Raw genomic sequence first — 72,089 nt, 5'->3', positions numbered from 1 at the left:
ATGAACATTTGTGTACACATTTTTGGGTGGTTGTATGTTTTCATTTCTCTTGGGTATACATACAGGAAAAATTTCTGGGTTTTAAGGAAATTCTGTATTTAATTATTTGAGGATCAGCCACAATTTTTCCAAAGCAGCTGCTCGCCTTACGTTCCCACCAGCAAGAGATGACAGTTCTAATTTCTCCAAATCTTCACCAACACTTATCATCTATCTGTCTGATTATAGCCATCCTAGTGCAGGCAAAGTGGTTTCTTATTGTGGTTTTGATTTGTATTTTCCTGATGGCTAATGATGTTGAGCATCTTTTTATGTGCTTATTGCCCATTTGTACATCTTCTTTGGAAAAATATCTCTTCAGATCCTTTGCACATTTTAAAATTGGGTTACTTGACTTTTTATTATTGAGCTGTAATAGCAAATTTTTCTCCCATTCTTTGGGTTGCTTGTTCACTTTCTTGGTGGTTTCCTTTGAAGCAAAATTATTGTATTTTCATGAAGTACAGTTTATCTCTCTTCTCTTTTGTTTCTTGTGCTTTGGATGTCATATTTGAGAAGGCTTTTTCTAATCCAGGGTCCTAAAGATTTACTCCTACATTTTTATTCTTATGTTTGTTCTGAGGAGAAACCTAGCTTTGTTCTGTTGCATGGAGATATCTAGTTGTCCCAGCACCATTTGTTAAAAAGATTATTCTTTCTTTGTTGAATTGGCTTGGCTCCCTCAAACAGATTTTTGAATTTCCATATTTACTGATAAAAATCACTGGCCTTGCTTTGTTATCTTTGTTTTTCAAAGGTGATGTGTAGACCAAGTGGACCTGAGCTTTGTTTCCATGGAGATGTTGAAACCGTCCTTTACCTTGCCAGGTGTCTTCCTGTGAGTTCAGCCCAGAAGCCTTGACCTTGCAGCCATTGCATCTATTCCACACTATCCTCTCCACTTCCATATTAGTGCTAGGCAATTCTAAGCTGGACACCCCAATTAAAATTACCCTGGGAGCAGCTTTCACCTTACATATAACCATTTTGGGTAATAAGAGCCTTGTAAGAGTTAGAGATTGCTTTTAGATAGTGTGCACACTCAAGAACAAAAATGGTTATGATCATCATTGTTGTAGAGAAAGTCAAAAAGAAGCTGAAAGCAACTAACCCCTTACAAGTCCCAGGAGACAAACCTGTTCCTTGTTTTTCACAGATGCAGCCACCAGCAACATTAAGGTGCTCTGATAAATTCTTTACATTTGTTTTCTTTGAAAGAACTCATTAATTACAATGTTCCTTCTGTCCTCTTGTGAGAGGGACAGTTAGGCTGAAAGCAATATGTTTGCAGTGCCGAACCACCTTCCTATTATTGTAGGCCCAAATTGCCTACTTATTCCAAGTCAAAAGTGTTCACTCATGACCCTGTTTGCACGTTTTCTTTCATCAATCACCTTCCTGTTATTTGCATTATTGACAAGTGACTCCATCTTCATGTTGAGGAAATGGCATGAAAGAGATTCACTGTGTGAGGAAGAGGGCGATAAACAGATCATTCCTAGATGAAGCCATTGCTTCCCAGCATTCATTGAATGGTTTGAATTTCCATTTAAAAAGCATCAATTAAATGCTAGCTATTGGCTAACACTGGTAACAAAATAAGTCCATTCTCTCCAGGACCATACCATCTAATTGATGAGCAAAACACATCCTAAACAATTCAATCTTCCCATAAAGTAGCATGTGGGCAAGGGCCAAAATGAACTGGAAAAGAAAGATTTAATGAGAATTATTTGGTACAAAGCCCAGAATATGGCTAAGGTTAGTAAATGTTTCTATATGAATGCTGATGAGAACAAGAAAGATAACAGTGCAACAAGTGCAAGTCAGAAGGAAAGAGGTGTTGGAAACGACTCTGCTCTAAACTCGGGGAAGGAGTACTTCTTTAGCCTCCTGAAAAAGTCACAGCATGTGGGAGGATTATTTTCCTCTTGAGAGTATTTTATTGATTCTGTAAAAAACATAAGGGAGCTTCAAAACTTTAGATTCCTGGAGTATTGAAAAGCTACTTTACATGTTAAAAAGCAGCAGAGAGAGAAAAACAGATGACCAACCTTGAAGTTGCTTGTCCTGGATTTTAATTCTGTTTTTCCATGCAGCATCTACGTGATCAACTTTTTAACCTCAGAGTTTCAATTCTGTCACTTATAAACTTGGAATAAAGATTCCTATCTCCCAGAATTACTGTATTTGTTAGGATAACATATAATAAAATTGCTGATGCCTATTAGATACTGACTAAATTACCATGAAATATGGGCTTAATATTTAGATACTAATTACTTATTTATTTTGTTTATACTCCCTTTCTTCCCTTAAGTGCAGAGATTGTTAGTATACACTTAGACTAACAAATTAATAGTATTATTCTTTTTCTTCAGGTAATTTAAACTTTAGGTCTAAGGAAATGTCAACTGCATTGCAATCCTGTCCAAAGGCGTGAATACATTTAGATAATGACACCAAAAAAGGATCGTGCTTTATAACAGGGACTGCAAAATGATTTCTAGAAAAAAATTTTAATCTAATGATCTTTTTCAAAAAGCAGTATTGGGCTCCTCTATCATACAAATTAAGTGGTTCACAGTGTAGTGAACAATTAACACGTTTGCAAAAATGTCTCATCCTGGGGTAATTTATGAATTTTTGAGTACTTGTCTTCATACACCTAGAGGTACTTTGTGATTTATATTTGTAAGCAAGTACCATGAAGAAGCAGGTGTCATGGAAAGCCATTTAGCAATCGTACTGGACATGGTTTATATATTCTCCCTAGATTCACTCAGTTGTGTTGTGGTATGAAAAAGAATTTGGTCTTTTCTCCTAGTATTTGACATAGAGCTTCGAACCCCCTTGGAATTTCCTGAGAGATAGGACGGTTCTTTGTTAGTAATAACGAGCCCCTAAGGATCACACCAGAGTTTATACTAATGAGATAACTCATAGGGGGAGGAAGGAAAGGGGTTGTACAGCTTCGAGATGAAGGCTAGTTTCCAGGAACACTAATGACAGATTGGGAGAGGATGGCTGGAGATTGAGTTCAACAACATGGCCAATGATTTCATCAATTGTGCCTACATAATGAGACCTAGATAAAAACTCTGAAGAATGGGCTCAGGAAGCTTCCTGGTTGGTGAACATAGCAATGTACAGAAAGCAAGGGTCCATCAGGTCACACCCTCATCCTTTGCAGAGTGCAGCATGTGTTCCATTACCCACCTTGGTGAGTGCTGCAACAGCTCCAGGACTCAAACCTACTAGACCCATGGCAACTCTGGCTTCCTAGTGGCTTCCTGGAGGGTACAGGTAGCAAAGCCCCAGTATCTCATGGGACGACCTTTAACGAAGGAAGGAACCAGCAGATAAATCAACCATCTTCCCTGCCACTGAAGAATTTTGTAAGACTCAGGGATTGTTGACAACCTCTCTGGAGACATCCTATACATCTAAATAACTAGCTGAGTTTTCTTGTGTGTGAAATTGCAGCCAGATCAGTAATGTACTTCTTTCCTGTTTTTCTTCCCTTTCTTACTTATTTTTGCTTCTCTGGGATTATACCAACCCCTAAAGCATCAGCATGCAAGCTCTTCCTTAGGTTCTGTTTTCTAGGAAATCCAGGATAAGACAGAAATATGACTAAGAAATCCTGTTTTAAAGGGAGCTGCAGCTGATGGCCTGGTGAGTAGTTTGCTTGGCGTCTGAAATATAAACTGCAATGCCTGCACCCCTCAGGGGCAGGTTGGGCTCGGATGGAGCCATCTGGCAGCGTATTGAGGCATCAGCCCAGGCTGTGAAACCCCCACATATGTTACTGTGCCCCTCCTAGTGATGTATAATACTTGAAACTAAAAATCCTGTCATATAGAAAAAAATATTTAAATTACAAACATTGTTAGCTAGCAAATTCTCCCTGTTTTAGGGGTGAGAGGATGTCTTTCTGCTATCATAATGATGATGATGGTTGATGACCAGTATGGCTATTTTAAAAAAATGTCTTAATTGACAAAGTAAAAATTCTAATTTTTAAGAAATAGAAAAGTGTTTATGATATGCAAAATCTTAGAGCCTCTGGATTTCCCCGTTAGAGGACATGACCCCAATTATCCATTCTGTGGCTTTTCTTTGGCCCAGACTTAAGATTCATTTAGACTGCCCTTTTCGACAACCCTGAAAAGGAGTAACTGACTGGGGGCTTAGAAACTCCTGGTGAACCAGTGGAGGAGTGAGGGCTTCTCTTGTCAGATGCTTATCTGGAATATAACAAGGAAATTACTAACTAGATTGAGACTGAAAAAAATTAGGGAAGACATTTCTTTCGCACACCCACTACCTCTTTTCCTAAGTTTCCCATGTAGTAGTCACTTATTCTGTAAAATATCAGATAATTAGGTTTCTGGTATCTAGTGCTAACAGGACAATACATTTACTGAGTCCGTATCTGTTAGTGCTATATGCTAAATGAGACTATAATTGTTTTATTAAAATAAATAATTATTGAGAAATTGTAGTAGACAGACTTCTAGCTATAGTGAAGTGAAGAGATAAGCTAATATCTCCCCAACAAAAAACATAAATCTGTTTTAGAAAAAAAACCCATAAAACCATATCAGTGCTCTGAAAATTGACTAAAGCAAAGGCAAATGAAAAATTGAAAGGTGCTTATTCATGAAAAAAAGAAACCCAGAAATTTAGGAAAGAATGGTAGAAATCTTTTTGATTGGGGCTATACCCATCTACATCTGCTACCTCAGCTCACTTGGTGCTATTGTAGTATCAGAATTGGGTGAACCACGGTAAACAGCAGCTTCCTTGCCATGGGAGGCTGACTCAATTTGGAGCAAAAAGGAAAATCCATACCTGTCAGCACTGTCAATAAAAGTAGTACCTTTGGTAGAAAATAAAAGAGAAAATCCACAGCTCTGCTAGCCAACGATTGCAGTCCCAGTTGGTGAGAGTGGTGGACCAGCTATGAGTTTAACAAGGAGATACTAAAGAAAGTCAGAGAAGGAATGGGATGAGCCTTTCATGTGTCTCTGTCTAACTAGAAAATTACTGACATATGCAAGGGAGATCTGAGAGTCCTGGTAGAAGGGAGAAGCTGAGACAGAATTCATGAAAGCCTGAACTTGTAATGCACTTCCCAAGCTGCACACAGGTCCACTGGGAGAGGTGGATGCCTTAGGGATGGAACTTTTTAAGGACAGCATCTTCTCCATCACAGCCTGAATAATAAGCAAGAGATACTATGCAGACTTGGGAGCAACCTCCTAACAAGTCAGATGAAAAATAAAAATAAGAGTAAAATATCTAAGCAGAGACATCAGTGGCTTCACACCATTGCAGAGACGGATTCCATAAATTAAATCCAGGTGAGTTTTAAAAAAATTTCCATTGGGGAAATCAGAATCCAGATTTGCTATAGTGTATTGTTATAATTTAATTATTAAAATATCACAATTTAATTTTCAACAACAAAAAATTGAGACATTCAAATAAATAGGAAAGTGTGAGCTTTACTCAGGGAAAAAGCAGTCATTAGAAATGAAATCTAGTAGGTCCAAATGTTGGCATCAGCAAAGATACCAAATAATTACTATAAATACATTCAAAGAATTAAAGGAAAATATATTGACAGTGTGAAAACAAATAGGGACACCAGCACTCAGATTTTAGTTTCTAATACTATTCTCCACTGGAAGAACACAGCAGTCCTTGAAGAAATGGTTGGGGCAGGGATATACAAGATGACCCTGGAGTGGCTTATAGTGTCATAGAGTAAGACAATGCTCAAAAAACGGTAATAGTGGAGGAGTGGCAAAGAGACACAAGATCTAAATGAAAGAGCTCCCAATGGACAAATCTGAAACAATTTCAGCAACAAAATAAATAATGCAGTATTGGATTATAGCCCAAAGTAAAAATAAATATCCATCTCCCTACTAATAGGAATAAATTATTGAATAAATAAGGGAAAACAGACAAATCTCCCGTACAGAAGAATTGCAAATCATTTAGTAAATACTCTCATCTAAAAGAGGTGGAGGTAACTCTGTATTTAAGTGTAAAGATGTGCATAATTGCTTCCTTCTGAAGAATACAGTATGGGAAATTGGGAACAAAAAACAACTTTTCAGTGGAGAAACCACATACTTCTAAAGCCAAATGATCAAGGTTAATGTCATCTGTGATATGTCGGGTTAATAGTATGTGCCCTGGATATTATGTGATGAGGATAGTACTTATACCTCTGCAGTCTTACTCCCAAAAGCCCATAATTTCAGTCTAACCCTAACCATGAGAAAAACATCAAATTAAAATCAAAGGACAGTCTACAAAATACCTAATCATTACTTTAAAATACCATCAAGGACATTAAAATCACAAAAAGCCTGAGAATTTGTCACAGTCTAGAGGAGGCTGAGGAGAAATAATGATTAAATGGAATGTAATATCCTGGATGGGGCCCTGGAACTAAGAAAGGACATTAGGTAAAAACTAAAGAAATTTGAGTAAAGTATGCATTTTAATAATAATGGATCAAAACTGGTTCATTAGTTGTGACAAATACAATAGGTTAAAAATAGAAAATTTGGTTTGGGCTACATGAGAACTCTGCAGTATTCTTGCAAATGTTCTATAAATCTAAAACTGTTGTAAAGTTAGAAGATTAAAAAAACAAAAGGGGGGAATCTCAACAGAGATATAAAAACTATAACAAATGGAATTTCTAGATTTGAAAAGTAAAATAAATGAAAATTAGCTAGAGAAGATCAACAGCAGATTTGAGACAGTCATTTGGATGACTTTTCACTTCCTGATTTCAAAACTTACTATAAAGTAACACTAATCAAGGCAGCTTACCTTAACAGGTACAGGACAGGTATTGCAATATAAACATATCGATAGATCAATGGAATAGAATAGGAAGTCCCAGAAGGAAACTCTTATATTTACAGTCAGCTGCTTTTCAGTAAAATGTACCAAGGTGATTCAGTGGGAGAAATGATAGCCTTTTTCGAGAATGGTTACAGAAGAATTGAATATTCATATACAAAAAAATGAACTTATCTTTTTCTCAAATCACATAAAAAATTAACTAAATTACCCAAAATCAATTGCAAATTTAAATGTAATAGCAAAAATTATAAAACTAATAGAAGAAAATCTAAAATTTTTGTCACCATGGGCACTAAAGTGACACTAAAAGCAAGCTATTAAAGAGAAGCAAGATCTTTTTTTTTTTTTTAATTTTATTATACTTTAGGTTTTAGGGTACATGTGCACAATGTGCAGGTTTGTTAACATATGTATCCATGTGCCATGCTGGTTTGCTGCACCCATTAACTCGTCATTTAGCATTAGGTATATCTCCTAATGCTGTCCCTCCCCCCTCCCCCCACCCCACAACAGTCCCCAGAGTGTGATGTTCCCCTTCCTGTGTCCATGAGTTCTCATTGTTCAATTCCCACCTATGAGTGAGAACATGCAGTGTTTGGTTTTCTGTCCTTGCAATAGTTTACTGAGAATGATGTTTTCCAGTTTCATCCATGTCTCTATAAAGGACATGAACTCATCATTTTTTTATGGCTGCATAGTATTCCATGGTGTATATGTGCCACATTTTCTTAATCCAGTCTATCGTTGTTGGACATTTGGGTTGGTTCCAAGTCTTTGCTATTGTGAATAGTGCTGCAATAAACATACGTGTGCATGTGTCTTTATAGCAGCATGATTTATAGTCCTTTGGGCATATACCCAGTAATGGGATGGCTGGGTCAAATGGTATTTCTAGTTCTAGATCCCTGAGGAATCGCCACACTGACTTCCACAATGGTTGAACTAGTTTACAGTCCCACCAACAGTGTAAAAGTGTTCCTATTTCTCCACATCCTCTCTAGCACCTGTTGTTTCCTGACTTTTTAATGATGGCCATTCTAACTGGTGTGAGATGGTATCTCATTGTGGTTTTGATTTGCATTTGTCTGATGGCCAGTGATGATGAGCATTTTTTCATGTGTTTTTTGGCTGCATAAATGTTTTCTTTTGAGAAGTGTCTGTTCATGTCCTTTGCCCACTTGTTGATGGGGTTGTTTGTTTTTTTCTTGTAAATTTGTTTGAGTTCATTGTAGATTCTGGATATTAGCCCTTTGTCAGATGAGTAGGTTGCAAAAATTTTCTCCCATTTTGTAGGTTGCCTGTTCACTCTGATGGTAGTTTCTTTTGCTGTGCAGAAGCTCTTTAGTTTAATTAGATCCCATTTGTGAATTTTGGCTTTTGTTGCCATTGCTTTTGGTGTTTTAGACATGAAATCCTTGTCCATGCCTGTGTCCTGAATGGTATTGCCTCGGTTTTCTTCTAGGGTTTTTATGGTTTTAGGTCTAACATGTAAGATCTTAAAGAGAAAAAGAAATTATAAATTGAACTTCTTCAAAATTAAAACCTTGTTTTTTAGAGACAGGATTTCACTATGTTGCCCATGCTACCTACACTTGATCTCCTGGGCCCAAGTAATCCGCCTGCCTCAGCTTCCCAAGTAAGAATTTAAAAACTAAAAACTTTTGCTTTTCCAAAAATATCACTGAGAAAATGAAAGCATAAGCCATACACAATGAAAAAAATGTGTAAATTATATATCTGATGAAAGACTTGTCTCTAAAATTTAAAAACACTCTTCATAAGAAGAAGATAAACAGCCTGATTATAATGGAGCTAAAAGATTTAAAGACATTTCACCCAAGAAGGCATATGAATGGCTAAACAGAACTTAAAAACATGATCAATATCATTAGTCAGCAAGTAAATACAAATTAAAATCTCGGTGAGAGACCAGTGCATACTCACTAGAATAACTAAAATACAAAAAGATTGAAAATACCAAGTGTTGGAGAGGATGTGGAAAGATTCAAACCCTCATACATTCCTGGTGAGAATGTAAATTGGTGTAGCCATTTTTATAAATGTTGGCATTTTCAGAAAATTGAAACATATATTTACCATGTGACCCAGCAATTCAGCTCCTTGGGTAACTACTCAGGAGAAATGAAAACATATGTCCACCTGAAAATTTGTGCACAAATGTTTATTGTGAATTTATTTATATTAGCCAAAAACTATATCCAATGCAATCAAAATTCATAAACAGAATATGGTATGTGTGAACAATGTAATACTATTTGGCAACACAAAAAATGAACTACTGATACATGCTACATCAGTGAAACTCCAAAATATTATGCAAAGCAAAAGAAGCTAGACTCAAAAGACTACATACTGTATTATTCCATTTAAACAAAATTTCTAGAAAATACAAATCTATAGAGAAAGAAAGCAGTGTTTCCCTGGGACTAGAGGTTGAAGCTGGGACTGATTGCAAATGAGCATGAGAGAACTTTGAGATTGGTAGAAATGTTCTAAAATTGGACTTTGGGGTATGCTGCACAACTCTATAAATTTACTACGAATTTTTGAATTGTGCATGTGCAACGAGTGAATTTTATGGTATATAAACTATATACCCCAATAAAGCTGCTTTAACATTTACTATGCCGCTGCCATTCAAGCCTCAGTGATGTGCAGTTTTGTTTTGTTTTGCTTTAGCTTCTTAGGTTCTAGATGGAAGCTTAAAAGTGTTCATGTTCTTTCCATCCAAAAATCATGTCTGGAATAAAGAGCCTGTGGGTTCACTAGAAGACAGTTCCAATTTAATAAATGCAATTGGAAACCAACGTATACCTTTTAATAATAGTGCAATCTTTTTATAAACCAAAACTTTCCCTTTTCTTGTTGGAGAAAGTTTTTTTTAAATTAAAATGTTTTTGATTTTATAGCACACTTCAAGAATGAAGACTCTTAAAAGAAAAATGTTCTGGGATTCTTTTTTTTTCCATTTCTTTTGAATACACATATAATACAGAGCTGAAAAGGAGCACATTTGAAACCTAAGACATTCTTTCACTTCATTTCTCATTTATTTGTCCTTTACTCATTCCAACAACATATGTCTGTCTGCATTTTCTAAGCTCTGGTTTTTCAGAACTCTCTGCTTTCATTTTATCGAATCTTATTTTTTGGTTGGGAACCTTTTTTTTAAAAATTATACTTTAAGTTCTAGGGTACATGTGCACAATGTGCAGGTTTGCTACATATGTATACATGTGTCATGTTGGTGTGCTGCACCCATTAACTCATCATTTACATTAGGTATTTTTTCCTAATGCTATCCCTCCCCCCTCCCCCCACCCCACAACAGGCCCTGATGTGTGATATTCCCCATCCTGTGCCCAAGTGTTCTCATTGTTCAGTTCCCACCTATGAGTGAGAACATGTGGTGTTTGGTTTTCTCTTTGTGATAGTTTGCTGAGAATGATGGTTTCCAGCTTAATCCATGTCCCCACAAAGGACATGAACTCATCCTTTTTTATGGCTGCATAGTATTCCATAGTGTATATGTGCCACATTTTCTTAATCCAGTCTATCGTTGTTGGACATTTGGACTGGTTCCAAGTCTTTGCTATTATGAATAGTGCCACAATAAACATACGTGTGCATATGTCTTTATAGCAGCATGATTTATAATCCTTTGGGTATATACCCAGTAATGGGATCGCTGGGTCAAATGGTATTTCTAGTTCTAGATCCTTGAGGAATCGCCTCACTGTCTTCCACAATCGTTGAACTAGTTTACAGTCCCACCAACAGTGCAAAAGTGTTCCTATTTCTCCACATCCTCTCCAGCACCTGTTGTTTCCTGACTTTTTAATGATTGCCATTTTAACTGGTGTGAGATGGTATTTCATTGCCATTTTGATTTGCATTTCTGTGATGGCCAGTGATGATGAACATTTTTTCATGTGTCTGTTGGCTGCATAAATGTCTTCTTTTGAGAAGTGTCTGTTTAAATCCTTCGCCCACTTTTTGATGGGGTTGTTTGATTTTTTCTTGTGAATTTGTTTAAGTTATTTGTAGATTCTGGATATTAGCCCTTTGTTAAATGGGTAGATTGTAAAAATTTTCTCTCATTCTGTAGGTTGCCTGTTCACTCTGATAGTAGTTTCTTTTACTGTGCAGAAGCTCTTTAGTTTAATTAGATTCCATTTGTCAATTTTGGCTTCTGTTGCCATTGCTTTTGGTGTTTTAGTCATGAAGTCCTTGCCCATGCCTATGTCCTGAATAGTATTGCCTAGGTTTTCTTCTAGGATTTTTATGGTTTTAGGTCTAACATTAAAGTCTTTAATCCATCTTGAATTAATTTTTGTATAAGGTGTAAGGAAGGGATCCAGGTTCAGCTTTCTACATATGGCTAACCAGTTTTGGTTGGGAACCTTTTTAAACTATCTTGTGTTAAAGGAAAATAAAATCGTGGTACCCTAAACTTACTATGCCACAAGAAAGAGTTAAGATTGGAAACTGAGTCATGCAAAACAACCTTGCCTTTCCTTTTGCTCCTAAACAAATAGCTACATGATAGAATGCCACGTATCTCCCCAAGTGGCTTCCTTACCCTGACAATGTAAATTAACAGCTTACCTTCATGGGTGTGGGATGAGAGGAAACTAGAAATCACCCATCTGCCCACCCCGAGATAAATGTATGTTTGATTTCTTCCACTACTATAAGATTATCTTATGGAACGTACAGACTGAGCACAAGATGAAAACTGTTCCTCTACCCCCTGATTTTCACATGCAACACACGGATTCAGTGAGCACCAGTCAAAGCCTCAAAAGAATATAACCACTTTCTCATTTGTCTGCCCTTCCCTTTATTTCCCTTCCTCTTTCCCTTCTTGTCTGCTTTTTCTCCCTTAACTATTGAAGCCTGCAAAACTCTCCTTGGAAAAAGTGCTGGCCACAGATCCTACAATAGCTTGTGTCTCTTTTTCCCGGGTATGACCTCAACCTTGGCAAAATAAACCTCTAAACTGATTGAGACCTGTCTTAGACACATTTTTGGTTTACTTCTGTATTATGCCTGCCTTGGGTACAGACAACATTCATTCCAAGGGACCTTCCTCCCTTCTTTTAGGATCTATTCTACTGCTTCTTTCTGCTGGCTTTATGATCAGGGCCCCCATTAGCAGTTTGACCACCCCCTTCTGTGTTAATTTGTAAAATGATGAATACCAATAGTATTTATAACATAATAAGAAATATGTATTTTGTCTCTTTCCCTGGTTTCTAACCCAGAACTTCTAAAACCCTTGTAATTTCTTGAATGATTGGAGTGATAAGAGTATCTTTTATTATAATAGTTGTCCTTAGTTCCTGACACAAGAGCTTTTAAGACCCTCAGGATCTCTGTGTGATGAGTGTCTTTTCGTGTGCTAAGGAGATGGCTGGTGGCTAGAGGCCTCTAGGTAGCTTAGGGTGAGGGCTAGGATTGCCAGAGGAGCAAACCATGTGACTCGAGGAGGGGACGGGAGAAGGACTGGAGATTGAGTTGATTACCAATTAAATAATTATTTATTCAGTTGTGCCTATGTAATAGAACCTCCATAAAAATCTTAAACAATAGGACCTGGGGAGTTTCCAGGTTGGTGAACACATCCACCTGCTGAGAGAGTGATACATCCCATTTCCATGGGGCAAACCTACTGCATTGAGGACAGTTCCAGACCTTGCCCTGTGTACCTCTTCATCTGGGTTGCCCATCTGTGTTCTTTATAATAAGTTAGTAAACATTAGTAAAATGTTTCCCTGAGTTCTGTGAACTGCTCTAGCATATTATCAAACCTGAGGAGGAGGTCATGGGAATCCCCACCTTGTAGCTCAATTGGACATTAGTGAGAGCAACGTGAGGACCTAGTGCTGTGATTGGTGTCTGAAGTGGGGAACAGCCTTGTGAAACTGAGCCCTTAACCTGTGGGATCTGCCCTAAGTTAGTGCCAAAATTGAATTAAAATTGTATGACACTCATTTGGTGTCCACAGGGAACTGGAGAATTGCTTAGTGTGGAAAACTCACACATTTGGTGTCAGAAATGTGTGAGTAGAAAAATAGGTTTTCCTTTTAGTACTTCATAAGCTTACTTTGAAGTTTGAAAGTACTGTACATAGCATATTCTTGGCCACCAATTGAGATGGATTTTCTTTACCTTTTCAACAAATGTTTATGGAAAGTATGAATGTTGAAGATAGGCCATTTGTAGTAAGTCTCAAATTTGGAAAAAGGCATGCCTCAAATTGTATTTATAACTTGTAAGGCAACTCCATGGAAATAATTTTGCACATGAAAATAATCAAATTTTTAGGTTTGCCTATAAAGTTTAGTCTAAGCCATTATATTGGTCTGTGGTTCTCAGTCTAGGGTTCGTATATTGCCAAGTATGTATAATAGCATATAGCATATGGGGTATACTGGAAGCCCAGAATAAATATAGCTTACATTTTGGAGAGTGGTTACTTTTATGTATATAAATAATCTAAGATATTTTAAAATTTAGGTAAATATAACAAGGAGCAGAATGCAAAAATGCTTATAAACTTTCAAGATAAGTCATACATCTTCAAAAAAACTTCACAGAGGGTAGATGGGGCTTGGGGAAATGGTGGGATATACCCCTGTCCTTTAATGGACACTTACGTGGAAAGATCTAATCATCTCTCATCCAGTGTCATGGTGGTATGCACACAACAGTACTTCAGAACTAACTTTCTAAGTTTGATATTGTTGCTATGGGACAATATTGCATCAGACATTGATTACACAGCGAGGGGTCTGCATCACCATCATCCTTACTCCATTATATTTTCACTGGCTGTAACGTACTTTGACTTGTCTGTCTCAAACACTAGGGAAGGAAACCAAACTAAGAGTTCCAAGCAGGAGGAAATGGGAATTTATGGTTCTTGAGGGAGGATCCCAGGTAGTAGGAAAAGAGACTGAGGTGTAGTTCTTGGAAGATTCAGAGGGAGGTTCAAATCTTCTGCAAGTGTACTCTGAAAGTGAAGTCTTGGGGAATGGGAAGGCTGCTTATGAGGTCCTTCATGAGTAGTAGTGATGGCTATGGCCTTTAGCTGCAGGAAGTCATCCAGGGATGAAGAACCTGCATCTTCAAGGACAGCCTATTGACCCTCTGCCATCACTGGGCATGATGCAATAAGGAAGAAATATAGGAGAGGAAAACCATCTCAAGGAGGATGGAATAGCTGAACTGCTTACTAAGGGAAAGTTCTGGTTGCAAAGGAGGTAAGGAGTTACACAGAAGGAAAGTGAGTCCCTAGTCAAAGTGGTCACTCAGCTACTACATTAGGCATTCCAAAGCCAGGGTCTCCCACTGTACATAATAGGAGGTTGCCTTTAACAGAACAGGAGTGTGTGATGTATACAAATGAAAAGGCCATGAGTGGGGGCAAGGGAGGCACATGTATCTCTGAGATGTATTTTGTTTGGCCTGTCCAGTGTTTTAGAAACAAGAGGGGAATACCACATTTATATGAAGATTTCTGGATTTTGTTGAAGAAAATGTCACAAGTTGAGGTACAACATAGCATTCTAGCAAGGCAATGACCAGTTGGAGCCTGAACTCTCCTGTTCTCCATAGTCTACTTTCTTTCCTATTGTTTCATACTCGGCTCTCTTCATTTATTTATACGAGTGGCCCAGATTCTGGAGGCATGTGAGCTTGTGATCCTTGGCAAAGATTAAGGACTCCTAGAGGCTCCATTGCATTATTAGAATATATTTAGGGAGTCCTGCTATTTGACACATTTTTAGCCACCTGTCCTAACGTAACCATCACTAAAGTAAACATTGTTATATATAAAGCACTTAAAATAATGTCTGGCACATAATAGTTACTTAATACTTAAAACTTGTTATTCCTAGGAAATAAAAATCAATTTATTCAGATTCATTCATTCAGATTTTCTACTGATTCAATTTTGCCAATTCTCACCACCTAATCATATCGACATTTTAAAAAATCTATTTTACTCAAAATGAATCAAATCTGCACTTATCAATGAGTCACTACGAGCCTGGTTGTACATATTGAATTCTACAAAATACCGTGTCAGCCTGTTATGACTAACTTGATTATTAATGACCTGCTAATGGAAGAGGGGCCCTGACACCAAGTGGATGTTAATAGCTCTTCTCTGGGAAATGACATTTAAACACAAAGTTAACCATTTTTAAATGAAGTAGGATTCCTCTGGGATGGTCTTCAAAAGGAGAGGGTTTTTTGTTGTTGTTGTTGTTGTTGTTGTTGTTGTTTTGGTAATGTATTTAAGAGAAGAAATAAAAATGAACTACATAAACAGGAAATATAATTGGGATTGCTTGGAGCAAGCATGGGTGTAAGAGCTGTGATCATCTCAGAATAATTTATCACAGAGCTGGAAGACAGCTCAGTCAGATGATCCCCTCCTTTCTTTAGCTGAGAAAGAAGCTGAACTCCAAAGAGGGGATGCTGCTGGAACAAAGTCACTGCCTGTGGTGGCAGAGTCAGTCTAGGACCGGACTGATCTCTCTACTTGCACCCTGCAGAGCACAGCACATGGGGTCAGATGCGTGAATCTGTCAAACATGGGGAAGGGTGCATAGGGTGATTCTCCTATGTTGGCACCGGTCAGGCTTTCATTTGAGCCTCTTTTCATTCAGATTGTGCACTGTACTCTCCCTATCCACTGCACAGCCATCTTCCTCAATAACAACACAGTCTGAATGTTTGCTACCACTGAGATGTAATTCTAGAAAGGTGCAGAGGAGAGCAGCAAAAGTTGTTAAAGTTACAGAAACCATCCCTGGGAAGGCAGGCAGAAGAATTTGAATTATATTGCTGGAGAAGGAGAGAAAAATCCAACATAATGGTCCCTATGAAGAGAATAAAGATGTCAGTAAGGAGGCGTTCAAAGTGAGGATTAATAAATCAAAGAATCAGGGCTTTAGAACATCAAAGAAGCTTAAATATTGTAAGTTCAGATTCCTCCTTTGAGTTGTGATAAAATGGAGGCTCAGGAAGTGTCAACAACTTGCCTGAAGGTCATTACAGAAATGGGGAAAGACCCCAGGACCCCTAACTGTCCCCCCACCCCCCACTAGACGTTCCTCTGCTTTTCTCTTTATAAGCCACTGCAGGTAACTGGCCAGGAAAATAAAAAAGAACAAACACAAGCCTGAGAAGAAGAAAAACCTGACTTTTCCAGAAAGATGTTAAGCCAAAAGCTATCAGTCATTTGGACCAAGATTCATCTGGCTAATAGGCCTTTAAACACAGATCCCTAATCTAAATTTCCAAGGTCTCTTTTTAGTAGATTTTGCTAAGAATCTGCAAAAAGAAGGAAGAAAAAAGAGCCATTTTCTGCTATAAGAAGATTGGGTTTATTCAGATGGAATCATATTTTTCCTTCTTTTCTATCATGGCTAGAGAGAATTCAAGCTTTCCATATGCTTGGTTGCACTGGGCAGTGGCAAGGAAACAATAACATTTGATTTGACTTTTGTTTCTGCTCCCTGTAATTTTAGCTGACGGGCCAAGTTACCTTCATTTCCATATTGCCTTCTGCTGTTCTACAAGACACTCTTGCTACCTGACAGCTCTCTGATTTGCACCTGGGTTTCTGATAAAAAGGCCAAGGACAATGCCAGGGCCTTCCGCATTAGGTAATTAGAACATCCTTTCAGCACCCTGGTGTGAGGGCCCCTGGCATAGAGTTACAGATTAGACATGCATTAGGACGGTGCAAAGCTGTTTTTCTTCTTTCTCTTTTCATTTCTCTCCCTGCCCACTGCACAACCATCTTCCTCAATAACAACACAATCTGAATGTTTTCAGTGTGCTCTTAAGCTCCAAATAGAAGCAATTGACTGCCATTTTCTTCCAGGAAACATAGCCAATATGAAGCCAGGGCCCCACGTTTATAATTCTGAGGTAAGAGTTAGCATCTCAGTGGAAGGGAAGGTGCAGAACTTGTCATTTTAGCTGGCCCTAGTAGCCAAAGGGTGGAGAGGAGCACATGGACTTTTCAGATTTCAGCTTGCAGCAGCCTGCTTACCTCATTACCAAGCCCAAGTCTTCCAGGTAATGGGGACACCAAGTTCTTCCCAGAGTTCATCTCCAGATTTCTCTAACAGTTCAACAACTTGTTTGCTTTCTTATTGCTCTTTCCAGATTTGTATTTCATGATTATTTTTTACAATTCTCTTTGTCAGACCTAGATATGATTTTACAAAGTCTATAGCCAGTTTTGATTAATAAAATCTGGGCATTTTCAAGGCTGAAATGATGAACTGATTATTTGTGGCTGATGATGGCTTCTGTCAACTGTAGACAAACCCTTTAATTTCTTAGTGGATTACTAAGCAGAAAGGTCTGTTGGTTATGTAAAATGATTTAACTAAAAATAATGGAGAGGGAGAAAGTAATTTAACTGCCATCAGCTCCTCTCTTCCATCCACTTCCATTTGAGATTGTTGACCAGTGTTTCTTTATTTCTCGAGATGAGCCATGGTGTTAGTAATTACTAGTATTGCTATTATTATTGGTTAGTTATGTCAATTGAAACATTTTTACTTTCTTCTTAATTCTAATAAAACAACAGAATTTTTGAGTTGGAAGAAATCATACTCTTTCTCCCACTGTATGCTGAAGGTTGATGATCCAAATTTTGCTTTTATATTTTTAGAGGCAGGGAATGCCCCCCTTCTGAGGCCCTCTAACTATTAGAGACATCACCCCTTCTTTTTCATTTCTATTATTTAAAAGTTTTTTTTAAGAGATGCAATAATGCTAGTTACAGAGAGGACTATATATTGTTTCATCTGAAAATTGAGTATCTTAAAAAGAACACACACTTTGGTAGGGAAGATATAGTGGTAATTCCCTGTTTCCTCTATTCCAACCCATATAATCTTTATCTTTTCACATGTCTTACAGTGGAATGTGTCTGTGCATTTCAGGTAGACTTCTTTTTTCCTTAAAATGTTATTTAATCAGTGATATATTTTACATTTGATGGCATCTTGCAAATGAAGATTGTAATATCTTACCTAGTATAGCATTGTAAAAAACCTTCAGTTCTGCTCATTTACAGGTAATATGTACATTTTGTCTATATCGTACCTCAATGTTACGGAAAAGCATATGCTAGACATCCCGCCTTCCATACCCCTACTCAAACAATGAGGATTTCTTGCACAGTAGGAGGGATTTCTTGCATAGTAGGAGGGATCATGTCAAAGAAAATTCAGGACAGATTTTAGCAAAGGACAGACATAGAAGGAGAACGTTAGACTCTATTAAGAAATGTATCTGTGTATGAGACAAGTTCTCCTTTATAACTCCTGGAAGAAGCCACTTCTCTGAACTTGAGCTCTCCTCTGTAAAACCAAGACAATAAAGCAACTCTCTAAAGACACAGGGGGCTCTTGTAACTTCTCTAAGCTAGAGCTCAATAGCAAAGAGTTAGACGTTACCCAAAGCTTTTGACTGTTAATATTTCTTTTTTTAACCCAATTTAAAAATTGCATTAAATTGTTAGCTTTTGCCCAATATTGATGATTGATGTTTCTTCTCAGTTGCCCACTAATACTGTTTGTAAGGTCAAACCTCAGAGTATGCTACGCCCTGATCACTTATGCCAGATATAATGAAAAAGGAATTATTTGAAAATCAGGAAGAGTTTTTTTTTCTTGTTTTTTTTTTTAGGATTCTCTCAGTATTTATAAGACTAAAGATGGATAAAGGCAGTTCAAAAAGCAACTTGACATAATTTAGATGATATATTGCAGGCTCAATATTTCTCTCAGAAATCACACTACAAGAATATTTCATTGACCAGAACTAGACTTGTCAATATTTGGTATTGTGATTCTGGGGAAAACAAAAAAGGAGAGATGTAGTCTTTTGTGTGGTATCAGTTGTTTTAAATTCCATGTTTCTGTATTTATCTAAGTAATTATTTCTGCTGTAATTAGTCTCAGTCAAGCAGAAATTATTGACATGTATATCGTGGAAAGGGCATGGCTTAGTATCTGTCAACACTGCCATTCCTTAGATGTTGTTCTAGCTACTTATCACATTTCCTCTTCCGTGATGCCATTCAAATCTGTCTTTCCCTTGAATAATCATAATGCCCCATTCAAATAAAAAAATGACAATAACCATATAGTATAGACATGCTCTTAGTTAAGCACTGTTCAAATCAAGATTTTCAGAAAAATATAAAAACCATATAGAGTAGAGGGCATTCATAAGTTATGTTTCTGATGAATGTTTTATCTGGATTTTTGATATCCTACTGGGCAATAAAATTTTCTAAATTTTATCCAATATGGGGACTCTTAAGCAGTGGCATACATAAAATCTGCCAGGTCACCATCAACAGAATATTTCTAAGGCTGGCAGTTACCTTGTCAGTAAATCCACTTAGTCCCATGCACAGCAATTTCCAGAGAAGGTGGCTGAGTTTACAATGCATTGTGATCAATATCGTGCTATGACTGGGATGGCAGAGAACATTTTAATTCTGTTGATGAGAAGCTGGCTCAGAACATAGGAATTCACATCAGGGGTTTATCAAAAATAAAAACTATGATGTAAAATATTACCTTCCCACCACTCCATGTTCCCAATAAATCTTTTTGTGAGTCTATTAATGCACTAGGCTGAAAAAATATGCTGCTGTTGTTTTTTCTAGGCCCAGTCAGCTATCGGGATTCATTTTGATAGGGAATGACTTATTTCATTCTCAAGAATCCCACCAGCTGAAAGTACAGCAACAATGATACAGAAAAGTATCTTGAGTTGCAGGGATGCTATGCCCATAAGAACTACTCAGAAATACCATTCCTTCAGAAGATTTAACTATTTTATAACTACTTTAACGAACTACTAAACTGCTTTCCTCCTGCTGCCATACCCTATGACCCTTTGGTCTACAGGATTCAATGGCCTTTAGGGTGCAGAACATCTCAGCAAAGCACTTCAGGCTCTGCCTTTAAAAGCATCTGATTTTCATTTTTCATTTGGCATTTTCTCACATATCCTTTTACAAACTTGATTCATGTCTTCTTAGCTCTGGAAAAAGTATTCTTAAGTTGGAATGAGAAATCAGGAATGTGGGAATTCATACATTGCGTGCATGTGTGGTTAGTGGTGTGTGCACCATTTGTACGCATCACTGGCTGGGGGAAGTTAAATCATTTTTGGATACAGTTTGTGGCAAGAGCATCCAAAGTGCCAACTTGAGGTCTTTGAAGTAACATTCTGTACAACCTGTTATTGAGGCGTTTCTTGCCAGTCTAAAGCAGAGGAAGTACCCATTGAAAGGGGAATGTTTTTCTTTCTCTTGCCATTCAAGACACACAGGGACATTCCTTAAACTCATCTGAAAGAATTGCTAAATTTTTCTTTATTTTTCTTCCATCTGGTGAGGACACAATGACTTATGATTTGAATATTTTCTTAATTTCTCTCTTTGCCTCTCATCTCTTCTAAAGTGGGATTTAATAAACAGATGTGTAAATAAGAAAGGTTAAAATGGGCAGCCCCCTTCAGGGGGTGGATGGCTAGCTTAGTGGTGGTAAAAGTTAGAAGGGCAAGTCTCAGCCTCTTGCTCTGGAGTATAAGGGTTCAAGTCCTAGTTCAAGCAGAGGCTCCAGGACCTCTAGTATATCACTTCCTTTCTTGACACTTTGTGGAGAAAATGAAGATAATGACTGCTATGGCATCAGCCCCTCTAACAGGGTTGTCCTGAAGCTTTAGCTCATTAGACAAAGGGAAAAGCACCTTCAGAGCACAAAATGAACAATAATAACCTTGGCTGATGGAAAAATCCAACACTTTGTATCCCAGGATTAATAGATTTGTAGACAGTCCTTTTTAACAATTTTTTTTAACAGTTTGTCCTACTGGGTTTATAATGTGCTAAGAAGTAAAAATCGATATGATAAGAGAATTTTAAAGGCATATCAACTTCAACTGTGTATATAAAGGGCACTACCGATAAGAATTTCTCAACCAGCAACTGGCTGAAGGAACTACTAGCCTTGTCAGAGAGAGAGGATTTTATTCACTCCCCAATACCCAGGTTTGCAGGATGACTTTCCAATTAACTTGTGGTTCAGTTGAGAGACATAGAGGCATCCGTTTACTTAGCTGATTGGTAGAGAGTTGTGAAGCTGAGCGAGACAGAGTAGCTGCTCATCAGACCTTCCTGGCCACAACACTGTGTCCCTGCCCTTGCTCTCACAGAAACGGAGGAAACCCCCTGAGCCCACAGTGGGTTGGGATGGCCGCATGACAGCCTGGTTTGGGCCCATTCCTTCCAGTTCAGAAAGCTGAGTTCAAAGAGCAATGACCCTGCTGCTCCAGGGAAAAGCATAAAGAAGAAGAAGTCAGACCACTGCCCATGAATTAGATGGCGGCTGGAAGAAACAAAGAGAGCTAAATTGTTACTGCCTTCCTCACCAGGTCAAAGAGGTGCTGGCTAGGAAACCTTACCCAGGCACCACCTGGGTAGCTGGTTGTTTCTAAGCAAAAAGGGAAATGCTTTCCTAGGTATCACATGTGGTAACGCTGTTGAATGACTCCCAAGGGGCACCTGCCTTTCTCTTTCTTTCTTTAACATCCCATTATCACAATAAAATGTGTATTTTTAAAAAGCAACACTTTACCAGCCCTGTAATACCACCCCAACCAGCCATCCCCTGGGGTTTCAAGAGCCGAGCTATCAGCTGTGAGACTGGGACACAGCCTGGGGCCCACCTGGACCCCTTGTTCCCTTTGCCACTTCTGTCAGTGTAAGGAGTGCTCACAGCACTAGGATGCAATTTCTGGCACCTGCTGATTAAGTGTGGATCCTTGTTTGCAAATCCCTTTTCCACCTCTCTGTTATTGATGAATGGTTCCCCCTAGCCTAAGTCAGAAATGGAGGGATCTATAAAACCAAAGTGAACAATTTTCAGTAGCCCCAAGGAAGAAGTCACTTCTTCCTCCCAAGTTGTGCACTTTGCAAATTCCTCTGAGATGATAAGGTCATCTTTCTAGGGAAACCCGGATCCTTTTGCAGCTTTAGATATCTTTGTGCTCCTATTCAGATACCTCAAATGACCATTGCTTTGAGATTACAGGTGACTAGATGTGGCCTAGTAGTGTACAGGCAGTACTCAAATCTTGCCAGTGGGAGGAATGGCAGCTCTCCAGTGAGGAAAGCTAGACAGGAGGTGAGGAAGGAAATAGAGACAGAGCCTGTGATTCACACCAGCTAATCTCTAGCAATGTTCATTAACTGAGTCTTGTCAAGGGTAGTATAAAAAGAGGTTCAGGAAGCTTCAGTGACAAGCAGGAGCCCCTCTGTGGTGCTGGGAGGGTTGATTATGCTGAACATAGTAATTTAGAGTGGATTTCAGAGAATGAGGGGGGAAGGAAGCCATATTGATAATTTCTGACGTGCCAGGAACTATTCTGGACACTTATACGTGTCTCATTTAATCCCCCCAACAACTCTGAGAAGTAAGCAATAGCATTCCCATTTTGTGGATAAGGAAATTGAGACTCAGACAGATTAAGTAATTTGTTCATGATTAAGCTGATAGCAGATTAGAAGTAGTGATGGGATATGAACTTTGGACTTAGATTCCAAAGATTATGCTTAGTCCACTAAACCAGTTCCTCTCATTCTTTTGCATTGAAGTACTACTAAGTACAGCAGACAGAATTTGAACTGGTAGTAGTATCAGTTTGGGGTGGGGAGTCACGTGGGATTGCAGCTTCTGGTGTTGTAGAATGTAATTGTTCAATGCAAGTGCTAATTTTTAAGGTTTCATAAATGATGTTGCGATTAATTCCACAGTATACAGCTGATCCTCACATAACATTGTTTTTGTTCAATGTTGTTTTGTTATAATATTGATGAGAAAAATAATCAATTCCTGGCCAGAGCCACTGTTTGTGTGAAGTTTGCACATTTTTTCCCATGTCTGCATGGGTTTTCTTCGAGTACTCTGGTTTCTTTCCATTTCCCAAAGATGTGCATGTTGGGTGAATTGGCATGTCTAAATTGCCCAGTCTGAGGGAATGTGGGCATGGATGTGAGTGCACCCTGCAATGGAATGATGTTTTGACCAGGGCAGGTTCCCACCTCGTTCCCTGAGGTGCTGAGAGAGGCTCTGGCCACTTAAGACCCTAAACTGGAATAAGTGGGTATCTTAATTCTGTTTTGTGTTGCTATAAAGAAATACCTGAGGCTGTGTAGTTTACAAAGAAAAAGATTTATTTGGTTCATCATTCTACAGACTCTACAAGAAGCATGACACTGACATCTGCATTTGGTGAGGGCCTCAGGTTGCTTCCGTTCATTGCAGAAGATAAAGGGGAGCTGGGGGTGGCATATGTAGAGGTCACACTGTGAGAGAGGAAGCAAGAGAAAAGGTGGGAGGAGCAAGGCTCTTTTTAACAAGAACCAATAGAGCAAGAAGTCAACTCACTCATCCCTGAGGAAGGGCATTCATCTATTCATGAGAGATCCACTCCCATGACCCAAACACCTTCCATTAGGCCCCAAAATTCAACATGAGGTTTGGAGGGAACAAACCTCCAAACTACAGCATTCTGCTCCTGGCCCCAAAAAACTCATGTCCTTCTCACATGTAAATACTATCTTTCCATTCCGTTAGTCTCAAAAGTATTAACTTGTTCCAGTACCAACTTAAAAGTCCAAAGCCCAAAGTCTCAACTGAGACTCAGGGCAAGTTTCCTGAGACTTAGGATTGTAAAATCGAAAATGATTATTTACTTTCCAGACACAATGGTGTAACAGAGATTTGGTAAACATTTCTATTTCAGAAGGAAAGAATGGGCCAAAAGCAAGGAAAGACAGGTCCCAAGCAAATCTAAAACACAGCAGGACAGACAGTAAGTCTTAAAGCTCCAGAAATGAACTCCTTTAACTCCATGTCCTACATCCTGGGCACACCAGTGAGAGGTGGGTTCCCAAGGCCCAGAAAGCCCTGCCTCTGTGGCTTCGCAGGCTCAGCCCACTTGGCCACTCTTGTGGGTTGCAGTCAAATGCCAGCAGCTTCTCCAGGCTGAGGTTGCACACTGCTGGTGGCTCTAATATTCTGGGGTCTGGAGGGTAGGTGGCCCTGCTTCTGCGGCTCCACTAGGCATTTTCCTTGTGGGGACTCTGAGGCAGTGGGTAAATAATGATTTTCCTGTTTTTATTAATCTTTCTTAAATGTACATATCACTCACATTTATTTCAATGTTTAGTATTAGAAGTGTTTTAGTTTTTCTTTAGAAGTTTGGTGATGTTTTTGTGACCGGAAATAGGCCATAGAACATAACTTATTTATATCAATTAGCCTACAATAAAATTGGTTTTGTTTTTTGTCATTTCACTAAGTGAGGACTTAGCCATATTTGTTTGTTTTAATAAAAAATATAATTGCTCCTCCATCTCTTTAAGTATAATTGACCCTCTAGGAGAGGGGGCATGGTTAGACTATGGCTTTGAATGTCCTTTGGGTACAAATGGGTGTTAAGAATCTATCTGCTCTGAGGATTCAGGTACAAGTTTGAGAAATGCCAGGCTATGCAGTACTGCTCCTTTAATGGAGGTTACAGAGCCATAGACGGCCATGTGACTGGGGTGTTGTCAAGGGAATTTGTGCACTCAGTAAAAGGTTAGACTAGAGGAGGCTTAATGACTGCTAGTTTTCTATGGCATTAACATAACATAATGATTGAGGGTAAGGTTGTAGAGTCAGATGGGCCTGGGATTTGACTCCAACACCTGGCAGTTGTGTGCTTTGGGGCAAGTTATTTAATGTCTTAAAGGCTCAGTTTCTGAAAGAGTAAAGAGGAGTTAATTATACCTACCTCATAATGGGTGTTGGAAGGATTAAATTAGCTGGCATACTGGAAGCACTTAGCTCAGAGTCTGGCACATGTTAAATGTTCATAAATGGCGGCCACTGTTGTGTTTTTTACCAAGGGGGCTCTGGGACAGGAGTGGAAATGAGCCCTCAGGCCATCTCCTTACACTTTCCTTCTCTGTGCTTGCTCCCCTCCTTGCTTTGCCCCAGTTGTAGGAGGTGATTGGAGCTCTGCCTGGCAAAACATGATGGACTGATGATGAACCATTTCTTCTGCAGCAAATAAAAATGTTTTGCATCCTATTTCCTGCCTATGGTCTTGCACACCCTTGGAGGAACAGTCACCTGCACTGATACATTTCTTCCTCCCTCTAACTGCTCTGTAGGATGGGGTAATGGGCATGTTGTTGGCTGCAGCAAAAGGTGTCCACCAGGGCTTTTTCCCCTCTTAATACTATGTAGTAAGACAGGTAACAATTTGACCTTCTTATATTTATCACAAATAAGGAGAGCAAGTGATAAAGTATAGTAACGACATATGAATTCTACATAGAAAAAGAAAAAAGCCAATGAGAAAGTGTTCTCTTTCTCTCTCTTTTTAATGAATCAGACATTGGAACCCCATTTCTTTGCTAACCAGTCATTTGTAATGCATAGAAATTTAGTCAGCTAGAGCCTGTCTTCCAGGTGAGCAGTGCCAAGACCAATCGATCATCTCTGATGCTGCTTCTGTAACTGTGCCATGGCACTAGCCATAGTCATGAACATTCTGCTGCTCTGAGCTGTCTCAGAACATTCCCCACAGGCCTTTGTGCCTTCTCATCATCATTATCAGTATTATCCTTGCGATCAAAATACATTAATTTTGTTTTCTGTTTGAAAAAGCATTGCAATAGGCAAAATTTGTGAACAGTCAGATCCCTGCCCCAAACAAATTTACACTAGAAAGATCACAGTAAGAGGTGAGCAACTCTGAATAAACATATTGGTCAAATAAGCAGTGTCACAATGACTCTTAGAATGGACTGTTCACAAGATAATCAGGCCTTGGGTAGGAAAACAGATAAAACAGAAGGTTACTGTTGATTAATGTTTTATTTTTGCTGAGCCAGTTTGATTCCTGTAACGACCATTTCTGTGCAGCAAGAGGGGCTAGCAAAGACCTTTCTGATAAAAGTTCAAAAAGTCTTATTGTAAGAGTGACAAAAATGTTAGTGAGTAGAGTCCTTATCGTGGATAATGGAATGGTTCCTCTTGGTGGAAATGGGCTGTTCTGCCAAGGGAACTCAAGGGAGTGATTGGGAGGTTTTTGTATATTATGTAAGCAAGTTTATTTTGGGAGCTCAGGGCAGAGTGTGCTGCTGTCTTTAACCACATGTGCTCTGTTTCCATAATGACCACTGCTTTCCTGGGCTGTGTGGAGCATCATCTACATTAGCGCTGGGTGAGCAGCCATGAAGAGGTGGTAGGGCACCAAAACTAGTGAGATGTTCCGATGATGCTTGTTGAACTTTGCCTAGAAGTAAACATCTGAATTTGGAAATGTAAAGATATTACCGGTTAAACTAATCCATTGCATTTGGATTCCCATTCACAAATGCATCCAAAAGCCCCTTACGATACTCAGCTTTCAGTCTCTGAGTAAGTCTCTATCTTTTGTAGTTTATTCACTTAAAATAAGTATTGACCAGAAATTGTTTATGAACTCATAGTGCAAATTCTGTAGTCCTCAAACTTAAAACCCTAAATAGTTATGGCTTTATATTTTGAAAGTTCGTGTCCTTCCTAGGATTTTCTCAGCTCTACTGTTGCCTACTTCCTTCTTCTTTATATTGTTCTGCAGCCTGCATTTTTCTGAATATGTTTCTTTCATTTTCATGAAGCTGGTGCTTGATCTGATCTCTCCGCTTTCTTCTTAAAATTGGTTTGGCAAGTATGAAAGTATAATTTTTACAATGGTAAAAATCATGATTCTCAGGCAAATGCAAAACAAGCACATGACAATGATTTTATTTAATTCATTAAATAACGGAGGGGGCAGGTAAAACAGTAAAACCAGCCCAAAAAGCACTGGAAACATGACATATATAGTCAATTCAACAAAGAAATGTTAGGATATAATTTCTGGGTTAGATACAACACTGGTTAATGTCCAGCAGGTCCATTGGTTCACACTGGTAGTCTATTTACTCTGGATTAAATTTATGTTTCTAGTAATAAAAATGTCCATGTTGGCCATTACAGAGTTGTAAATTGTTGTAAAAAGTACAGCCTAGCACTGTACTGAAAGTACACCAGTAATCTCCTTTCAAAATATTAGAATAATATTTTTAGACACAATCTAGAGTCTCTCACATTGCAAAAATAAAGAAAGAAATAAAAAAACAAAAATATTGTTTTCCTCAACCCAATTCATTTCTTCCCTATTGCTGTCATCCCCTTTCATAGCCAAAGTGGTAGAAAGAGTTGTCTAGTTTCACTGGCTTCATTTCCTCACCTCTCACTTACTCTCCAGTCCACTCCAATATGAATTCTAGCGCCATCATTTCTTTCTCATCTTCTGCTGTGGTCACCAGTGACCTACATCTTTCTAGATTCAAGGAATGTTTTTTATTCCTTATCTTATCCGACCTTTCAGCAGCTTTTGAATTTAACCACACATTCCTTGATACATTCTCTTCCTTTGGCTTCTGGGCGCTAATACTCTACTGGCTTTTCGCCTGCTTCTTAGGATCCTTCTTCTCTGTCTCCTTGGCAGGCTTATTCTGTACTACTCTGCCATTAAGTGTTGAGATTTCGCCATGTTGGGTTCTAGACCCTCCTCTGTTCTTCAGTACTTTCTTCTCAGACACCACCCACGCTCATAACTTCAGTTATCCCCATTTGCAGATGAAGCACACATTTGTTATCTCCAGGCTACATACTTCTGCTCATATACCTGCCTGCTTGCTTGACACCCTCTTTTGAATTCCTAGAGACATTTCAAGTTTAATCAGGATAAACCTAAACTTATGAATTCCACTCTCCAACACCCCTAATTAAAGCAAGTCTTCTCCCAGTGTCCCTATCTTAGACAATACTACCTACTCAGCAATGCAGGCAGCTACCTAGGGAGAAACTGAGACTTATCACTCTCACCAAACCCTGTTGCCTTCAGACTCACTGTGGATGTCTACCTCCACGCAGAGCTGCTCTCCAGAGTTCAAAGAAATGGCCTTTAGAATTTATTTTTATTTATTTACTTATTAATTTCTTATTTTTTATTTCAGATAGGTTTTTGGGGAACAGGTGGTGTTTAGTTACATGAATAAGTTCTTTGGCAGTGATTTCTGAGATTTTGGTGCACCCATCACCCTAGCAGTGTACACTTTACCCAATGTGTAGTCTCTTATCCCTTGCCAACCCCCACCCTTTCTCCCTAGTCCCCAAAGTCCAATGTATGATTTTTATACCTTTGCGTCTTCATAGCTTAGCTCCCGGGTGTGAATGAATAAATATGATGTTTGTTTTTTTGTTCCTGAGTTACTTCACTTAGAATAATAGTTTCCAGTTCCATCCAGGTTGCAGCGAATGCTCTTATTTGTTCCTTTTAATGGCTGAGTAGTATTCCATGGTGTGTGTATGTATGTGTGTGCATGTGTGTGTGTGTGTGTGTGTGTGTATATATATATATATACACACAAAACATATATTTTCTTTATCCACTTGTTGATTGATGGGTATTTGGGCTAGTTCCATATTTTTGCAATTGCAAATTGTGCTGCTATAAACATTCATGTGCAAGTATCTTTTTCATATAATGACTTTTTTTTCTCTGAGTATATACCTAGTAGTGGGATTGCTGGATAAAACAGTAGATGTACTTTTAGTTCTTTGAAGAATCGCCACACTGTTTTCCATAGTGTTTGTACTAGTTTACATTCCCACCAACAGTGTGAAAGTGTTCCCTTTTCACTGCATCACTGCCAAGATCTATTATTTTTAAATTTGTTTATTATGGCCATGCTTGTAGGAGTGATGTGGTATTGCATTGCGGTTTTGATTTGCATTTCCCTGATAATTAGTGATGTTGACCATTTTTCTGTATGTTTGTTGGCTCTTTGTATGTGTTCTTTTGATAATGGTCTATTCATGTCCTTAGCTCAGTTTTTGATGGGATCGTTTTTTTCTTGCTGATTTGTTTGAGTTCTTGTAGAGTCTGAATATTAGTCATTTGTTGGATGTATAGATTGTGAATATTTTCTCACACTCTGTAGGTTGTTAACTCTCCTGATTATTTCTTTTGCTGTGCAGAAGCTTTTTAGTTTAATTAAGTCCATTTATTTATCTGTTTTTGTTGCATTTGATTTTGGGTTCTTGGTCATGAAGTCTTAAAAGTTTGATTGTTTAATGTGCTAAATATGCCTAAGAAATGCTGGGTAGTTCAGATTCTACTGGTATACTTTGTAGTGTACATCCTAGTTCCAAATACATATGGGATATGCATGGGAGTCAGGGTTCCAAGGAAGAACCAAACGTGTTGGTTCAAAAAGAGGCCAGAGATGGGCATGGCAGACACATTGTCAACTGGGTTGAGTTAGTTTTGCTTCTCCTTCAGATATGGAGAGAAGAATTCAGGATCATGTTCTAAAATGAGCTAGAGCAAACTCGAAGGAGAGTTACTTTCTTGGATGGAATGTGGGCTTTGTTTTCACCACTGTCTGTCTAGGTCTAGCACAGTGATTAATGGGTCATAGGAGTCCAAAAAATGCCTGTTGAATGCATGAGTGAATGCATAGAATCAACCCGCCTGGAGATTGGGAATTCGAAAGTGTTTCCTGCTCGGCATGGTGACTTATGCCAACACTTTGGAAAGCTGAGGTGTACCTTTTAAGCCCATTAGATCCAGACCAGCCTGGGAAAGTTAGTGAGACCCTGTCTCTACAAAATACTAAAATTAGCCGGGCATGGTGGTGCACGCCTTAGTCCCCGCCACTTGGGAGGGTGAGGCAAGCAGACTGCTTGAGCTCAGGAGGTCGAGGCCGCAGTGAGCTGTAATCATACCGCTGCACTCTAGCCTGGGCAACAGAGTGACAGCCTGTCTCAAAATAAAAGAAAATAAAAGAGAAGAAAGAAAGAGAGAGAGAGGAAGGAAGGAAGGAAGGAAAGAAGGGAAAGGGGAAGGGGAGCGGGGGGAGGGGGATAAGAGAAGAAAGAAAGAAAAAGAAAGAAAAGAAAGGAAAGAAAAGAAAAGAAAGAACAGAAAGAAAGTTTCCTGAAGGAGTTGGTGCCTGATGCAAGTTGTGAAGGATAAGTGGGAATTTGCCTGGAAAATGAAACAAGGGAAACTCCAGGTAGAGGATGCAGTGTGAATATGAGCAAAAACCCTGGCCTGTAGTTTGTGGGAACTGAGAAATAGCGTTGCTAGAGCAAAAGAGGCACGTGTAATGAACAAGGCTGAAAAATAAACAGGAGGCAGATGATTGCTTCGTCTTCATCCAATGAGAGCTTTTTCTGAATTCCAAAAGTATTTCATACATAACACTTATGACACGACATCCTTATTACGTTCCTTGACATCTCTGTGGGAATGCAAGGGCAGGGTCTGATTGTTACTCACCTTTGTGTCCTCAGCTCCTGACTTTATCATTGATATAAATGGCAGGCAGCTGAGAAGGAAGAGGATTAATTAACAATCTTGCTGACTATTCCTTAAGCAAGAATAGATGACACCTGGCATAAAAATATAGCACAGTCCAAATTTATGCTGACAAAAACTGTAGTGGTAGAGGAGAAAAAGGATCTCTAACACTCCTTTGCTCTCCCCAGGCCAGTGTGGGACATATTTTGGTGTCATCTCTTTCCTTAGATCAAAGTAACAAAACTAAAGTTGCTAAAGGTATCAAATCCAGAATAGAGGTTCTAGCTGATCCTTGCATAATCCTGGTGCCTGTAGTGATAAATTAACAGATATTAATGTTGTTTTTAAAAAACCATCCTATACTGAGCAGAATAATAGTAGAGATGAAGCCTGAAAATGACTTATTTTTACTTCCAAGAAAAGTAGAAACAAACAAATGTAACTTATGACTGAGTCCTTAGGAAGAAAGATAAAATGAAGCTTTATTAGTAATATGCACCTTGAAATTAAGGTAGCAAATATCCCAGATCTTTATAAGATGTTTTTTCCTCCTCTAATTATAAAAAATACTAATATGTGTTCAGTATAAAGTATTAGGATGAAAGAAAAATTATGAAAAGTCTCACTAACTGGAGATAAACAGTTAATATTCTGTGCATATTCTTCCAGATAGTTTTAAATACAAACATAAACACACATATGCACACATGTGTTTTATAGTAGAGGTTATGTTACACATGCTATTAAATAACCTGACTTTCTACCTTATTGTGTCAGAGATATTTTATAAATAGTTATTTTTAAAGTTCGCATAGGATATAGTCCACATACGTATACTCTGTGATTTATTTGTCAATCGTTCAACCAACAAATTTCGATTGAGTCTTACTTCACGCCAACAGCTTTTCTAGATATTGAAGCTATACCAGTGTACAGAATGGAGACCCTGTCATCAGGTTATTTACTTTCAACTTGGCAACAGAGGAACAGAAAATGAACTCATAAATAAGTAAAATACATTCAGGCATTAGTGAGCCTATAGAGGAGATAAAAGACAGTGATGTGCTAAAGAGTCATGAGGTCACTTCAAGTTCTGGTGAGATGGCAGACTAAATAGTCTCCAAATAAGCTCTTTTGTACTATTCCAACACACAATTCAGAAAGAATAGAGATTTTTTTTGAATGCACAGCCAAACTAGCAAGAAAGTAAGGAAAATCCTAAAAATCAAAACATAAAAACTAAACGATTATTTAGAATAATACTTCGCACCGAATCTCGCTGAGGCCATCTACCACTATGGAATTGTAATGGCAACACCCAGGAGAGGAGGCGAAGATGGAGCCGGTGCAAGGAGAAGCGTGAGAAGGGGAAAGTCCCATAAATTCAGGGCCCTGAAGTGCTATCCTCTCAGTGAAACTGCCTTTAAGGAGATGACGAGAGAACTGTTTCTTTGTTTCTAATTCAGGTGGAAGAAAAAAATAATGGTCTCTCTTGAGAATTCATCACCACAGCCCTGCCCTTGTGTGGGTTTGAGGTTTAAATTTATAACACCTGCATGAGCTGGGAAACCCTAAACCGAGAAATGAACACAGTAGTCCCAGTCTGGCACTGCCTGGGCACCTGGCCAAAGCCAAAGAAAATCCTCTGCTGAGTGTGAACTGAGGGCCTTCTGAATTCCAACAGGTTTTACTTGCTCAAGTAGCTCAGACGTATTGAAAGTCATATAAGAAACATGCCACCATGACTGAGATTCAAAGAACGTTGACAGTTTTAAATGCTCATATAAATGGAAAAACATCAATAATTAAAGACCTAAGTGTACAACTTAATAAGTCAAGGGGAAGAAGACAGAAAGAAGAAAGAAAGGAAATAAATCAGAGAAATAAGTAAAAACAAGGATATAATAAAGAGATTCAAACATACCAGAAAGTGGGTTATTTTAAGGCCTAATTAAACAGACAAACCTTGGCAAGAATGATTGACAAAAATGGAGAGAAGGTGCGAAGAATATTAGAAAGTGAAAGGGGTACAACACTGACATGGTAGAGAATAAGAAGAAGTTAATGTCACAGAATGAATTTATGACAGTACATTTGAAAACAGGTAAAATGGACGATTTTCTATAAAACCAAAACATAGAATTGATTGTAGAAGAAGTAGAAAACCTGAAAAGGTCTATTACTGTTCCAGAAATTGGACCACAATGTAAAAATCCACCCACTGAGCACACAATGAGAAAGTGCTGTGGGTAGTGGATAGGAGAAGGGTACCCTCATCTAGGCTCAAAGCCTTCCTCAACTGGTACGTTTCAGTTGAAACCTGAGTGGTGAGAAGAAGTGAGCTACGCAAAGGTCTTGAGAACAAAATTCCAAATGCAAGGAATATCAAATGCAAAGCATCTGAGGCAGTGAGAGAAACAAAAAAAGGCAGAGATAAACGAGCAGAAATAAAAGTTAAATGAAACAAAAAAATAAAAGTCATACACTTGTAAATTCCTAAACAGCTAACATTTATTAAGTTCATATCTGTGCAAGTCACAGAGCTCTGAGTTTTATATACATGATTCCCAGTCCTCAAACATCTTTGCAAGGTAGGTTCTATCCCCATTTTGTAGAAGGGGTAGCTGAGGCTTAGTGAGGTTAAAGAAAGTGGCCCACAGACACAGAGCTATTGAGTAGCAGATCCAGGACTCAAACTGGTCTGATATGTAAGCCCGAGGTTTGAACCACTTGTGCTGTGCCTGAGGAGAAAGTGCCAAAAATAAATGCCAAAGGCTGGAGCAAAGGCTTTCATGTGTGGTCACTGGTTCAGCAGCGTCGTCATTTCCTGGGACACTGATAAACATACAACTTCTCAGATTCTCAGGCCTCATCCCAGTGGGGGGGTTGTGTCCAGTAATCTGTGTTTTAACAAACCCTTTAGGTGATAACCTCTGATCTAGAGCAACTAGAAAGGTAGAATGTGGTGACGACAATGACACGGACCTAAGAGTTAGACAAACTGGACCCCTGGTTTGAGTCCAGCTCTGCCACTTCCTTAAATATGATCTTATACATCACTTAAAATTTCTTAGCCTTGGGTCTCTTATCCATAAAATGGAGATAATTATGGTATATACATTCAGGTTTTTGTGAGCATCAAGTAAAAATAAATGTAAATATTAGTAAATCAATGTCCTGGCACATTAAGTGTTCAATACATATTTGCTGGTATTCCTCTCCCTGTCATGCCTGGAGTCTGTCTTCCCTTAGCCTTTCCACAGGTGCTCTGCATCCTCACTTTGCACTGGGGAAGAGGAATTAGAAAGATGGAACTATCTGGAGTCTTTAAATCCAGGTGAAAGATGATAGTATAATATAGTAACTATACTAGAGCAATAGGAGTGGAAAAACAGAGAAGGGGAGGACTCAAGAGTGGTGTCTAAGGAAGCACGGTTGGAGCTTGGTGCCTGATCAGATGTGGGGAACAGCAAAACAAAAAGAGATGACTCTGGGCCTCTAGTTTGGCTGATAAGTGAACGGTGGTTCCAGTGAGAAAATAAATTCAGCTGCAAGAACAGGCTTGGGGTTATGATAATGTGTTCATATTTATATTTAGACAAGTGAGTGTGAAGGTGTGTGGGTGGCAGACAGAAAGAGAGATAGAGACTGGAACTATAATATCAGTTGACAACCTGATCTTCCTTGTAATGGAAATTGCCACCTTCTTTCTGTGGGCACCAATGTGATGGAGAAGGGTGCTGCTTGCCAGCCAGCAGGACTTGGTGGTCATGCCACGTTCTGTTGATACCCAGCAATCATGGCCAGGGCTAAGTACAGCCTTAACACAAGGAAGTGTCATTCCGGAGACAGACTGTGGGAAGGGAATGAAGCAATCACTAATGAATAGGCTAATAGGACTTGATGAGCAGTGAAAATCAATGAGGTACAAACTGCCTGCCTTAAAAAATGAGCAAGGTAAAAATGGAAGAATGCCAAACCACAGTTTATCTCCAGTCTGTGCTAGTCCTCACCTACTGAAACAGAATTCACACTAATCTTGCACCATCCCTGTCATGGTCATGGGTCATGATTATGGATTATGGGTCATAGTCATCAGTTCAGTTTATCCAATTCCATAATATTAATTATGCATCTAAGTACTGTGGGCTAAGATACATAATTTATATTAATTATGGGCTAAGTACTGTGCAAGACACAGAGAATGCAATTTTTGCTACTCTTCTTCCTCTGCATCAGCATCACTATTATTTTATCACTCAACATTACCTATAAAATGCCAGTAGATCTCTTTAGCCGCTGCCTGTCTTGCAAAATTGAATCACTGTACTCAATTAAGACTCTTTGTTATTTTTATCTGTCCTCCAGCCAGCACATGCTGTGTCTGTGTCTGTGTCACTTTACACCATAATCTCTAGAACAGGGAGCATCCATGACATCTGAAGCTCAAACTCTCTTGAGTACAATTCTCAGGATCTCTGTGGCCAGGCTTCACACTAGGCTCATGAGTGTATTAAAAGAGGTCCAAATCCACAGGAATGAAGGCATTGATGCCGACTGAGATCTCCCACCCTGATTTCCTACCTAAGAAAGCAAGTGAAAAATAAGCCCTTCCCAGACAAACCCAAAGCCCTTGGAGTGCAGGCAAATCCTCCTCTGGACACAGATACTAAAGGATTCTGAGTTGACAAGATGAATTTAGCTGCTTCTACATCTTAAACAGTGTCACACAGTGAAATGATCAGTGGATTAGAAGCCTTGTATTCAGTTCCCAGCTGTGCTTCCTTGGGTAAATCAGTGCATTTTTCTGGGTCCCAGCTTTCTTACCTATAAAAATGGCCACATTCAAAGCAAGCCAGTGTTTTACTTTCTAAGCTTCTCCATAACTTAGTTACTCACTAACTGCTTTAAGTAAAGAAGGCACAAATTAATGTTTTGCATTTTCAGGAATGTATATCCCCGCCCAATGCCACATCCCTTATTGGTGGTCTAAGTTGCTTGTTTGCATCTGAAGGCCCTGGGCAAGCCACACATAGATTTCTTTGTTTAAGAGAAGAAGCACATGATAGTCCTTTGTCTGCATAGGGGTGGATTCTAGCATAGAAGCCACGCCCCACATGGGGCCTTTGTGGTGCTCTGTTGTCTACCATGGATCCTCTGATGCATGACTGCCTGATAAGACCATTAGCAGGCAGAACCTCCTGATTTTTCAGTGTTTGTGCCTTCTGGTTTCAAGGCTGCCGCTTCTCTTGACAAGTGGTGTCTGTAAATACGCAGACCTCTGTGTCTGCCTGGATTTCTGAAGTAATGCTTTGACTAACCCATCCACTTAATGCTCCCTGGCTCCTGGTGGCTCCTCACACTTGTCCCAGATCCTGGGAGACTGCCTCCATTCTCAACGCACTTGGTTAGCTCAGGCCCAACACCTTGGCCTGTGTCTATGACTCACTATCTCCCACTGTCAAGATAACATGCAGATAGGATTATACAGAGTGGTTCTTGACTGGCCTGAAAGAGGCTGTTCACTCAGTTGGAGGCTGAGAAGAGTTATCAATGTTAATTACTAAAGCTGTATTCATTTCTTGCTATTTGGTGTGTTCTAAAAACCCTACTAGGATAAAGGAATGGAAAGGATTTGAACTTGTTCCGCCTTTCTGATTAAAAACGAGCTTAAGAAATTTGCTCTAGTTTAGACCTATGCTTAAGGTCTAGCGCCGCCACCTTTATTATAGGAGGCAACTTCAGCTAAGCAAAATGAATCAGAACTGCGTATCGTAAGCAAGGAATATTACTTGTGTCATTTTTGGCTGCCAACAAAATACCGGGAAAATTACAAAGTAATAGTTACCTTTGTGAAAGAGAATAAGAAATAAAATTAACTTTTTATGCCTAAGGAAAAGCTTTCCATTCCCGTTATTTTTATAGGGCAGTACAGGAGCCTTCTGTGAGTCTTGGCACCAGATATCACATAAACAGTCATTTGCACACACTAGGAATCCAAAATATTCTGTTCCTGTGGTCTGCATCTATTACCTTTACAGGAACACAGAAAGAGTTTTTTTTTGTTTGTTTGTTTGTTTTTTTGAGACGGAGTCTCGCTCTGTTGCCCAGGCTGGAGTGCAGTGGCGCAATCTCTGCTCACTGCAAGCTCTGCCTCCCGGGCTCATGCCATTCTCCTGCCTCAGCCTCCCGAGTAGCTGGGACTACAGGCGCCTGCCACTACGCCCAGCTAATTTTTTGTATTTTTAGTGGAGACGGGGTTTTACTGTGTTAGCCAGGACGGCCTTGATCTCCTGACCTCGTGATCCACCCGCCCTGGCCTCCCAAAGTGCTGGGATTACAGGCGTGAGCCACCGCGCCCGGCCGAGAAAAAGTTTTAATCAGATTTATTTTATATGTAGAAATTGCCTCTTTTGTCAGCAGGAAGGAAATCTAGTCAAATGGATAATCTTATAAAAAGCAACATAAGCATGTCTAGAACCAAATCACACCCTATAAGACTCAGCCTTTCTTTCTTTTCTCCCACTTGCCCCCAAATTTACCACACAAACTTGGAAATGACCTGCCTTCTCATTGCTTAAAGCACTGACAGGATCCCACAGAAGAGGAGAAAAGTTGTTGTCCAATTAAGCTCCGCGTGTGCGTTCAACTCCTGTTGAAAAATTTAAAGAAGAAAAGGCTTCAGGCGGTAGTGCAACTTTTAACATGTCTCCATAGCCTTTCCTACTTTACTTCAGGGTCAAAATCTGTAGGGTCTAGACAGGGCACTGATGGAGCATCCTGGAGCTTGTAGAAGGTTGTCTGTCTGGAGCTGGGAAAAGTCCACGGACTAGGAAAAAGATATATATTATTATAAGGAATTGGCTTCCATGATTATGAAGGCTGAGAAGTCTCAAGATCTGTGGTCAGCAAGCTGGAGACCCACCCAGGACAGCCAATGGTGCAGTTCCAGTCTGAGTCTGAAGGCCTGCAAAACAGAAGAGCCGATGGTTTCAGTCTGAGTCCGAGTCTGAAGTCAGGAGAAAACCTATTTCCCAGCTCAGAAACACTCTCATAGACACACCCAGAAAAATCTTTAACCAAATACCTGGGAACCCTTTAGTCCAGTCAATGTAACATAAAAAAATTATCCATCACATGGAAACAGTAAAGAAATGTAAGATATGATTATAAATTCATTGATTCAGTTCAGTTTAGGACCAGATGAATTCACAGATGAGAAAACATGCTCAGATTGGTGTGGCTCACTTTGACAACGATTTATTTCTGGAGAGCCTATCACTGACCTGGCCAGTATTTCAAGCAGCCAAAGGAGTTTGCCTTATTCGGGCCCTACACAATGAGAAGATTGAACTGTAAGCTCCTCTGGGAGTAATGACACATCCTGTACTTTAGTTCTGGCATATGAAGACACTGTAGAAAAACCTAAATCTCCTTATTTTTAGCACTGAGCTATCTTTGTTATGTTTTGTCTAGCGGCCAGTGTGGTGTTCTGTTTTGGAAAGGAGCAGGAAGGTGAGGGGTCAAGAACAAAATGCAGATATCTTTGAATGGTGTTTGTGATGAGCAGCCCAGGTTACTTCTAGGTGAATTGTGGTGGTCATTTTCATTGAGTAGGTGACAAGTGTCTGAACCCCATGGCAAAAAACAGAATTTTGCAACCAAAAATTTGGATTCAATTCCGGCTCTGCCATTTCCTCCTAGCGAGATTTTTAGCATGTTCCTTAACCTCTCTGAGGCAAATTTTATTCATCTGTTAAACAAGGATAATAATACTTGTTTGTCTTCTTGTCTTACGCAGTATTTAAGAAGGTCAAAAAAAGATAATGAAAGGGATTTGTAAATATAATGTAGAATGTGAAATAAATACAAACATTCTGCAAACATTACTTGACACAAGGATGAATTAAGCAGACTTCAGCTCTCAAAAATTTAATAATCTAATCTAATAACCATCTATGTGTGTGCTTTTTTACAAGGGGAAGCATACTCACTGAGGTCTGGGGACCAAGGGTAAGTGGTAAATGATGCCTAGAGAAGCAACTTTAAAAGCAAGGGCAATAGAAATAACCAGTCTCATAGATTAAATTCTTTTCAGATTTGGTGCCCAGGAAACAAGTGCAGGCGTGGGTGGAGGGTTGGAAGAGTTTCTATCAGAAGCAAAGTAAATACCTATGATATGGTTTGGCTGTGTCCCCACCCAAATCTCACCTTGAATTGTATCTCCCAGAATTCCCACATGTTGTGAGAGGGGCTGAGGGGGAGGTAATTGAATCATGGGGGCCAGTCTTTCCCGTGTTATTCTTGTGACAGTGAATAAATGTCACGAGATCTCATGGGTTTATCGGGTTTCTGCTCTTGCATCCTTCTCATTTTCTCTTGCTGCTACCATGTAAGAAGTACCTTTTGCCTCCCGCCTGATTCTGAGGCCTCCCCAACCGTGTGGAACTGTAAGTCCAATTAAACTTCTTTTTCTTCCCAGTCTTGAGTATGTCTCTGTTAGCAGTGTGAAAACGGTCTAATACAACCTATTCTGTTCATCTCTGTATAACTCAGAACTTCGAGAGTTCAGATCCTGTGCTTGTGGTCTACTTTCTAAATATCAGTCTTTCTTCTTTCATTATCACTTTCTAGGAAGTCCAATAAGAAAAACTGAAATTGAGATTAGAGAATCACTTTGACTTCAAAGGGGGTATTGGATGGCCTATAGTTTTTATTCATCTAATGATTCTTAGTTCAAGTATGAATATACAGATATATTTTAAATTGTCCCATCGCCATTTAACATTAATACACAAATGTGTCTATTGATTCTAGACTCCCACCTGTTTAACAGTGAGAAGACCAGTCTTACAGATCCCTCTTTAACTATTTCCAGGAATCTGTGGGCATACACGCATATATGCCTAAGCCAGGGTTTTCCATTTCTTGCCAGTGCTGGCCAGCTAATTCAATATATTGGAATCTCTGAAGTTAAAACTTTATTCTTAAAACTATATTTTCATTGTGACAGCCTGCTTTTACAGAGTTGCAAGTTAATGGTGCCCAATATGATAGAACTGGAGCATGACAGCTGTGCCTCAGGATAGGAGATCTTGCCACTGCCCTTATAAAGTGAGTAGGGACACTGCAGTTTTAAGCTTAGCTGGGTATTGAGAAAGGAATCCCAGTAAGGATACCTGATCCCAATGTGCTATAGTATTTAATGCTATGATATACTTCAATAGATACACTTATTTTTTTTTTTCTAGGTGAGCAACACAGTGGGAGGATGCCAGAGTCAGGATGTCTATGATATCCTCCACCACATTTAATTTAGACCCTTCACTCACCTACAATTCTCAGGCTTGCTTTTGGTTTAGATTTATTTATTCTTTTAGTGCAGTCTTTTTTTCTAAATTGATTTTTAATTGACAAATAATAGTTGTGTCTGTTTATGGGGTACAAGGCAATGTTTTGATCTATGTATCCATTGTGGAAAGATTCCATCAGACTAGTTAACACTTTATCATCACTTCACCAACTTACCGCTTTTTTTGTGGTGCGAATGTTTAAAATCTATTCTTTTAGTAATTTTGAAATGTACAACATATTATTAACTATGATCACCATGCAGTTGCAATAGATCACTACTCCAGTTTAACTGAAACTGTCCCCTTTGATCAACATCTTTCCTTTTCCCTCCTTTTCCCCCCACTTCTTAGCATCTGGTGACCACCTTTCTGCTCTCTGCTTCTATGAATTTGACCTTTTTAGAGCCCACCTATGAGATCATGCAATATTTGTCTTTCTGTGCTTGGCTTACTTTATTTCGCACAGTATCTTCCAGTTCCATCCATATTGTTACAAATTACAGAATTTCCTTCCTTTTAAGGCTGTACAGTATTCCACTGTGTATATACCACATTCTCTTTATCCATTCATCTCCTGATGGACACTTAGGTTGCTTCCATATTTTGGCAATTGTAAGAAATGCTGAAATGCATAGATTTACTTTTTAAAGACTTATCCCCTCTGTTGGGGTTATCTCAATATATCGGATACATTTGATGACTGTATCCCAAGGGTTAACAGACTTTAATTCAGCATGCTCTTCAGATGCAGTGTAAATTAATGGATGATAATAGATTTGTAGGAGATGGGATGTTGCCTTTCTACACTCTACTAGGTGAGCCCTAGCTCCAGCCTAACCAAAGCCCATGTTACTATTCTCAAACCACTTTAGGGTTCGTTTTAATTTTTGGACACAGTAAGCTCTTTTTTTTGTTACAGGGACTTTGCACTTATTTTTTTGCTCTTCTGGGAACCCTGTGCCCCTGATGATTGCTCAAGTCTCAGCTTAACTGTCACCTCCTGAGAGAGGCATTTTCTTTCTATTGTATTACTGTATTTATTTATTCTTTAGCACTTTTCATAGTCTGCATTTATTTTGTTTATTTCCCTGTTCTCTTGTTTCATGTAAGAGCCACAAGAGCAGCAGCCTTGCATGTCACCACTACATCCCAGGGCCTAACATAGTGAAGGACAGAGTACGTAATAACAACAGTTAACATTTATTGGGCACTTAACTATTTGTAAAGTACGGTACTAAGTACTTCTACGTCTATTAACTCATCCAGTCTTAATTTGCTCCTTTTTTACAGATGAGGAAGCTGGAACTTGTAGGGGATTTAAGAACCTAGCCACGCATCAAGCACTTGGTAAGAGATGAAGCTATCTATGGTTTGGTGACTACAAGCTTTCAGCTTTACATTATTCTGCCTCTTCTCATCTGCTCCTGCAGGTGGTCATGTTAGCACAGATCAAGGTCATGCCATGGTGCCAGTACCTTTTATCTTTTTAAAAGTTATCTCAAGTTGTAGTCATTTGCCTTTGAACAAAACTTACTATTTTCCCCTCTATCTAGCATGATGTCTTACATAGAGGGACCATGTCCTAGGTCACCAAAGGTGTCAAAAGGCTTTTCAGCCCGGGCTTTCCAGATCTGTGCACATGTATCCTCTCCAGAATGACCAGTCACTGGTAGGAGGATGGTCGTGCCTCTCTTGCTCATTCTACAGGCCACAGACCACTGCCAGAGGCTTTTTTCCTCTCCACGTGTAAGCCTTCTTATTTCTCTCATCTGGGTGGTTTCCGTTCTGATGTTAAAAATATTTTTTTCTCCTTCTCTTTGTGTATACTATGTAAGCTGATTTTTCCTCAGTGTCTGCCTGCCATACTGACACCAGCTCCCTCTGCACTTAATGCCCCCCTCTTACTCCACATGTGATAGGGCAGCCAACTGCCCAGACTTTAGAGGGACTGGAAAGAGATGGTTTCTTTTTTACCCTGTGATACCCTTTTTCCATTCCCCAGTAAGCTGTTCCTCCAATGCTGTCTCTGGGGGACATGTTGCTACTCTTGCTTGGAGCTGCACTGGTTACTTGGTCTGGGCTCATGTACAGCTCTAATTCAATTTACAACACAGTTACATAACTGTTCCCAGTCTCCAGTTGACCTTGATGTCAAGCAGCGGTCAAGTTGTACCAGCCCAGAGAAAGGAGGAGAAATCTCTGGTCAGCCCTTGAGAACATTTTAGCTGGGGTTCTGGAATGGAATGTGGCACCAAAAGGCCAAACCAGACCAGTAAATTCTTTGGAAGGTTGAAAAGTGAGTGTTGTTGATTTTTGTAAGATGGATGCTGTTGACTTTCAGGGCAATCCTGTGTCACTCAGGATTGTGTTCTTGGACCAAAGATGAGGGTGCTGTCCTCTTTTCCCATGAATCGCTGTAAGTGGATGAGCCTTTCGACCTCAATGGGAAGTGCTCCTAGGGGTGTCTTGGCTTGGAAACTTCTCAAGGACAAACCTTTAGCACATTCTTTTCTGAAGAGTTCTGGTTCTACTCAGTTCTAAATAGCGACAAGAATAGCTAAGTTTTGCTTCTGTTCTTAATAAAGCCAGGAAGACAGGGGTTTCAGCAAAAACAAAACAAAGCAAAACAAAAATACAAACTAAAGCCTGGGCAAATCAGTCAAAATTTCAGAAATTCGATAGTATGAAAACCCTCTAGGAGCAAGTACTCTGTTTCTTTTGTTCTCTGCTATATCTTTACACCATGAATAATATCTGGTATGGACTAGGTACTCGGAGAATATTTGTTGGATGATGTATAATAGGATTTGTGGATTGTGACAAGTGATCTTTTTCTAGTTAATCTGGCAAAGGCTACCATACTAGAGATTTTCAGAAGTCTGTTTTACATATTTTAATCATATGTGTGTCTGTGCAAATATAATGCTAGATAAATATTCTACAAATGTATGCATACAAATGTCTATATCTATCATGATTAATGATCATTAACTGGTTACTCATCTGTGATAAGCACATTAGTAGATTGTGCCTGGATTTAAAGATTGCCTTAAATAAACACCTTTCGTTTATACTAATTTGACTATCCTCATTGACAGAACTAGATTCATGAGACTTGTGAGATTTATGCAGTTACAAAAGGTTCCTTGCTTAGAAGGACCTCATACTTGGTTTACTGCTCTTCAAATTCATAATAATTTTTGAACAAGATGACCCTATATTCATTTTACACTGGACCCCACAAAGGTAATTTATTATGACTTATTGACTTATGTTGCAGTATATGACTTATTGACTTATGTTGCTTATTGACTATGGCAACAACTAGGATAACATGTGATATGGTTTGGCTGTATCCCCACCCAGATCTCATCTCGAATTTTCACATGTTGTGGGAAGGACCCAGTGGGAAGTAATTGAATCATGGGGCAAGTTTATCCCTGCTGTTCTTGTGATAGTGAATAAGTCTCATGAGATCTGATAGTTTTAAAAAGGAGAGTTCCCCTGCACAAGCTCTCTCTTTGCCTGCTGCCGTCCACGTAAGATGTGACTTGCTCCTCCTTGCCTTCTGCTATGATTGTGAGGCCTCCTCAGCCATGTAGAACTGTAAGTCCAATTAAACCTCTTTCTTTAGTAAATTTCCCAGTCTTGGGTATGTCTTTATCAGGAGCGTGAAAACAGGCTAATACATCATGCATATCAAGAAAGGATTAATCTACTATTACTTCAAGACATTAACTGATTAATTAACTTTATTAATGACAAATGCACCAAATATATATTCTTTCAAAAAGAATAATCCAGAATATAATTCATGAATTCACTGGTAGCTCTTCTCTGCTGTGAACTATCTCTGCTTTAACAATCTTTGCCTTCCAAAATTCAATAAATGTAATAGGCCATAAATATTCATAAATCATCCATATTGCTTATCTTTTTTGACAGCACAACCATTCTCATTTCTGAAAATTCCTATTGTTTGGTCTGTATCACATTTTAGTACTTGATAAAAATCAATGTTGAATTTGAATACATGCTGCAATCTAGTTCTTTTCAAAGGGTTTCCACATCAAATGATTTTCAAAATTTTGCTTGCCAAAAAGTGTAGATAGGACAACAAATATAATGCTAATTTTTAAAATATTACGTAGCCCGAAACTAGGCATATAATAGCCAATGAGTAAATACCTAATTAAGTAAATTGAACTAACTAGCACTTAGTAATTTCCTATGTACCATGCAGGAACATACACATAATAACTTTCATGTATCTTTTTTTAAGTAATAGTTAACTCCTAAACAGTTGTTTTTGCTCAAAAATTTTTAAAGTTGCCAAATATTAGATGGTAGCCTACACATGCTGCTTATATAAAAACAAATTCAAACCTCTTTGTATTTTTCAAAATAGAAAACTGAAGAAAATTTTTAAAAAGTCAAACCTTTGAAACACGTAGTGATCTTTCGGTAGATTTCATTTTTCCATTGTCACTTCATTTCAAAGCACACCAACCGCTCTGGCTTGGCTTTGCTGAACCATTTAACACCCACTTGCATCTCAGAAAGTTTCCTGTGTTTATAATTACAAAGGATATTTCATGACAACATGTTTGTTGTTTATTTATTTATTTATTTATTACAAACATCAAGTCACTCAGCACGTTGGCCGAGCAGAGCAGGTTCATTCTCATGCACATCTTGATACATAACTGAAGTTCTTGCTTTAAGTTAAGTCGAGGCCAGATCCTCACAGCCAGACAGTTCTTAATTGCTTCATTTTTGAGATAGGGATTTTCTGAAATAAATTTTCTTGCAGAGGAGAAAAGATTTTAAAACTTTGCTTTCACTTCACACTGGGAACAAGGAACAAGCAGATGGAAAATAATGAGTTTCTTCAATACTGTCTTGGCTGGAGCAATATTTTCTTAGACTCCACCTTTTTTTACATGTTCCAGCAACACCAGAATCCTGTTTTCCATTAGTTTGATTCTTGTTAACTACACTTCATTCCTCTCTGGGTAGAGTAAATCACAGATGGAGTGCCATACCATCATGGTGCCCAGATAGAAAAAATGTTCGCAAACTTTGACATCGATAGAGAATCTAAAATTTAAACTCATGCCACCATATGTATCCTAGCAAAAAGAGTAATCATTTATACTGTTCTTTTGAAAAGAGGCTAAAGTCTTTCATTTAAAATTTCTTCATTAAAAAACATTTCCATAGAAAACTAAAACTAAAAAAACACAGTGAAATAATGACTTACCACATGTAAGTGGACTAGAGTAAATAATATCTGAAAAGAATCAACTTAAAGTGTTTAAACAGCTATTCATTGTGTCGTAAAAATAATCTTAAGACTGCATGTACAGGCTTAAAGAAAAAAATTAGACCTAAGTGGAAAGCAGAAGGCATCTTAGAAGCATCTACATCTCCTATCATTTTCCACAAAGAAATTGCGTAAAAATCCTCTCCTTGAGAAAATTCAATCCTCCACTTGCTATAGGCAAATAACCCTCTGTTCTTATTTTCAAGTTTCTCAAATTGGGATCCAGTTTAAGTGGCTTCTCCCAGATCTTTCAAGTTTCCCTGGTTTTTAAAACATATTATCCCCATGAATGTTCTTCGTCATTCAAAACATGAAACACTTTCAGGAAATCCACATACATCCAATAACAATTACATAGTTACGCACTCATTCCAAAGAGGAAAAGAAAAAAGAAAAAGAGAAGTTTAAAGGGATTGGCTAAAGTGGGTAATCTACTAGGATGTCAGGAATACGTGATTCTCTGGCGAAACACCTCGAACACGTTCTTATTTTCAGTGAGGCTGAAAGCCTGAAGGGGTTTGAGCTGAGGAGGGTGGCATGAAAAAGCGATAAAGTGAGCAGGCTGGTACATGTCCAGCATGCAACTCTAACTGCTGATCTATGATCTCTAACCAACCATTTGGAAGAGTTGGTAACTTATCCTCTGATCTAGTGTAATTTTTCAAAGACACTGACGTCATTATGGGTAAATGAGAATTTGACATTGAATAACCACCTCCCCCCCCAAGATTTAGGGAAGTGAAATGGATTATGAATGACTGTCTGTGTCTATTTTCTGCTGCTATAACAGAATGCCAAAGACTAGGTGATTTATAAAGAAAAGAAATTTATTTGGCTCATGGTTCTAGAGCCATGATTCATCTTGAGGCAAATTCTCTCCAGCTGTGAGCCTGTGAAATCAAAACAAGTTATCTACTTTCAAAATACAGTGATAGGACAGGCGTAGGATAGACATTCCCATTCCAAAAGGAAGAAATAGGCAAGAAGAAAGGCATAACTGGTCTCAAGTAAGTTCAAAGCCCAACAGGGAAAACAATATTAAGTGTTAAAGCTGGAGAATAATCTCCTTTGACTCCATGTCCCACTTCCTGAATACATTGGGGTGGGAATTGAGCCCCCAGGGCCTCACATGGCCCCACCCCCATGCCTTTGCTGGGCTTAGCCCACTGGGCTCTCAGGCATTGGTTGGAGTCTCTTGCTTGCAGCTCTCCTAGGCTAACATTGCACATTGACAGCTCTACAGTTCTTGGGTCTCAGTGGCCGTCCCAATCCTATAGCTCCACTAGGCATCACACTAGTGGGGACTCTCTGTGGTGAGTCCACTCTTGCAGCAGGTTTCTGCCTGGGGCCCCCAGATTATTCATGACATCCGTTGAAATCTAGGTGGAGGTAGCCATGCCCCTAAAGCTCTTGCATTCTGCAAACCTACAGACTGAACACCACATGGATGCCGTCAAGGATGGATTACTGCTTGCATGCTCCAGAGTGGCCTATACCATACATGGGCCTGCTTGAGCCCTGGCTAGGACAGTCAAGGAGAACTGCACTGGAATGTAGGGAGGAGCAGATACCTGAGTAAGCTCTGATGAGACAGCCCATGAAGAGTGCCCTGGGCCTGTCCCCTGAAACCATTCTTCCCTCCTAGAGCTCTGGGCCTGTGATAGGAGGGCAGCCTCTAAGAGCTCTGAAGTGCCTTCAGGGTCTTTCTCTCATTGACTTGGTTAATAGCAGCTGGCTCCCCTCTATCCATGGGAATCTCTTTACCAAATAGTTGCTTGGCTACACTCTTGATTTGCTCTCCTAAAGATGTATTTTCACTCTTTACATGGCCAGGCTTTGAATTTTCCAAATCGTTCCATTCTGCTTCTGTTTTAATTATAAATTCTATCTTTAAATCATTCTTTTCCTCTCACATCTCACTGTATGTGTTTAAAAGTAGCCAAGCAGTGGCCTGAATGGTTTGCTGCTTAGGTATTTTTTCTGCCAGGTATTCTGTCATTGCTCTTAAGTTCTACATTTTATAAAGCCTTTAAACATACACACAATTTTACTGAGTTTTTTGCTACTTAATAACAAGGATGGCTTTTACTCCAGTTTCCAATACTTCGTTTCTTATTTCTGAGGCTTCATCAGGTGGCCTTTATTTTTACAAACATTCTGGTCATAACCACTTAAGTAATCTCTAACAAAATTCAAATTTCCTTATAATTCTCCTTTTCATCCAAACTCTCACCAGAAACACCCTTAATACTTCACTGCACTACAGACTTTTTCTAGCCTGATTCTCCAAATGCTTTCAGCCTCTACCATTACCCCGTTCCAAAGCTGCTTCTACTTTTACAGGCATCTGTTCTAGTAACAGCCCCATTTCTCAGTACCAATTGTCCATTTCACAGGTGAATGAGTGATTCTTTCCTGTGGAGATGAGTGTTTGCAAGTATCTTCACATCCTGACGTGTCTCACTCTTAAGGAAAATAAAAAAGCTTACAAAGCTTTTAAGGGTGCTTCACCCTCCAAATAAAAGAAATATATTGTATTTTATGATAAATGAAGGGCATCTGCAACCTGTATCTTACACAGGGTGAATCATTGAACTTATGTTTTTAAAAGGAAGAAAAATGGCTTGAAAGGAATTGTTTCAGAGTAGTAAAGTCATTTCCAAAGAAAACCAAATGAAAAATCAACCAAATAACACAGAGAAACTCTGCGCTGAGTAACTAATTAATCATGGTATCCAGGGGAGCCTATCTAGCTCTTGGTTTTCTGTGATCTCAAAAATAGGTAAATAGAATCTTAGAGAAAAAAAAGGCTTGTCAGGTGTGTTTTTGCTTGTTTTTAACAAAGGCAGCAATGCACCCCGGAGTCCTTAATTGAATTCACAAAGCCAGGCAATATGTTTAAATGTTATCATTGTAAAAGGTACATTAAGTATCAGAGCAGCTTTTTGAAGACAATATTTTTAAATAAAAAATACAATTTAAAGAGGATCATGGTCCAGTGGTGAAAATCCAGGGCTTTTCCTTACTCCAGCTATTTAGTGCAGAAAAGTTTATGATAATTATTAGAATGACAGGTAATGCTGAATTTCTACTACGTAACATGTTAGGAAATGAAGACTTCTTTGGAATTGAGGAACTTTAGAATCAACCAAGAGTTGTGCAAATACAAGGTCTTGGCTTCAAAAGGGAAATTTAGTTGTAATCAAATCCTGCTCCTCGTTGTATTTTTTGGCTCTAGGTCATAGGGCTCTGTTGGAGGTGATGTTGTGCCATCATTCTAAGACATTCTACTATAACTTACTGGGTACTAAGTTTCTGTCCATATGCCTGGCCTTCCAGGTCATAAGACACAGACCCAGACCACCAGGAGAGTGCAGTGCAGTATGTGGTGACTGCTAAACCCCTCACATTAAACAAAACAAAACAAAAAACAAGTAATTATTGCTAAGTAAACATGAGCTTTTAAAAGGGCATTTATTATACAGAGAGGAATATAAAAAGACAAAAAGATACTAAAGCCTGGTAAATATTTCTATTCTGAAAAAAATGAAAGTTATCTTTTAAAACTCACAGAGAAAGCTCCACTTTGGTTTCAGTCATCTTTGGAAGAAAAGGAAGTTGGATTTTTCCATTAACACCTCACAGTGCCTTTCTCTCCATCCTGGGTGGTGGCCACGCTGCTGTCAGCCTCTTCACACGACTCAGCTGTGGTCAGGGTTGGCCCTTAATGTTGAATTTGGTGTGGTGCTTTCAACAGACTCATTCACTGGCGGATATCCTGCCACACAGGGAGAATTTTTTGACCAGGTTGTAGCAATTTTCAATAAAAGGACAAACATAAATGGAACTCTCTGTACTTTTTCGTTATAGAAATACTCAATGTTTAGTACTCAACTGATACATTATACTCTTCTCTGAACTGCTCTGCAGGATGCATGTTTAAATACGATATCTGGGTCCCCAGATAGACAGAACTAATGGCTTCTGATCAACTCTGAAGCTGAAAGGAGACTGAGTAGAGTCTTGCACAGCATCACAAGTAGTGGGGTGCATCCATCATCCCAATGTGCTAATAATGGTAGAATTTAGAGTGTCTAACCTGAAAACTTTCTGAGAACAAATGTTTCCTCTCTTAATGTTGGATTTTTCACAAACATTCTATGTGTATGTCTATCCATATGGACATCCACCATGATGGAAGCAGGAAAAAGTGCGGTAATTCAGGGGAGGCGCAGACTGAGAATAAACATGCAGAAACTGAGATCTAGAGCCAATAGCTGAAAAGTTATTTGGGGCAAAAGGCCAATCTCAGAACAAAGAAGAAGAGTTGAGGTTAGAGAACTTGTATTGTTCAAAGGAAAGAATTGACCAAGGACTAGCTATTCAGGATTCATTCACTCACTCATTTAGCAACACCACATACATATACTCATGGTGAATAAAATGCACCTGAGCTTTGTCTTCAGGCAGTTCTCATAGGACACAGGACGAGAGCACAGACAACCCAGTAAAGTACAAAAATGGTGAAATAGAGGCTGATATAAGAACTCATATTATCTTACCTATGGAAATGCCCCTAAATTTCTCCTAGACTTACAGGAACCAACTCTCTGTCCTTACTGCTCTCCCATCTACCGTTTTAGACTCAATGAGATATAAGGCACATGGGATAGATACATTCAGATACCTGGCATATAAGATAAAGTGCTTTCTAATCTAAAATGCATTGTACATATTCTAATCTTTCCTTGTTGCTTCAGAAAGCCAAGTCTAGGAGAATACTGGTTAACCATGGATTCAGTGTGTTTACACCTGTTTCTCAATGGGATGTAGTGATTCAAGAAAAAAGAAAGTGACATTTTTTGGTTTAAAGTGTCCAGGAAAAGTTAGACTTTAGTGTGCATTTTCCCTTGATCCTTTCAGAAAATTTACAATTCATCTCCCAACAGTCAATTCAGCAACAAGTCTTACGGATTCTCCCTACAAAGCATATCCTAGATCCCAAATGTTTCTCTTCCCACACTGCAGCCACCTTCACCTAAGGCACCATCATTTTGCACCTGGACTATTGTGGTAGCTTCATAACTGATCTACCTGCTCTCCCCATAATTGTCTCCCCAGGTCTCCATGAACTTTTGAGTGAGGAATGAGCTTTTGAAAACATAAATCATACCACATCAGCCTCTGCTTATAAATGTCACATAGCTTCTCACCAAGTAGAATATCCCTACTGGTGCACGCAAAGCCCTATAAAATCAGTCCCAGTCTGTTTTTCAGCCTCCTGTCATAAGATCTTCCCCTTTACCCAACTGTCTGTTTCTTCAACATAAACATTCCTACCTTAGGGCTTTTCTGATATCTGGTCTCTTTTTCTAGAATACACTTCCCTTAATTCCCAAATGGATCCCTCTTGTCATTTGGGTCTCAGTTTAGGTGTTACCTCTTCATAGAGATTTACCTGATTCACTAATCTCAGGTAGTCACCCAGTTACTGTCTCATTACCACCTTCTAATTATCTATAAGCACTTAGCACTATTTAGAATTTTTCTTAAATTTTAAAAAAAATTATTCCCGTTTTCATAAGATTGTAAGTTCCATGAGATTAGGGACATTGTCTGCCATTTTACCTACTTGCTTTATATAATTTGTAACAGGAAGAACTTAGAAATAGAAAATTTGTAAATATATTATAAGCATTAAAAACATTTGCAAGTACCAAAGTGAATATTTCTCTGAAGGAGATCTAGTTAGATATGGACTTTCATCATGTCATTGGACTCTCCTTGGGCAGTTAGTAAATGACACATGAATTATTCACTTATGGGTCTCCAACACCTTGCACATCCAGGCACTTAATTGCTGTCTGTTGAATGATTAAATGTTTTCCTGTTTGCTAAGGGTACTGAGCCAGTTCCCTTCAGGTTGCAGGAACACAGTTATGCTTAAGTTAATTTACCTATTGAGCATATTAGGGGAAAATAGGAGACCACCCTATGAGCTCCCCAGCCAGGTCACAAGGACCAGAGAGTTGTTCATAAGATGCCATAGCACCGGCCCCATGACCTGAACTCTCCTCAGCATAAGGTATATGTTGGTTACTCCTCCAGTACTCAGCGACTTGTTCACCCTCTTTGTTGCCAGAGATTTTGCCACTCCTGCTGACTCTCTTCTTGAAGTCCTACATTCAGGCTTCCTGAGTGAGGACCAGATTGGGGCAGTGCTGTCACAGAGGTGCTGATTCAGGCATCTTCTCGGGGCACTGGGACACCTCACCCAGGCTTGAAGTCAGTGCTCACCTTCCATGCAAATACTGAGACCAGCATGGCCTGCTTTCTTTCAGGAATGGGTCCTCAAAAGAGGATTGTGTGCAATATAGCCATTCTGAGCTGCATCATAGGGGAAAAACATTTTTTGTCAAGTAACTCCAGTAGTCTGAAGAAAATATTGGAAGTTCTAAAATATATAAACATAAGAATAAGGAGGCCAGAGATTGGCCAACCATCAAAACTATGGGGCAAATATATTTAGAAGGTTAATCCCAATTCTGATCATTTCCCATACAATCAAATTGTGTATATTTGACCAAGATTTTATTTTTTTAATAAGTTGTTCAGAAAATACTTAATATAAATTATCTTTTTAAAATCTTTTAAATATTACCTAAAAATCCAGATGCAGACCTGAGTCCCGCATGCACAAATACGGTTGTTACAAACTTGAAGAAAGTGGAAATAGAATTCGTTGTACATTCAGGCAATAGTGCCAAATTTTTAATGTTTCCGGTTTAGGAAAATGATACATTTGTTTTAAAAGATTTATTTCAGTACAACCTCAACAAAGGGCAGTTTGGCTTAGCACTTCCCAATAAATGTGCATACGTGAGCAAAATTTTATCTACAAGGATATTTATTGCATTATGGTTTGTAGTACCAAAAGTCTAGAAATAAAGTCTCTTAGACCTAATTTATAAGAATCTTAAAGTCTTATAAATAAGAGACAGATGAAATAAATTACAGTACACTTGTAAAACAGAATGCTTTACAGCTATTAAAAAGAAGAGAGTTGATTTATATACACTGATATAGCAAAACACTCTAAATATATTAAAGTGGAAAAGCAAGGTATGGAAATATGGCCTATAAGGAGAGGAACTAGCTGTCTAGGGTGGGAGAGAGATTTAGTTTTCAATCTGTAATCTATTTTCCTGTTTGATTTTTAAAATTACATTTATATATTGCTTAAAAAACAGAAAAAAAAAAAAAACTTTATTTTCCTACCAAGCAAAAAATGTGTGTACTAGCTTTCCATTGTCAATGAAAACAGTCAAACTGTGAAATATTTACAGAGGTTTATTCTGAGCTAAATACGAGTGACCACGGCCCGAGGCACAGTCTCAAGAGGTCTTGAGGACACATGCCCGAGGTGGTTAGATTACAGCTTGATCTTACACATTTTAGGGGAACATAAGGCATTATTCAATACATGTGAGGTATATATTGTTTTGATCTGGAAAGGTGGGACAACTCGAAGCAGAAGAGGATGGAGGCTTCAAGTCATAGGTGGATTCAAGGATTTTCTGATTGACAATTGGTTGAAAGAGTTAAGTTATTACCTAAGGATCTGGAATTAATAGAAGGGAGTGTCTGGGTTAAGATAAAGGGTTATGGAGACCAAGGTTCTTATTATACATAGGAAGTCTCATAGGTGGTCACCCTAAGAGACAATAGATGCAAATGTTTCCTATTTAGACCTTTAAAAAGTGCTAGACTCTAGTTAATCTCTTCAGGATTGGGAGGGCCTGGAAGGGGAAAGATCCAGTTAATAGAAATGCTTTACAGATGCAAATTTTCCCCACAAAAGACAACTTTGCAGGGTCATTTCAAAATAGGTCAAAGAAACATATTTTGAGGTAAAATATTTTAATTTCCTTCTTTATCTGTCATGTGATGTTACACCAGCAGCATTGCACTGGGGACCTTTGAGATGGGGACTCAGAGTCAGGTTGGAGTTGGTATCTTACTGCTACAAAGAGTGTTCCATCAGTCTAAGAATTTCTATTTTAATTTTAATGATGGTCAGTTGTGTTTAAACTCCACAATGAAGAGAGTACAATGAGGCATGTCCAACCCCCATCTTATGTCATGGCCTGAACTAGTTTTTCCTGTTCTTTGGAATCCCCTTGGATGAGAAGAGGGGTCCATTCAGTTGTTGAGGGGCTTAGAATTTCATTTTTGGTTTAGACCTTTGAGTTCAGAAGAAACAGAGAAGAAATCTGAATATTCAGTATCTCTTGCACTGAGAAAAGTAAACCTATCTATACCGAAAGAATTGACTTGTCTCTGTCATTTTACCTACTCAGCTTATATAATTTGTAACAGAAAAAATTTAGAAATAGAAAATCCCTAAATACATTGTAAGGATTAAAAGCATTTGTAATACAAGAAAGTACTTAGGACCAACGTGAATGTTTCCCTGGCGGAGAACGAGTTAGACATGAATTCTCATCATGTCTTTGAGCTCTTCTTGGGAATTTAATATATGACCCATGAATTACATAATTCTACAATTAATGTAAAGAATGCTATGCAATATTTTTCTACTTCCGCTATTATGAGAAAGTAGGGATAGAATAAAAATAACTGAGATGTTGGGCTTACACTGCTTACATGATCTTCATCTTTTCTCTTTTCCCTTAATATTTACTTGTGTTATCTCTAGTGACTGCTTAATGAATTAAGAAGATAGAGAATTAAACTCATGTTTCCAGTCAGGATAGAATTGTAGATTCGTAATTTTGTCATTCCAAATATTGTAAACATGTAGCAATGATAAACTTAAAAAAATTTTTGAAAACATAGTTATGATTTAAAAATATGAGACATTTTCATGGACCAAAAGTATTTGAATAGCTGAGCTGAAGTTGAGAGGCATTGAACTGGGGATTTTGGGGCTGTGAATCTAATAACTAGCAGAGGGCACTAAGGGTTTTGATGCCTGTGGGGAGATGAGAACTAAAATTGCCTATTGTTAAGCCTGGGAGATAGGAGCCTGGAGCCTGGCTACTTCCTGAAGTCAGAGGCTGGAATAGGTGGGCCTCAAATGTACACGAGGGTGAAATAAAACTGGTACTGTTGTCTTGGGCTACGGCATCTATAAAGCTAAGTGCATAGAGCGACGAGAGGGAGAAATAGAATCTCAATGCTAAAAGTTAAGCAAAACTGCTTACTAGCTTGAGGCCTAGATAGGTAATGTTTTCAATATTTTTGAGCACAGATGACCTGGGTATCCAATAGAAAGCCCGATATAAATTCTGGATCCTGAGGAAAGGTAGAAGTGACTATAAAACTAGTAGACAGGGCAGAATGGTTTTTCAAAAGAAGGAAAAAAAATATACTGCCACTCAAAATGAGTCTTCAAACAAAAATCCTACACATCAGATAAAGACAAATGCTAACAAAATCAGCAATTGTGGGAGATAAGTTCACCTAAAGACTAAAACACTACAACAATCTGAAAATTAGTTTTAAATTAGTGCATTGACGATGCTTAAAGTAATAATGAAAGGAAGAATACCTCCTTCCTCAAATACTAAACAAAAACAATCAAACAGAGAATTAGTAAGTTAAAAGCGGTCCTAAGAAATTGATCTGGAACACAATACAGAGAGAAAAATTCATTAAAAATGTATCAGTGCAGTTGAGAAATGTATAGGTTAAGTTGTGAGGGTTTTATAATATACAACAGGAGCCCTAAGGGGAGAGAAGAGATGAGAGAGAAGCAATACTAAAAAACAAAAAATAAAATAAACTGTCCAGAATTAAATAAATACATGATTTCTTAGACTTAAAATGCACTGTGTAGGAAAAATTAAATCCAGATCTTAAAATTCAACTGATATTTTATACATGAAGTATAAAATGAAGACTGGATGACAAGTAGAATAAAAGTAGACTGGCCGGGCACGGTGGCTCACGCTTGTAATCCCAGCACTTTGGGAGGCCGAGGCGGGCGGATCACGAGGTCAGGAGATCGAGACCACGGTGAAACCCCGTCTCTACTAAAAATACAAAAAATTAGCCGGGTGTGGTGGTGGGCGCCTGTAGTCCCAGCTACTCGGAGAGGCTGAGGCAGGAGAATGGCGTGAACCCAGGAGGCGGAGCTTGCAGTGAGCCAAGATGGCGCCACTGCACTCCAGCCTGGGTGACAGAGCGAGACTACATCTAAAAAAAAAAAAAAAAAAAAAAAAAGTAGACTTCTATCAACAATAGTAGATGTTTAAAAGCAATGGAATATTTTTGATGATAAAAAACAACTGCCAATGTAAATTCTATAATAAGCTAAGCTATTATTCAAGAGTAAGACATAACATATAAAAGACTTTATCATTCGTAACCATTGTTAAAACCACTAATTGACATGCTTCTTGAAGAAAAGGAAATCCAGAGGAAAAGCTTGAGACGTGAACAACAAGGGCAGCTGTAGAAATGAGTAAAGTATGCTAGTGTGACAGATTGTATTTTTCCAGAAGCGTCACAGCAACATTTTCAGTTCATGCTGTTGTAGAACCTTGTCACATACCCATCAGGAGACTGAGTCTATTTTCTCCGCCCTTAAACTTCAGGAGACTGTGGAACTGCTTTAATGAGTAGGACACTATGAAAGTGGTACTCTGTGAATTTCAAGGCTAAGACAATATGGCTTCTGTTTGCCTGTCTCATTCTTGATACATTTGCCTTGAGGACCTAGCCGTCATGCTCTGAGTCTACACGGAGAAACTACATGGAGAAAAATACAAGAAGAGAAACTGAGGCCCTCAGCCAATGGCCACATTCCCAGGAGACCTTATAGAATGTGGGACAGAGAAAAATTCTCCCTACTTAGAATGCCCATACTACCCAAAGCAATCTACAGATTCAATGAAACCTCAATCAAAATACCAATGACATTCTTCACAGAAATAGCAAAAACAATCCTCAAATTCATATGGAACCACAAAAGACCCAGAATAGCCAAAGTTATCCAGACAAAAAGAACAAAACTAGAGAAATCATATTACCTGACTGAAATGATACTACAGAGCTACAGTAACCCAAATGGCATGGTACTGGCATAAAAACAGGCACATAGACCAATGGAACAGAACAGAGAATCCAGAAACAAATTTGTACATCTACAGTGAACTCATTTTCAACAAATGTGCCAAGAACAGATATTCAGAAGAGGACAGTCTCTTCAATAAATGGTGCTGGGAAAACTGGTTATCCATATGCAGAAAAATGAAACTAGAACCCTAGCTCTCACTATATATGTAAAGCAAATCAAAATGGATTAAAGACTTATATCTAAGACCTCAAATTTTGAAACTACTAAAAGAAAACATTGAGAAACTCTCTAGGATGTTGGGCTGGGCAAATATTTCTTGAGTAGTACCCCAAAAGCACAGGCAACCAAAGCAAAAATGGACAAATGGGATCACATCAAATTAAAAAGCTTTTGCACAGGAAAGGAAACAATTAACAAAGTGAAGAGACAACCCACAGAATGGGAGAAAATATTTGCAAAGTATCCAGGGACAAAGGATTAATAACCAGAATATATAATATCAATGGTTATCAGAAAAATACAAATTGAACTACAGTGAGATATTATCTTACCCCAGTTAAAATGGCTTTTATCCAAGACAGGCAATAACAAATGCTGGCAAGAATGTGCAGAAAAGGGAACCTTCGCACACTGTTGGTGGGCATTAGTACAACCACTATAGAGAACAGTTTGGAGGTTCCTCAAAAAACTAAAATTAGAACTATCATATGATTCAGCAATCCCTCTGATAGGTATATACTTAAAGGAAATTAGCATACTGCAGAGATATCTGCACTCCCATGTTTACTGCAGCACTATTCACAATAACTAATATTTGGAAGTAACCTAAGTGTCCATCAACAGATGAATGGATAAGGAAAATGTGGTACATATACACAATGGAGTACTACTCCACCAGAAAAAAGAGTGAGATCCTGTCATTTGCAACAACATGGATGGATCTGGAGGTCATTATGTTAAGTGTAATAAACCGGGCACAGAAAAACAAACTTTGCATGTTCTCACTTATCTGTGGGAGCTAAATAATTAAAACAATTGAACTCATGGAGATAGAGAGTAGAATGATGGTTACCAGAGGCTGGAAAGAATAGTGGGGTGGTGGAGGCAGGGGAGAGTAGGGATGGTTAATGAGTACAAAAATTAGTTAGATAGAATGAAGATCTAGTATTTGACAACACAACAGGGTGACAATAGTCAACAATAATTTATTGTATGTTTTAAAGTAACTGAAAGAGTATAATTGGACTGTTTGTAACACAAAAAAAGGATAAATGCATTGTGTGCCTATATAAAAATATATACTCCATAAATAAATACACCTACTATGTACCCACAAATATTAAACACACACAGATACATGCATGCACTGACCCACAAAACTTTCTAAAATGCCCTGCTTAAATTCTTGACCCACAGAATCCATGAACAAAATACTGATTTCTTATGCCACTAAGTTTTGGTGCAACCTTTATAGCACTATATTTTGTAGAACAGTTATTATATTTAACTACTATTAAGATTTTGGTAACTAATATTAATTATAGTAACAATATAAGAAAAATGGAGGGTAGTAAGTAGAAGTTGTTTAGTAGCTAGTTTTTTGCTTGATTTGGGAGAGGGTAAAGATATTTAATAAACTCGGGCTTTGATAAGATTTTATAGTTAACTTTGTATGCTAAGCTTTTGAAAACGACCATTAAAACAACAGAAATTTAATAAATGAATCCAATCCAGAAATGAAGAAAGGGAAAGGAGGTAATAATGAAAATTTCATACATGTATAGAATCAGAAACCAACAACAATACATAACAATAATCGATTGATTCACATTTCTTTTCAAATTATCAGAATTCTAATTGATTGAGGCTACATTAAATTAAAAAATGCAAAGAGTGATAAGAATAATACTCCATGTCTTAGATTTTTAGATATTACACGTTTTAGAAAGCTTTGGTCTTTTCAGTTATGTAATTCATCAGGTAGGTTTTAACCCTTAGACTTTTAGAAGATACTGCATATAGACAGAGTTGAAGGCCAGAGAAAAGTGGGTTTTATTAAACCATGTATCAGGATATTTTAGTTAGAAAATAGTGTCACCATAGTGATTGTTAATATTAGTTTTCCTTGGCCAGACACAGTGGCTCAAGCCCTGTAATCCCAGCACTTTGGGAGGCCAAGGCGGGCAGATCATGAGGTCAGGAATTCGACACCAGCCTGACCAACAATACAAAATACAAAATACAAAAATTAGCTGTGTGTGGGGTTAGATGCCTGTAATCCAAGCTACTCGGGAGGCTGAGGCAGGAGAATCACGTGAACCTGGGAGGCAGAGGTTGCAGTGAGCTGAGATAGCACCACTGCACTCCAGCCTGGGTGACAGAGCGAGACTCCATCTCAAAAAAAAAAAAAAAAATAGCTTTCCTTTATTATTATTATTAGTATTATTTTTGAGACTGAGTCTTGCTCTGTCTCCCAGGCTGGAGTGCAATGGCATGATCTCAGCTCACTGCAACCTCCACCTCCCAGGTTCAAGTGACTTCCAGCTAATTTTTGTATTTTTAGTAGAGATGGGGTTTCACCACGTTGGCCAGGCTGGTCTCAAACTCCTGACCTCCAGTGATCCACCTGCCTCAGCCTCCCAAAGTACTGTGATTACAGGCATGAGCCACCATGCCTGGCCTTAAAATTAGCTTTCTAAATCCCTCTACTGGAAATACGTGGTAGGAAAGTAGTCTAAATAGTTTATTATAAATCACACAATAACTGATTTATTAAGAAAATGGCGGCAGTCTTCCCTCAGCCAGGTACAGTTGTTTGTTAATCCACCTTGTTTTTATTTAGATGACACACACACAAAATAGCTGCCATTTGTTACAGACAGCATTGGACTCAATTTGCCAACACATTTCACCAGTTGTTTACCATTGTTCACCATTGTTCTCTGCATCTTTGTCTCTCCCTTTGTGCTTTCATCAGATGCAGTAATGAATGCGTGCTGCATGCATGCTCTAGAATAGAGAAAAAAGAAGTCACAGTTCTGTGATTTTAAGCTGTGTACTCTTTTCTACTCTTCTCTTCTGTACGTCAATGGGATCCAGCAAAGATGGGTGCCAGAACAAAGCAAAGCGGAAGAGGATGCCAGAGGGGGAAACCATGATAACTTTCTGGGTTTTTTTTTTTTGCACTACAAGATAACTTTTTCTTTTCCTTTAAGACGTGTAATAGCATTTACTAAGATATCACTTGTTTGTCTTCATTCATATATTGCTGTATACTGAGTTAACCATAACTGTATGTGTCTTATCTCTTTATTCAGACTGTGTGCCCTCTGAGAAAAAGTATTTTTTAAACATTAGTATTTCTGGCATTTAATATTGTGTGGAAACATAGGAAATACAATAATGTTTGATGAATAAATAAATGCCACAGATGAGAAACTTTCTCATAATTTTCTCTATAATGAATTTGCTCTATAAAACGAGATTAAGAAGTCCACCCAAGGAATTTAGTGACAGAAGTGGAACAAGAAACCAAAGACCTTGCCCTCCCTTCACCCCTCAAATCCAGCACTTTCCACAGTACCACGCTCGAAATTCAGAAAGCTCACGCTTGGAAGCCTTCAGATGCCTTCCTGGCAGGACTGTGTTAGGCACACCAGAATTGCATGAGACGACACCTATGGTCTGTGCTGTTATGAAATATCATAACAGTGATCCAGTGGCTTTGATGTCTGCCAACAATTGCAAGTAAAGAAAGTGGTTTAATGACACAAGCATACTGTGAGCAAAATCCTTAGGTTGGCTCCTTTTGCCCTATAATATTTGTATGTGTAAGGAAACCTTTTACCCCTTCTTTCTTTCCTTGAAAAGTCCCAAATAATAACCCTGAGTGATGACTTTCTACTTGTCATTGTAGGAAGAGTACTTACTTATCTGATATTACATACCACTCCTTCTTTGTCTCTCTGTTAATAATTTAATAATCTTGGGTGCACTTCCTGGAGTCCATAGACAAGAGGTAATACTTTTACTCCTCACCACTATTCCTTTTCTATTTTGTAAACGTATCCAGTATAGTACAATGATCTTTGGAAAACACCAAAAATTAGCTGACAACTAAGTTGTAAGTTATGAATAATCCCCCAGTTATTTCCTCTGGGTAGGTTCATTGATGAGGATGTATTTTCCTCTTTCAACCTTATCTTTTAAAGGTCTTGTGAAGTTTTACCTTACATTTATTGCCCAGCAGACTAGAAAGACAGGAGAGAAGTGGTGGCAAGAACAGCTGAATGGAATCGTTGATTATAATTGACAAAGAACTGCTGTGTGTGTGCAGAAAACAAAGATACCTTTGTGTTGGTGGGAAGCATGTGACCAGCCGCCCTAATTTGGTCAGAGCTGTTCCATTTGCTCATCTACTTCTCTGGATGTTCTTCAAGATTCTGAATGAACCTGGTCTTTTCCACAACCTTTCCCATTTTCCCCAAGTCATCTTAGGGGATAAGAGCAAGAGAAGACTCCTGTTAACAGCCATATGCTTCATCCTTCAGGCCTTTCCCTCAATTTTCTAAAACATAGTCTTGAAATAGTTTTGATCATGGATTAAATCAGTACAACATAGATATACCACATTTGTAAGTTATCTTCATGTACTGCCTATTCTGATACTTTATGCTAATATATTATGTAACATAAAACACACAAAAAATAGATTAAAAAAGATGAAAGATGAATGTAAATAGCATTTTTCTTAGTATTTTTCCTCTACACTCTAATGCATCACCTTGTGTACCTCCAGGGTGTTTACACCCTATTTTGGAGGCTCTTACCAAAAGATAGTTATGAGTTGACCAAAGACAAATACAGTCCAATCTGAGAAGCTGCATCCTCTTTTTGAAGTCATTTGGGATTGTGACAACGAGGCAGCTTCCTCATGTTTCTGGATATGCTGGGAAGACTGTTCCAAAAGGTACCCAAAGCAAATACCCAACCCCAGTGTTCTAGAGACCAAAAATTTAGTCCCAGCCCTATCATTAACCAGCTCTACAACTGTAAGAAACTCATTTAAACTGTCTGAATTTGTCACTGGTGAAACAAAAACAAAAACGAAAAAACTTTCTTGCCCATTTCACCTAATTGCTATAAATATCAAAGAAAGCAATGGATTTGCAAGAATTTCTAAAAGAATAACACGGAATACAACTATAAGGTAGTATTGTTATTATTTTTAAGGTAGTGGAAGGAAGGCGTATCCTACCTGCTCTCCCACCCCCCGCACTGTTCATTGCATCAACAAAACTAACTCAATGCAGACACCCTCCCTTTTGCCCTCCTGTACTGTGTAAATGATCACTGGTGAAAATTAAAGCTGTTTAGTTTTAGATTTTTAGTGAATACTTTCCCAACGCTTCCTCCCAAGGTTTTAGAATCATAAAAGGTAAGAGGAAGATAATAATTTTAGAGTTGAAGGTAGCTGAAAGATTATCCCAGCTAGTATTCTTATTTTGTGGGTGAAAATATTGAAGCTGAGTGAATTTCAGAGACGCTAAATGATTTCTCCAGGATCACACAGCTAGGAAAGGAACCACATCAGACCCTGAGAGCCATATTGGAACTTGGAACTTATTTTGGAATCTTTTTTTTTTTTTCCCCCACAATGCTGCTATGGTTCCTTTCCTTCTTTCCAAGCTGCCTTCCAGGGCTGCTTCACATCATTATGGTACTCTAGCCAATCATTTATAATTCCCCTTCAGCTGTGTTTCTCTCAGGAGCAAACCATGTTTCTAGTCTCCATTGCAAAAGATTCTCTTCTTTTGCGTCCATATCTTTAAGTCTTACAAGTCAATTCCATCCCCCTAAACTGTCACCAATTCTTTCTTACTGTTATTCAACTCCTACTCTGATAACCTCGTTAGCTACCCGTGATGTTTCCTTGTCAGGAGAGGACTGTGGATTAGACGGCCAGAGGTGGCCATTTAAGTTGTCACGGAAGGCGTCTGCCTCTTCCAGAGCACTGACAGCTGTTGTGTCAGTCACACAAGGTAAAATAACCTTCTCACAGAGTAAAAATAAAATGGTAAAAATAACCTTCTTACGCAAGTCTCACACCAAAAGTAGGCGTGAATATTTTGGAGAGCAGAATTTAGAAACGGGTGATAGAGATGGCACAGGCAGAAGCTGGTTAGATGGATATGTGTCCCTCCCTTCCAGGGTTTTTGTTTCTAACCAGGAGGTTAGAAACCATCCTTTTTCTTCTTTTTTCCCTTTCTTCCTTTGGCACCAGCCACTCGCCACCTCCCAAACTACCCACCCAAATCCGTCTCAGATTTAATGTGAAATTATGTTCATGTTGTATTTTCAATGGTTCCTATTTTTTTCTACCTAGATCACTTTTAGGTATGTAATGGCCACATATTCTCTATGAGTAAGATAGATTAAATCTCAGGATCCATGCTTCTAATGGGGCAAAAATGAATTACTGAACACATTTAATAAAATGTCTCAAAAGGAAGCCTTGGCCCAAGTCATCACTGTAAGATGAGTAGCCAGAGATCTGAAGCAAAGGGCTGGCAAGAGTTTTTGTGATTTCCATTTATTCTTGGCTTTGCTTTTATAAAATATCCACTTGGGGTGTAATAGGAAATACAAATAGATCACCAGCATGACTTTTGAGAACAAAGAAAAATTTATGTATACTCTGTTACCAATTTATCTTTTAGGAATATCTGGCTATTTAAATATTTATGTCACCGAGTTTGTACATGGAAGAAAGGCCAGCATTTTCTAGTTTGTTTTCCCTCCACCTGAGTGTTATGTGGTACATCTGACACCAGAGCACCTACCGAGGCTCCTAGCATAGGGCAGGTGTTCCATAAATGATTACTAAGTTTAACTGACTTGTGTTTAAAACCCTGATAACTGCAGTCAAAAAGCTGAAACGTTTTTCTTTGTCTAAATGTTAATGTTAAACACAAGGTGAGCTCCAGATAAAAAAAAAGTAGAAAATGGTGAGTTAGAGGAGGGGGAGATAGGAGAGCAGACATTATGCTCTGAGAACTAGTCTAAAATGTCGCAAGAAGTGGATGGCATAAAGGCCAGTGTTTCCTGGAATGTGTCATAAGACTCTGAAGATAAGAGATCTGCTAAATAGTCACTAAAGGGAAGTGAACCTTGAGCACAAAAGATGTAGGAGGTAGAGGGGTAAGCCCGGAGGTTGCTGCAGCCAGGAAGGAGCCTGGATTTGCCCCATCCATCACCTCCTCTGCGTTCACTCCCATTCTAGACCCCACATATTGGCTCATGTTCAGCGCAGGTACAGGGTACAGGCTGAGTGCTTTCTGGGCTCCCCCTGCCAGAGTTTACCAGGCAGAAAGGAGAAGCAGGGAATGACTCCCTGCTTCTCCACCTCTCACTCCACCCCTGCCAGAAATTTAAAATATTTGATGGCAAAGAAACAATCTTTCTGACTGCTGAACTCTGACACCGCATATAACATTGTCCAAACACTTCTGCTGCTGGCCTTTGTTAGAGGTTTTTTGCTCTGAAGCCACACAGGTCTCTATGTATGTGTTTGGGCCAGAGGCAGGGGTGGGCAGTGAGCTTTAACCTTGAACCACATTTACCTTACTAATAAGAATTCTTTCTTTCTTTCTTTTCTTTTCCTTTTTTTTTTTGTTTTTTTTTTTTTGAGACAGTCTTGCTCTGTCACCCAGGCTGGAATGCAGTGGCTCAATCTCAACTCACAGCAACCTCTACTTCTCACGTTCAAGTGATTCTTCTGCCTCAGGCTCCTGAGTAGCTGGGATGACAGATGTTTACCACCATGCCCAGGTAATTTTTGTATTTTTAGTAGAGACGGGGTTTCGCCATGGTGGCCAGGCTGGTCTCAAACTCCTCAAGTGATCCGCTTGCCTTGGTGATATGGATTGTCTGTGTCCCAGCCCAAACCTCATCTTGAATTGTAGCTCCTATAATTCCCACATGTTGTAGGAGGGACCCTGTAGGAGATAATTGAATCATGGGGGCACTTTCTCCCATATTGTTCTTGTGGTAGTGAATAAGTCTCATGAGATCTGATGTTTTTATAACGGGTTTCCCCTTTCACTTAGCTCTCAACTCTATCTTGCCTGCTGCCATGTAAGACGTGCCTTTCACCTTCTGCCATGATTGTGAGGCATCCGCAGCCATATGGAACTGTGAGTCTATTAAACCTCTTTTTCTTTGTAAATTACCCAGTCTCTGGTATGTCTTTATCAGCAGTATGAAAACGGACTAGTACACACGGCCTCTCAAAGTGCTGGGATTACAAGCATGAGCCATCATGCCTGGCCAGAATTCTTAACTTCTGAGGGTAACTAGGTTTACACTGGAGCACATGGTAATTGGTGAATTTTCTAAGATCGTGTATTTGGAAAAAAGATCAAACAAACAAAAACGAAAACTTATGTCAACATTTAAAACTAACCTTGAAGTCTACTTTAACATTATAAAAAGATTTCACAGTAAAATAAGTGTTTTAAAACTTTCACAGATATATTTACAAGACACTACCAGACACATTTCTGCCTGCCTTAGTCGAATGCTTTTGCTTTTTGTTACTTTTCCATTGCATCAAGCTTCACGCCTTCCTCTAAAGATCTTTAGAAGCCCGGCTGAGCTACTTTGATATCTCCATTAACTAGAACTTCTAGGTAAGATCTCAAAGGCTTGGGTGATTTGCGAAACGTTCATATATGTCTTCCTGAAATATTCAGTTGCTCTAAGCTCATTTGCAGCATCAGAAGATTTGCGTGAAAGGAAAGATTTTACTAGACTTGCAGCTGCTCTGTCCAACACAGTACCTACAGGAGAACATCAAACACTTAAAGTTTGGTGAATGCACCTGAGGAAATATTAAGTATATTTGGAACAAAGTGGGTAGGTGTAACTTTACAACTCGGATTTTATGAAATCTAAGTACAAATAAGTGTGTTTTATGGGAATTTAGTATTTGAGTTGAGATAGGCTGTAGGTGTAAAACGCATGCCATATTTGAAATACTTCATGTGAAAAAACAACCTCATTAATACATGTCTATTGATTAAATGAGGAAATGATAATGTTGCAGATATGCTGGGTTGAGTAAAGTATATTGCTAAAATTAATTTTACCCTCTTTTTACTTTTGTAATGTGACTGCTAGAAAATTCAAGACTGCATGCATGTGTGGCTCGCATTGTATTTTATTTGATAGTGGTGGTTCAAAAGGCAGTTTTGACTTAAACTATTACAATTAATCCATCTGCCTACTTGTATCTCTGCAGTAAATCCCAATATTTCTCTGTCAAGTATGCTTTCTGTTTTCAGATAGAATTACCTAAATCTTCAAAAGGTAACTGAATTTGAGAAGAGAAGCCAAAACAGACAAAAGCCTCCAGCCAATAAGCATTCCCCAAGAACAAGCAAATGCAACTGCTTCTTACTATAGTCTCGAAATGTGTAGTTCTAATTCTCAAGTGATATATCTATTTAGTTACTGATAGAATCACAGAGAGATTTAAACAAGCAGAAGTTACAACAAGATGGAAGCACAAATTGCATTCTGACCAGTTTTTCATGACACTTCATGGGAAATATTGGAAATGAGAGAGAAATGCTCTAATAATAAATTGTTATGGTATTGAAATGGTGGTACATGGAACTTTTGACTTATAGGAAAAACACTCTAATGGTGGCTACAGCATGTCAAGAGATGAAGGTGGGAGATGGGAGAAGAAAACCACTTATAATATTTGCAAATCATAATTTTTCTTTGGATATTTTCACTTTTTTTCTTTTCAGAAATCTTAGCTCAGCCCAGGATGAGCTCCTTCTGCACCTGAAAAATCATGTCCTTGAAATCTCTAATGCTGTCCCTGCAAATCACTACTGGATACAGGATCCATGCACTCTGACTACTCGGGTGCTGTGTGCTTCACTGCCTCTTATGCGGCAATCACACCTACAAACAATCTCATTCTTCTATAGTGCTTAATCCAATGACAGCCCTATTAACCACCCCATCACAATGAAGAAACCCTAGTTACCTTCAGTTGATCTTTCTTTCTTACCTCCCCGACATCTAATCAATCAATCAGTCAATCACCAAGTCCAGAATCTTTCAGTTGTATCGCTTCTCTCCATCCCCGTTTATCATCTCTATACTGGACCCAGTAGCATCATGACTCATCTCCATGTCTTCAGTAGTATCCCCTTGGGAATCCATACTTGAAAAATTTTCCAAAATTATTTACCTTAAATTTGTATCTGACCACATCAGTCCCCATTTAAATACAGTCAAAGACTACACATCGCCTATAGAATTCAAGTTCTTCTGTGGGATCTGGAAGGCCCTTAGCACCTAGCAGCCACAGATTAACCTCTATAAATTCATTTCTTCCTAACCTCTTAACTTATACCTATACAGGCCTACATAATATCAACTGCTTATGATTCCCTGTAGACCCTATGCTATCTTAGGACTTTCTACTTTCACTTGTGCTGTTCCTTCCATCTGGAACACCTTTCCCACTTATTTTAATATTGCTTATCCTTAAAGACCCAATTTAGTATAGCCTCTCACAGGAAGTCTTTTCTGAACTTCTAGGCTGAACTAGGGTCATTCTGCTCTGTATTTCCATAGCACAAGGGGAAGATTTCCAGCTCAGTACTTAATGTATTGTATTGAAATTATTAAAATTATCTACTAAGTGTTTCTTCTACTAGACTCTAAGGACTCTAAGACTCACTAATGCAGGGACCGCAACTTACTCATCTTTGTAATTCCACTGCTGATTTCAGCCGGCTTTTGGTAAACATTTGTTGGAATAAATAGAGCAAGAGGAAGTGTCTATAAGGACTGGGGTTGGAAGCCTTTATACTTAAAATCAGAGATTAGACTCTTGGTTGTCTCACTGTAGATCAAAGGGCTGAGATGACAATAAAGCAATAACATAGGTGGCAGAATGAGATTGAGAAAAGAAAGTAGCCACAAGCTGTAGGCATTTAAAAAAAATCTTAAGGGAGAGACTGACATCAGCTGTGAACACATCAGGTGCCCACACCAGCAGCCTGAAATCTAGACCCTTCAGTCTCCCATTCCTGTCCCTCCGAAGCATGTGGCCCTTAATTCTACCATTACAACTTGTTTTATGAGATTTCTCCTGTAGAAAATAATTGCAAGTTCAAGGAGTATAATTTTCCAAAGTCCAGACAAACCTGATTCTCTTTATAATTAAAGCAAAGCCAGCCCTTAGGAAATCAACACATCAAGTCCCAGTATGCAGAAACGAAGGAGCTGAAAGTAGAGCCCAAATGACTTATCCAGTGACAGTTTTAAGAAAGTTTTCTGATGACTTTTTCAAGTAGCAACTCAAACCCACAATGTGAGAGCCTTCTATTTCCTATTGAGGAATCAACGGGACCTGGATGATTCAATTGGCAGTTTTCATTTCTGGCTCAGCACCAAAGACTTTGCCTACATGGCCTTTGCCTAATGGCAAAGTTGGCTTTTATTTTATGTTCAGGGGCATATACAAGGCAATGTGAGTTTGAAGGGCCCAGGGCATGTGACTAACATTTCATCTCTCACTTTATGGAGACACCTCTTCAAATGTTATCTAAGTAACTGAAACACAACAAAACCCCACAATGAACTCTGGATAGAGGAGAGGGCATTCAGTCAAAAGGGGAGTTGCCTTTTAGAGCCTCATGCTTGCATTTGGCTTTATTACAGCAGCAAACCAGGCAAGAAGAGCTGATCTTGTGGCTTCAGATTTTCCAAGCCAGATGTGCAGATGAATGTGCGGATCAACAACCAAAAGCATATTTGAAAAACTTTCAAGTCCACTTGAACTTGTGTAGGTTTCACATGCACTCTGTGAGCCCAAGGTTTATGAAAGAGTGTGTGTTCTAGGACCATGGTGCCTGGAGGCTTGTGGATAGGCAGGTATTTCTACACCAAGATATTGAGACAACTGTCACCCTGGAAAATGAGCGTAGCAGCCTCTCCCTCTTCTTCCCACACTTCTGGACAGAGATTTTGCCCCAGGAGAGTATAACATGTGCTGACACAGCAGGATGAAGTGGGAAGAGTAGCAGTGACAGGAGAATGAGCAACGAGGTCAAAAGTAATAGCAGAGTAGCAGAAGGGAGATGATGGTCTGGGAAGAGGGGCAAATCTGACAACCGTGCATTATGTTGTCAAATGCTAAACCAAGTGAATCTTACTCCCTTTTAGACTGTGGGAAAAGGGGATTGTGACTGAGTGTGGTTTTCCACATCATTCTCTAGCGATCATACCTCTCCAAATGTTAAGTGAGACTACATCGGCTACAAGATATGTAATCGAGCCCAGATGGAAACGGCCTGATAAAGGTAAGATGGTAAGCATTGCCCATATATAACTGCATACATTTAGAAATGAAACTTGCCTTGAAGGCATCCTCTTTATACTGTGCCACGCATTGTCAAAGCTTCCCTAACCATTTCTTGTGTTACCAGATAGTTGTTCTTGTTCATGACATTGCAAGAGTGAATGGCAGCAGTGAACACTCAGTGCCAAATATCTGCAGCATGAAGGAGGTAGCCATTGGTGCTGGCCAATGATGGGTTCTTCAGAAGAAATAAACATGTTGCATAAAATGTGACCTCCAATGAGCCCCAGATGGACTGGCCTTGGTAAGACTTCCAGAGGAAAATCTTACCTGCTGAATTGCCTTCTGTCTAAATCACAACCTCTATGGCTTGGTCAAACCACAAATGATGATAAAGATGCTGGGGCCCTCCTTCCTTACTATCCTCTAGTATTTATAGAGTGAATTGTGGACTAACACTGTGGCTATCCTCACACCTGTATCTCATTTAATCTCCATGGCCCCTGTGGTGATGAGGTTGGTATTACCACTCCAATCTCATCTCCTACCACCTTTCTCCTTTTGCTCACCCACCCTGGCCACACCGGCCTTCTTGTAGTTCTTCCCTTACCCCTGGGCCTTTACAACTGTGCTTCGTGCCTCAAAGTTCTCCCCACATTCTTTGCAGAGCTAAATCCCTGGTTGAGTTTTTTCTTAAATACCACAACCCCAGAAAGGCTTTCCCTGACCATCTCATCAACCTACTCCTCCAACCCACCCATCTCTATCCCTACTCGTTCTATCACCCTATTCTGTCTTATTTTTCTTCAAGCACTTTTAACTACCTAAAAATTACATTAGCCCTTATTGGGCTATGTTGGTGTTGCTTTCTGTGTCTGCAACTACAACACAGGATTCATATGGGCACAGGCTTTTTCTGTCTTTACTGATTCGTAGTGTGGATCAGTGTTTGATGTATGTTAGTAGAGTGGTAAATATTTGTTGATTGAGTGAGTGAATGAATGATGTAAGAAAAATGTATAGTTAATTGGCTTGCTAAATATTACTCGGTTAGGCAAAGAGGAGATATGACTCTAAGCACTGGTCTTTGGATTGCAAATTCCATGCTATTTCCTGTACACAAAGTTGCCTCCATTGCAAAACTTATATTTGGTTTTAATGTTTATTCTAGGGAAAAATGAGTGAATCTGGACAGGAATCCTAAGGCCACTGTCACAGTTCTTAAGATTTAGAGCTCACATATTATCAGACATTTAATTTTTAGTCTTACCAAAGTTGAAAGCAGCAGTTTCCCTAAGAGAATGCAAAGCTATACAACCAAAACAATAGCTTCTCCATGAGTGAGAGCTATAAAACCGCCATGAATTGAGGGTATTTCCAGTCAATTTGCAATAATGAGTGATATCACTAATGGAACTTCAAAAGGCTTGTCATCTTGATTTCAAGTGAACAGATTATAATCCTGATTAGAATGTTTTTCTCAAACACTCACCAATTACGTGGATAATAGTGACGTTCCTTACTCTTCATGTCCCCTAACAGAAGCAATCTCTTCCTTTTGATATCGATTGCACTTGGTTTATACTTCTTGTGTGTTTCCCATCATAAGATCTACATATATAAAAACTAAACATACTATAAAATCTCTACTGTTTAATATGAATTAAACATTTATATTACTATATCAAGTATTTTTCAGACGTAGAGTGATATATCACATATCTTTATATAAAATTTGGTGTGTAAAATTCCTGAATAAGAAAATAATTCATAATTCCACACAATTGTACAGATAAATTGTGAAATCATCTTATCAAGTTTAAAAAAAATTCTACTGGAATCGTGTTTTATATTTTGTTTATTAAAATTATAAGTTAATTTTTTTATTATACTTTAAGTTTTAGGGTACATGTGCACAAGGTGCAGGTTTGTTACATATGTATACATGTGCCATGTTGGTGTGCTGCACCCATTAACTCGTCATTTAACATTAGGTATATCTCCTAATGCTATCGCTCCCCTTCCCCCCACCTCACAGCAGGCCCCGAAGTGTGATGTTCCCCTTCCTGTGTCCATGTGTTCTCATTGTTCAATTCCCACCTATGAATGAGAACATGTGGTATTTGGCTTTTTGTCCTTGCCATAGTTTGCTGAGAATGATGGTTTCCAGCTTCATCCATTTCCCTACAAAGGACATGAACTCATCCTTTTTTATGGCTGCATAGTATTCCATGGTGTATATGTGCCACATTTTCTTAATCCAGTCTATCATTGATGGACATTTGGGTTGGTTCCAAGTCTTTGCTGTTGTGAATAGTGCCGCAATAAACATACGTGTGCATGTGTCTTTATAGCAGCATGATTTATACTCCTTTGGGTATATACTCTGTAATGGGATGGCTGGGTCAAATGGTATTTCTAGTTCAAGATCCCTGAGGAATCGCCACACTGACTTCCACAATGGTTGAACTAGTTTACAGCCCCACCAACAGTGTAAAAGTGTTCCTATTTCTCCACATCCTCTCCAGCACCTGTTGTTTCCTGACTTTTTAATGATGGCCATTCTAACTGGTGTGAGATGGTATCTCATTGTGGTTTTGATTTGCATTTCTCTGATGGCCAGTGATGATGAGCATGTTTTCATGTGTCTTTTGGCTGCATAAATGTCTTCTTTTGAGAAGTATCTGTTCATGTCCTTCGCCCACTTTTTCATGGGGCTGTTTTTTTCTTGTAAATTTGTTTGAGTTCATTGTAGATTCTGGATATTAGCCCTTTGTCAGATGAGTAGGTTGTGAAAATTTTCTCCCATTTTGTAGGTTGCCTGTTCACTCTGATTGTAGTTTCTTTTGCTGTGCAGAAGCTCTTTAGTTTAATTAGATCTCATTTGTCAATGTTGGCTTTTGTTGCCATTGCTTTTGGTGTTTTAGACATGAAGTCCTTGCCCACGCCTATGTCCTGAATGATAATGCCTAGGTTTTCTTCTAGGGTTTTTATGGTTTTAGGTCTAACATGTAGGTCTTTAATGCATCTTGAATTAATTTTTGTATAAGGTATAAGGAAGGGATCCAGTTTCAGCTTTCTACATATGGCTAGCCAGTTTTCCCAGCACCATTTATTAAATAGGGAATCCTTACCCCATTGCTTGTTTTTGTCAGGATTGTCAAAGATCAGATAGTTGTAGGTATGCAGCGTTATTTCTGAGGGCTCTGTTCTACTCCATTGATCTGTATCTCTGTTTTGATACCAGTACCATGCTGTTTTGGTTACCGTAGCCTTGTAGTATAGTTTGAAGTCAGGTAGAGTGATGCCTCCAGCTTTGTTCTTTTGGCTTAGGAGTGACTTGGAGATGCGGGCTCCTTTTTGCTTCCATATGAACTTTAAAGTAGTTTTTTCCAATTCTGTGAAGAAAGTTATTGGTGGCTTGATGGGGATGGCATT

The 72,089-nt window shown here is 38.8% G+C and overlaps 1 long non-coding RNA gene across 1 annotated transcript; it reads right to left on the bottom strand.

Annotated features, from left to right (window-relative positions):
• Positions 1–41,018: 41,018 nt before the first annotated feature.
• On the bottom strand, positions 41,019–48,804 carry LOC116462570 (uncharacterized). Its single transcript, XR_004246388.1, has 3 exons — positions 48,728–48,804; positions 44,270–44,397; positions 41,019–42,367 (listed from the first exon to the last, which is right to left on the bottom strand). It is a non-coding gene; the product is annotated as an uncharacterized LOC116462570 (long non-coding RNA).
• Positions 48,805–72,089: the final 23,285 nt, after the last annotated feature.

The sequence above is a fragment of the Hylobates moloch genome, unplaced genomic scaffold, assembly GCF_009828535.3.
Source record: "Hylobates moloch isolate HMO894 unplaced genomic scaffold, HMol_V3 SCAFFOLD_23, whole genome shotgun sequence".
NCBI classification, from domain to species: Eukaryota; Metazoa; Chordata; class Mammalia; order Primates; family Hylobatidae; genus Hylobates; species Hylobates moloch.
The sequence above is the reverse complement of the archived record's forward strand: the minus strand, read 5'-3'. Positions and strand labels throughout refer to the sequence as shown.